General features: G+C 48.4%; 1 long non-coding RNA gene across 1 annotated transcript; it reads right to left on the minus strand.

Annotated features, from left to right (window-relative positions):
• Window positions 1–16881: 16881 nt before the first annotated feature.
• LOC147412722 (uncharacterized) lies at window positions 16882–41349 on the minus strand. Its single transcript, XR_015184161.1, has 3 exons — window positions 41236–41349; window positions 21483–21577; window positions 16882–17054 (listed from the first exon to the last, which is right to left on the minus strand). It is a non-coding gene; the product is annotated as an uncharacterized LOC147412722 (long non-coding RNA).
• Between the last annotated feature and the right edge of the window lie 30740 nt (window positions 41350–72089).

The following is a 72089-nucleotide window of genomic DNA, read 5'->3' on the forward strand; positions in this document are numbered from 1 at the left end:
CACCTTTAAGTTTCTCATGCTGACTTATCATTGTGTCAAGAACCTGAGGTGTGGCACCAGCACTGGGCTTCTCACCTGCAGACCCGCTGGTGGTGTCCTTGCTCGTCCAGCCCAGGAGTTGTAACTGAGCAGGTTTTCCTCATGACGTGGCTCACCTGTGATGTGTTGGGGCAGAAGGCAAAGCCCATTGCTGTTTGCAGGGGGGTGTTACCGGTGCAGCATCTGCCCTCGCAGCTGCAGAGCTAAGTGGGCAACAGCTTTCCCATATGAATGTGCAAGATTCCCAGTGCTTTCACATTTCTGCATCAGGAGAAAACCATCTGGGCCAAAAAGCTTTCTAGTGAGGCAAAGAGTGGAAAAAACACACTTCCTAGAATAGCCAGTATCCTGAGAGAGATGCAGTTTTTGTTTGTAGAGAGAAGCTTCATTCTGCTCCCAGGAGGAAGTTAGTTGAAACTGGTACCTGCTGGCCTTCTTTCTGCATAGTTCTTCCTCAGTTCTTTCTTTCCCCTGATGGAAAACCTGCCGTGATGGACAAGCCATCCTGCCGAGTTTCTGACCAGACCAACACTAACAGAGTATGTCATTCCCAAACAGTGAGATGCTTCCAAGCTTCATCAGTAGGAAAAGCTGTTGAGAAAGTCACGAATCATTTACCATTCTGCAACTCAAATTCTTGACTATTTTCTCACTACTGTTGCTTTAACTGTGAATTGCTTTAAAACAGCACTTAAAACTTGTAGTTTTTCATACCAGTAAGTTCTTGGTGCCATAAGAGAAATGTTGTGCTGAGACGGCCCTACAAACAGGTGGCAATGTTGGTACGTATGCGTTTTGTCTTCTCTTAGACGAAGCTACTGTGTCATTTGAAACCTTAGTGGAAGGATGTTTGGTTTTCTCAAGATCAGACATCTAAGTGCCAGCCCTCTGCTACAGCTGCAGCAGAAGTATTCAAGTTGCTTACGCACCAAAATAAACTTTCCCTTCCCGCTTAGCTGTCATTTTTTTCTCCCTTCCTCTTGATTTTTATATTTAAATTAACAGTTTAAGTGTTTGCTTACTTGGGGAAAGCCCCAGTGCTATCTTTGTCCTGTTACAATAAGCTACTTACTTGAAGGGCAGAGACCCCCGAGAACACATTCAGAAGGGGGAAAGAATTTGAGAGCCGTAAGCTGGATGTGCTTCAGCTGGCCAGAACTGAGGAGGGGGGAGGAGACCTGCAGGTAGCTGAAGGGAAGCACTTGAGAGCAGCTGGGAGACACCAGTGTGCTGTGGGGATAAGAAAGTGCTGCCCTGCAGTGTGTCAGGGCAAGTGTTTTCAGGAGCCCTTGAGAAGAGTTATTGCCCCTGAACAGCGCCCAGCTGGGCTGATGTGGTTTCCCTGCTGACCCTTCACGTACCAGCAAGACGAACTCCCCCTGGAAAAACTGGAGAGGAGAGCTGCAGGGATCGCTGGGACATGGGGGGTGGACCTGTGTGATGACACCAGGAGTTCTTGATTTGCTTAGGCTAGAAAAGCAAGTGGAAGAAGAGTGGGGTGAGTGCTGTAAATGCAGACGAGGGAAATAACGCTTTAGGGAGAACAGTTACTAAGCTAAAAGATAGGGGCACCAGAAAAAATGTGTACCGCCTGGCCCTGAGTGAATTTAAGCTGAAAACTACAAGAAGACTCATAATGGTTAGAAGATTTGGGTTCTGCAACGGCCTTCCAATGGGAATAAAGAAAGGAGAAAGCAACCAGCCAACCCCTTCTTGCTCAATACGGAGTTCAGTAAGTCTATGATGAGCCTGGAGGCCTCTTCCAATCTCTCCTTCCTCCGAAAGAACTGCCTCTTCAGGCATTGTCTTTCAAGATACGTGTTCCCTTTTCACTTTTTCATTGCTCGGATGTCCCTTGTTTGAAGGACTGAACTGTTTGCTGATCAAGTATTTTGATGGCAAAAAGTGCTCTGCTGACAGGATCACTTCACTTGTGGATCGTGCTTCGGGACTTGCTGAGCCTTCCCATTTTCTGTCTCTATTTCTTCCATCACTGCTTGTTACTAGATCCTACTCTTCTGACAGTGCCTTGTCTCTTTGTAGACACGTAATACCTTTTGTTCCTTTTTTTTTATTTAAAAGTAAAAGGTTTAAAAAACCAAACCAAACCAACAAAAACCTGTACACCTTCTACCTGTTCATCACAGCAGCGGTTTGAAGCCAGATGCTCTTTAGGCTGTGTTCTTAAGAGGATGAGCCGCTCTTCTGTCCTTGAGATAATGGATGAGCTTGGGTTCCTCACATGGCCTTCCTCTGCTGCTGTTCACCGCTGCTCTAAGAGGGTATGGAAGAACCTACTCGGTGTCTGTGAGCGTGAGGTGCTGTCTGAGGGAGCCCTTTTGGCAGCATCTCTGGTATTGAATTAAACAGCACCAGCGAGTGCTCCCGTGAACTGGACCTTGATCATCTGCAGTGCTAAATCATTTGGAGGTTTACAGTTACAGGTTTGGCCAATGTCATTTAAAAAGCTCAACAAATTCCCTGGCACCACTGACGAGTGGGAAGGGGCCTGGGGATTTCCCAGGGGGCATTTTCAACGCAGCTACTCTGCACCCAAATTTTGCACAACAAAATGCCACCAAATGGACAAGAGTAACACCTTCAGGAATGTCAGGCATCACGAGTTGCAGTACTGAAGGGGTACACAAGTTCCTTCTGAGCCCACATTGTCTGGGTGCCTTTTCTAAAGATGAGAAAAAATGTTCTGCCTTCATCCCAGGAAAAAGAATGTCAGGAAAAGGCAAATCCTCAAATCGTGAAGAAAAGTGGCCTTTTCCACGAAGTGGACCGAGTGGGAACAAAAACCAGGAAAAGCCATTCGGATTCAGTCGAGTTGCGGATTAACACTGTCCAAAGCTTTAGTTAGGTCAGTGTGGTAACTGAAGCGTGAGCTCTCTTCATTGCAGCCGAGGGAACTGCATCCAACACTCAAATAATCACAGTTAGTCAGAATTCCTGAAAATTACCGACCCCACTGGGCTGAGCCATGTTCTGGGTACCTGTTGCTTGTATACCAAAGTAGTTCCTTTGAGATCTTTCCTGGGTTACACTACCATGAACAGATTTAAATGACATTATTTACTCACTTAAAAAAAAAAAAAAAAAGGCACAATATTTACCCGCTCAAGAGGTGGTGAAGAGGGTTACTTATATTTTGAGAGCACTTTGCAAGCAGCATTTAACGTTCTGTGTAGATGTTCAGTCATCCTAAACAGAATTAGACTAGAAAGAATGATCTCTCTGCCCGCTTGGAGAGATTGCCTATGGAGGAAGAGTAAACAGCTTTCTAATACTGACAAATAATTGTGATAAACATATAATTTTTCCATTGTAGAGACAAGATGTTTAAACTGTTCACATTCACTGTGAAGAAATTCAATGTATTGGAAGAATAATTAATGATTACAAATGCATTAAAACTTAGCAAAGCTCCACAGAATTACTTTTCCGTTATCTAACTTCTCCGGGGTGTTAAGTGAATAAAAGCAGAGCCATGTTTTTGTTTGTTGGTTTTGGGGTGTTGTTCCTCGCCCTCCCCCCCAACTAGGGCTGTATGCTTTAGTGTGGTATATTTTGGAGTAAATGGTGCCAGAACAAATACAAAGCTAATTCCCACCCCAAAGCATCAGGTTTTAGAATATCCCCAGAAGATTGAATCATTTGACATTTTTCTTCTGCTTTGAATTGTTGTTGTTTTCTTTCTGGTGTAAGGACTTTTCTGTGAGGTTTATTTACTGGCTTTATTGTCCTTTTTTGTTTGTTTCCCTCACAGAACAGACACATTTCCTGTATGAATCTGTGCAGCGAACAGAGCTGAAGTCACCAGTCTGACATTGATTTTTTTCCCTAATTTTAATGTATGCAGCTGATGTAATCCATGTGTACTGACTGAGGAAGGCAGAGGCTGCAGTGTACGTTCTCATCACAAAGCTGGATTAACATATACTAGTTTGGTGCTTACAGTGTGTTTGCGCTGCTTCTTTCACAGACTCATCCCAGAAGGGTTTGGGCTGGAAGGGGCCTCCAAGGCCACCCAGTGCCACCCGCTGCCCTGGGCAGGGACACCTCCCACCAGCCCAGTCGCTCCCAGCCCCGTCCAGCCTGGCCTGGAGCCCTGCCAGGCAGGGGCAGCCCCAGCCGCTCCGGGCAGCCTGTGCCAGCGCCTCGCCGCCCTCCCGGGAAGAGTTTCCTCCTCGCATCTCACGGGAGGGAAGCGCCCCGCAGCCCCCGGCCCCGCCGCTGTCCCGCAGGGCAAACGCCCCCGCAGCGGCCCCGGCCCCGCGCCCGGCGCCCCGCTCCGGTCGGAGCCGTTTCTGCCCGCGCTGCCGGTGCCGCCGGGAGCGCGGCCGCGCGGTTCCATCGGCTCGGGGCCGGCTCCGTCGGGCCCCGAGGGGCCGCGGGAAGGGGCTGCCAGGCCGGGCGGCGGTGCCGCCGCGGGGGAACCCCCAGAGCGCCCGGCCCGGCCCCGGCCCGGCCGTGCCTTGGCCGAGCTGGGCTCTGCCCACGGGGCGGGGGGAGAGAGCCCGGGAAGGGGCAGTGTCCTCCTTCCCTCTCACGCCGCTTTCGCCGCTCCTGCTCCTTCCACCGGGCCCTCCTTGCCCTCCTCCGGGGGGGCCAGAGCCCCTTCCCGGAGGGGCCCGGGGGGCGAGCGGAGCGGAGCGGAGCGGGGAGGTCGGGGCGAGGGGGCAGGGAGCCGCGGGGCCGCCGGCTGCGGCGCGGGGGAGAGGGGAGAGGGGAGAGAGGAGAGGGGGCCGACTGCTCCCCTCTCCCGCGGGGAAACCAGTGCCGGGGACACGGGGCGAGGAGGGGAGGGGGGGAGCGCCGCTCTCCCGGGCTCCGCGGCGGCAGTGGCCCCCGCGAAAATCAAGTCCCGGAGCTGTCTCGGGATCGGGCGCGCAGCAGCCCACCCACCTCCCGCGGCGGAGGACCGAGGCGCGGCGGGAGCATCCCCGGCACAGGTCAGCCCCGGCGGCGGGTGTCCGTCCGCCCCGCAAACGCCCGGGGAGGGCAGGGTGGGCAGCAGCGGCAGCCCCGAGACCGCCCGCAGCCGTCCCGGGGCGGGCGAGCCCCGCCGGCGCTGCCCCGGGACGGGGAGGCGAGGACGGGCGGGTCCCCCCGCGGGAGCTCGGCCGCCGCCGGCCCCGCCGCTCCCCTCCCTCCCCCCGAGCGGCGCGGACAGCCCGGCCGCCCGCCCAGAGCTCGGCTCTCCCGGGGGGCTCCGGGCCGCCCCTGGCAGCGGGGCCAGAGGAGCAGCGGGGCCCCGGGCGGGCTCAGGGAGAGCATCGCTCCGCACCCGGCCCCCGGCCCGGCCCCGAGGAGCGGCGCCGAGCGCGGCTTCCCCCGCCTCGGCCGGAGGACTCGGGTCTCACCGCGCCTCGCAAGGGGCAGCGGGATCCGCCGCCGGAGCCCGCGCGCGGTGCCGGCCTTGCCCGGGACAGCGAGCCGGGAACGGCCGTGGGAGCCGGGTCCCGCCACCGGCAGCCAGAGGAGCCGCGGGGGAGAGCGGGAGGCCGGGCCGGGAGGGCGCGGGCTGCGCAGGGGGAGAGAGCGCAGCGGCTGCCGCCCGCCGGGGCTCCTGCCGGCCCGCCGGGAAAGGAGCCCCGGAGCCCGGGCAGCGCGCTGGGTGCGCCTGACGTCACCCCGCCGGGCTGTTCGCCCTTTTTTCCCCTCAATCTGGCCAAGCTCAGCAGCAGCTCGTACACAGGAGTTACCCTTTTCCTCCAGCTGTCGAACAGTCGAATACTGTTTTGTTGTTACCTTTGTCGTTGAACTACGAATTCCCGTGGATCAACGGCCAGAAGGTCAGAAGAATTGGTGATTCGGGACTTCAGTACCCCTGGGGAAAAAGGGAAAAGGCCGGTGGTTCAGCCCGGCTCTTCCCTGTCTGATTCGTTACTATTATTCTATCTGGTGATGTGGATGGACGGGGAGACTCACTCCGAGCCCAAACGAGCCGGTTTATAAACACCACCGCCTGAAGGGCTCCGTTTATACTTTGTCAAAACGACAAAACGGTGGAGACGCGCGGGGACAGCGCGATGGCGGGAGCGCAGGAAAGGTCCTGTAAGAGCATGACCGGCTTGTTAATCGATTAATGTTTATTGAGTGTAAATATTTGGTAAAGTTTTTAGGAAAACAGGCGATTCTAAATGATTAGACCAGTCAGCAGGGCTTTTGAATAACGCATCCCATTAAATACATCTAAATATCTCTGTAGCGATTGCTTTATTCGCAGGGCATCCCCCGCACCTTTCTCTCCCGTTCATTTGTTTTTCCGCCGCCGGCAGCCGGTTTCTTCTTGGCGCGTTCGCCTGAATATCAGGATCCCCAAATACGTGTTTCTCCCTATACTTATAAACCGAACGTTTACAGAAAATGCTCTTTCAGCCTTGAAATCGGAGCGGTAATCACTTGGAAATTTCGAGTCGGAAGCAAAACTATGAAACTAAGGGGAAACCGAACTGAGCGCGTATACATTTTGCTGGTTGGTGACTTCTGGTTTGTAGACAGCATTTAGTTTAGACAGATTTGATTAGAGACGTATTTTCCCCAATAAAAGCTTTTTCTTTCTGTTTCAAATTACAAACGCTTTTCTCCTCCCTCCCTCCCGACCCCCCGCCCCCGCGCCCCAGTGCATGATTTTCACGTTTCCTTATTTCCACCGGAAAAAAGGCGATTATTTCCCATCGCTTTCCCCCATCCATCCTCAATCTCGCTACAAAAAGAACTGATATTATTATCACTAATGACGCACCCGAAAGGCGCCTGCGGGGCGCGGGGGGCCGGGGAGCCCGCTCCGCTCCGTCCCCGGCCACGCTCCCGCTCGTGGGGGGGGCGAGGGACGGCCGAGCTCAGGGGACACGCCGAGGGGGCAGGGCCGAGGGCTCGCACCCCGAGGCCCGAACCCTTTTAACGACGGCGCGGCTCGGCAGTGACCGACTCCGGCCACCTCCCCCCAAACCGCGCTCGGCCCCTCACAGACACCCCGCTCTCTGCCCGCAAGCCGCCCGCGCCAGCGCGCCCCGCGGAGGCGTGCGGAGAGCGGAGCGCTCACGGCAGCCGCTCCCGCCGCCCCCTCCCGCGGACGCGGGGCTCGGGGGGTCCCGCTGCCGCCCCCGCCTCCCGCCCCTGCTCCCGGCCGCTCCCGGGGCCGGTCCGCCCGCGGCAGAGCGGGACGTACCGGACGCCGGGCGAGTCCCCGCCGGCTGCGGCTCCGCTGGGAGCGCGGAGGCGCGCGGGGCAGGGCGGGAGGGAGGAGACCGGCAGGGCGGGGGTTGGGCTGCGGGGGCTGGAGCGTTCCACAGCCACGACCCCCTGTCACTCCTCCGGCCGTTCGGCACCCGAGGCCCGTGCTCAGCCTCCGGCCCGGCAAGTCTCCCCCCGGGGGAGCGGGGACGGTCCCGCAGCTCCACCGCGGCGGGCGGCAGAAACCAGCGCCCCGCGCTCGGCACGGAGCCGCCGTCCTGCCCGGCACCGGAGCGCCCCGGGGCAGCACAGACAGCTACCGCGGCCCTCGCTCCGCACCCTGGAACGCAACAGCTCCGCTATTTCAGTCAGAACTGCTGACAGTGAGGGAGAGTTCAAATCCCTGACAGACAGAGGTGCCTCTCTCAAACGGTCCTTCGCCGGCACAGCCCGGCTCACGCACGGGCAGACCAGGCGCCAGCAGGGGCTCCCCGGGGGCCCGCTCTGTCCCGGGAACCGCGCTGCGCACCCCTCTCGCTCAGACGGACACGACCAGCGGCAGCACCGCGGGGGCCGGGGCGTCTCTGCGCGTTCGCCGCGGGGAAAGGAGGTTCGTCAGCGCCTGGGCTCTGCCCCAGCCGATGCTGAACCAGACCCGACGGGACCTCCTGGGCTGCAGCATCTCCCCCCGCAGCGAGGAGCAGGCGAGGCGCAGCGGCTCCCGGCCGGGCTCTCACGCAGAGGGTCGCGGCGAGCGGCTGCAGCCTCCCCCTGCCCCGCGGGGAGGAACTTGCCCAACTTTCGCAGTGTCGCAGCCCCGGGCTTCTTCCAAAGGCCCCCACCCTCCTTCTGCCCTCGCAGTCATAACCCCTTCGTTATCCTTGCCTGCACTTTGAACAGCAAACCCAACAGCCCGCGCCTCTTCCACACCTAAGCCCCGCTCCCGCTCGGCCGACGCCTCCTCCTGCCCCGCGGGCACCAGCCCGCACCCCGGGCAGCGGAGTCCGGCACCGCCCGCCCGCCGGGAGCCCCGCGACGCCGCCGGGGCCGGGGCCGCCGCTCCCCAGCAGCCCCCAGCGAGCAGCCGGTGGCTCCGCCGCTCTCCGCCGCCCAGCCCGGCCGCCAGCCCAGCCCCGGGCCGGCCCCGCTCTCCCCAGCGGCGGCCCCCGCCGCGGCAGCGCCGCCCCGCCCCCGCCGGCCCTCCTCCAGAGCCATCAGCACCGCTGGCACCGCACGTGACGTCAGCTGTAAATTCCAGACCCGACTGCCGAGCTGCAGGCATTCCAGTCACAGCCTTGTCAGGCTCATAAGCCTTCACGGGCTGTTGCACCGCCGTCCTCGGCTCCAAGATCCCTCCCAGCACTCCCGCCCGCACACCCTTTCTTCTTGAAGGCTGCCAGAAAGGGAACCAAGGAAAAAAATCACGTTCAAAAGCCCAACCTAAAGAGTGAGCAGTAAAAGCAAACCCCAGAACTGTTAAGATAATCGCTGTTCAGAGGACAAATTAATGTGCAAGGTGCCTCGGGCACCAATGATTTGGCTCTTCCCATAACTACCACGAGCAACTCCGAATGCAGGCAAAGCTCTCAAGGGCAGGGTAAACAGCTTGTTGTTCTTTGTTCTCCTCAGCCCCACTCACCCACTAGTTAGATACCCTTGTTAACTGAAACGGGACTTCAAGAGTTAACTGTTCATTCTCAAAATGGTAAATGCTAAAGGAACATTAAAAATTCTGCAAATATTCTTTACTTGAAGTTTGTGGTTTACGTTAAATAGGTGTATGCTGGTGACTGGCTAATTATTTGAAAGAGCTCCAGGCCATATTTATTACTTCCTTACCAAGCAGCCAGCAGACACCTCATATAAAATGAGAACAACAGAAAGAGGTCAGGGAGTTTCATCTCCCAAACCAGGACTCTTTTTCTGGGAAGGCATTCTGCTCTACAGGCAGAGGAAGAATGACGTGTTACACACAGATAATTACTGTTTGATCCCCAAACTGCACAAGTAAAACACAGTTGAACTATTGATGAAATGAGCCTTCAGGGTACATGAAAGCATAAAGTGTAAATACTTCCTGAACTGCCAGAAGTTCAGCCGTCTGACAAATATCAAAAAACATGGGGAAATGGGAGACTGAACCTCCCCCCCTTCTGTCTGCTCGTAATGCAGCAAAAGAGAAACTACAAGATCAAGTTGATCTTCAGCTGCTCGGCCAACAGGAAGGGAAAGTGCCTGTCACAGAGCCCTGACATCATCACCTTGACAAAAGCTCCTCCACTGGGTGACACTGGGGTATCATCTCTAATCTGGTACAGTCAGTCAGGAAGTGCTCTGAGAGATGCACGGCCAGATTGGAATGCATCCTGTCTGATAAAGAGGAAAATGAAATATGAAGACAATTCTTTCATTTACAGCCCGAGCAAGGAAACCCACCAACTCACATTAAATGCTGGTAACACTACCAAGGATACAGTCACAATTATAATCTCAGCCATAAACAAACATACTGTCATTCAAAATTTCTTAGCGACGTACAATTACAAATAACATGTTATAATGACCCATGAGATTTCCAATCAACAGAATCGCTGTTAAGCTCCATAAGAGAGGCCACACAGAGTAACCCATTGTATCTTTCCATTTTGCACAGTTAAGACCAGAATGAACTACAACTGTCAAAAGAGAACAACAATCATTTATTAACATACAGCCAAATAATACCAGTCCAGTGTTGAAAGCAGGGAGTACATTTATGTGACATTCTAACTATTTCTGAAAAAAAAACGGCCTCACCACAAGAATGGGACAGCTGTACACACATGGACATACAGAGTTGATTTTTTTTTTTTTTATCAGAACAGAGTCTAATTCTCTGTTTAATTAAAAATACATATTGATGTGCATAGGAATATGTGTGTGCACACACCACCCCCTTACCCCACCCCCCACCCCCCCCAGCATGGAATTCAAATTTGTGAGAAAAGATGAACCACTTACTTCCCTAAGCTTTCAACCTGTCCCAGGCAGGCTGAAAACCAGTAGCTGTGCGCTATCCCAGCGGAAGGCTCTAACGGCTGGAAGGCTCACACGAGAACAGCACTGCCGCAGGAGCGGGATTCTGGCTCCGGTACTGAGGGAGCACGTTGCAGGGCTTTCCCTTGAGCTCGCTGCTGGATGCTGGGTGTCCCAGGAACACAATTTGTTGGCTTTGCAATACGCAGCACCAGGGACTCCACACGATACTGCACAACAGGTTGGATACAGTCACTGTAATTTCAGAAATGCAGAGTAAACACGGCTGTATCCAACTGTGCGAGTACACACTCACATTTCCTGAATTTAAAGCACGGACAACCAGTTTTCCAAAATAAACAGCCACACTCTCACTTTTAAGGTACATTTTCTATCACATACAGTGGAACTTTCCCATGTGTTTCCTCATCATTTAGCCCTAATAACTGAAAATCAAGTACTTCTAATTTTTACCTATGGAAAAATAAACACCCAACAGGCTGCAACAACATGTGCGGATGGCAATGCTGCAGTCAGGGAACAAGCGTTTACTGAACTGTATTTTTGTTGGACTTGCAGAACACTGAAGAAAACACAGTATAACATGCAGCTGGTGAGCATTTTCCCGGTCATCATTCCAGGAATGAGGCACTGCATTATGATTTCAACATCTGGGAAAACAGAGAAATGACACGGGAGCTGTGTCAGCTGGTAATTGTGCCTCCAAGCTTTTAACCGTGAGGAGTAACTAGAACGTGCTTTGCAGCAAGAGAACTAAGGGAAGAATCCAAGTTAGCCCAGTCCAAAAGTCTGCTGCTTTGCTCTGGGTATCGTGCTTTCTGCCTGAGGATGCCACAAGTAGTACAGGAAGCATAAAACCCCCAAAAGTTTAAGAACTGTCACCTTGTTCGAGACATCACAAAATGTTGCATGTAGAAATAGCAACATGAGAAAAAAACAGCCCTATTTATTTATTACTCAATGCTTTAGTAAGGCTTTAAAAGCACTGATAGCCAGGTATTCACTGTGTCCATTCACAAGAAAAAACAAAGTAGCTGAAAATTACACACATGGGTGGCAAAGGACTGAAAATCCCAAAATATCAAAGAACAGCCCCAGGTAATCCTGATTCTGTTCTTTGTAAGCAACTCAATCACGGCTCCAAAGGCCTCTGCCTGACGAACTACACATTCAAGTATTGTACTGAATGGCTTCGGTCTAATTTCTTTAACTCTGACGTTATCAATGAACTCAGAGAACCAGCAGCTTTAACCAGACCCTGCTACCTCACAAACAGGTTGGGGTTTGAAAGTGTAGCTCTGCAGCAGCATGAGCTGCTGCTGCTGCCTTGCACTAAGCTGTGTCCAGTGCTGAGCTCAGGTGTGTGATGAGGTGCTCAGGGACTGGATCTGGCAAGAGCGAGGGGTTTGGGTTGGTTTTGTTTTCTTTTTTCTAGTGTTCAGCAAGTTCTTCAGTCATCTGACTAATAATCCCTAGGTCTATGACCATCTCCCTCTTAGATTTGTTTAGTCTACTATGGAACAGTCATGATAGCTTAATAAAAGAAAAATCCACCTTTAAAAAAGGTCTTGTAAAACTTCATATGAGATACAAAAATATGGAAAACAAAATATCTGAAATCTGTTCTTAGTGCTATTCCGTTTCACATCTTTTCCAGCTAAGGAGAAAAGGAGTATCTACATAAATGGCAGCGATGATTCTTCTGAGAGAAAAAAAATTGTTTGAGGTGACTGGGAATTGCTGCAACTGCTATTGTTGTGATCTGGAAAGTTTCAGTGGGAACAAAACCTGAGTGCACAGAAGGAAAGAGCAAAGAGCAGTCAGGACAGGACATGCAGCCTGTTTCTGTGCTCACCCCCACGCACGGCCATCTGAGAAAATGACAGGCAGGACAGGCTCTGCGGGCTGCAGCCGTGACCGCTCAAGCACCCCTACGTCGGCAGCACGCCAGCCCCCCCTCCCTGGCCCTAGCTCTGCGTTTCTCCTCCCTCGCTCTAACAGCGGCACTTTTCGGGGAACGTGGTGAACCGGGTCAGGGAGCTGAACTGGCAAATACCAACTGAACACCACCGGGGTTCTGCGGCCAGGGCCGCCCCCCGCCCAAAACACAGGGCCAGCACCAGCAAGACCAACAAGAACCTGCACTGGGGCACGAGGTGACCCAGGCAACTGCAGTCCAAGGGGAAAGATGGCAACGCTCTTGAGTTGGGTTGGAGTGTTAAGGACCGGCAGCTTCAGACACTCCCGTTTCGGGCTGGCTCAGGACAACGCTGGTCGGCTCAGGACAGCAATTTCCAAGTTGTCTTTTTGTCCACAGAAGTTGGCAAAATAATCAGTCCTGGTCAGCTCAGCTACAGTCTGTTAAGACAGAAAGCAGAAGGAGGGCAGGAAAGAAGACAACAGCAGCGCAGACCACATGAGTGAGAGTAGTTGTCTCTCGTTTCAGGTGCTGTTCAGGGCTCATGAGAAGCCATGAAAACAGTCTGGTTGGTCCAGTCCCTCGGAATCTGGGCAAGGAAAGCCCTTGGTATTGCTGGAAACTGCTGGGGTCTCAAAGGAAGAGCAGTGTAAGTATCCCTCTGTTCTGCTCCCTCTCCCTCTGATGCTGGTATCGAAATAACAGAACCACACATGACTTGCATGACACATGTCCTTAATAAAGCCAGAGCCCTTCTTGTCTTACCATCAGACCTCACCCAGAGGTCTGCTTCACAGCACGTGTCACTCAGAACACACTTGATGCAGCTTTGCCTGCCCTGGAAGAAAATCATCTCCTCTTTCTAAGGCGTTCTCAACTTACTGGTTATTGTTTTAAAAAGCATTCATTCTCAGACTCAGTCAGTAGAAGAGACTCACTGGCGTGATTACCTCTGGGGCACTCATTGTTAAAAATAAACAGCTATTTTTAACCTCTGAGACTAACCATTCAGTCCATTAGTACCGCTTTTGAATGCCCTTCCTTTACATTTCATGTCATGCGAAACAGTTTTCTGTGACCTTATGAAAATACACACACTAACTGAAAAGGTACTGGAGAATGATTGTATAAAGACTGTTTTGCTTTTGTGAAGTGTAAGGAAATCCAGATCTTACCTGGGAGCCCCTTGTTCATACGTGTAAGAACTGAATGCCAAAAAGTCTCGCCATCTCACGCGTTCCCTCAATCCAATCCAGTTTGTCTGACAACTGGAGATCCCCACGGACCCAGCCAACAGAATGATCGACCGCTTTCCATGTGTGAAAGGCAACGCCTCGTTATAAACCATCAGGACAGTGTTGCTCTTTCTACTAGTAACAACGTGGTTTTATGACAGCTTGTTACAAACCAGCAAACAAAATTCCCCCCAGGACATTCTCACATGGCTCTTTCAAAAACGTGACACACACAAATAAACACTTATGTATTCTAAAGAGAGACACAGACGGTGCTACAACAAACTGCTGTTAAGGCCTATCTCAATGACACACTTTGTACTGTTTTCCCCACTCCCCCAAAGGACTACTGAAACAGAAACTCCAGTTGCTCTTCCCCTGTTTACAGGGTTTTTTAACTGAGTGGACTTTGGTGGAACAAACCCCTTCAATATTAACAATCCAAACAACTGTTAATATAACACCTTCTGTATTAACAACACCTATCTCAGCTGCACTTAAATTTATAATTTCAGCACTAAACCAAGTTTCCACCAAGTTGCAAAGTATTTAACTTGAACAGAAATCATCTGTATGTCATGAATGACGCTCAGATCAGCACTCAGCTTTATGAGCTGTTCACACCACACAACTCCAAATCACTCCAGCGAAGAGTGAAGCCCAGTGTGATACATGTCATATAAAGGCTGTTTTTAAGCAGCTGTAGTTACTGCCTTAACATCTCGCACACGGTTTTGTTCTCCTTTGGAGCCTAGCTTTGTTGGCATGCACCGTGAAGTAAAACAGAAACCTGGCAGTTCATTAAAAGTCTTTCTGAGGAATAGTACATACAAAATAAAAACCTTCCAGAACTTCAACATGGCCCATCTATTCAGATATGGTGGAACTGTGACTGAGCATTTGCTTTGGTTTTGTGTACTTGAAACAGAAACATACAGAGAGATGAAATATTGAGGGTACAACTACACAACAGAGCACAGCACAACAGCAGAGTAAATAAGCTCATGTTGCTGCATACAGACTGTTCCAGTACCTGAGCTAAACTGATTATTTCTCCCTATGCTCACTTTAGCTCACACCTATTCCCATGTTAAGAATCTGGCCTTAAAAGGAACAAACAAACTGGATCAAGAGCTCCACCCGTAGACATCTGCCTTATTATCAAACCAACCAGACAGCACTCGGAGAGTAAATAAAGGAAAACGGTGATGAAGAACATGAAAGCCCATGTTTTCAAAAGGGTAATTCATTAGATGCACCTAGAAAAACACAGAGGCTGCGTTAACCTGCGTCATGTCTTTCATCGTCAGAGAAATCCCTACTTTTTAAAAACTGTGACAACCCAATTTATTAACTTTGTATTAGGATTCTTTGCTAAAAAAGGTAAACGTACATACGTAGAAGTCCCGAACTATTTACAAGTCAGGAAAGAATATCCCTCATCAGTTGAAAAGAATACGCTGAATTAAGTAAATCACAAAGGTCAGGTCTGAATTTGGTCAGAACAGGACTTCTAAGGACTGAACCATCTGAGTATTAAATGTAAGGTCTTAAACAGCAAAGCAATGAGTAAGTCTGAGAGCTTAAAGGAAGTTCAAGTAGTTAATTTCGTAAAAGCACCACACTTGACAAGTTGTGAAAACGGGTAAGTTGTTCTCAAAACCCAGAAAGGAGTGAAAAGGAACATCATCACGTAACATGACTGAAAGGTAAGGGCTTCAGTATTTTACATCCCAGTGACACGCAAAACCCAGTCTGACCCAGTGGTAGAATGCTCTGTTTGAAAAGGTGTACAAACAGAGAACAGACAGTTACACAAGTTACATGAAATGTTCAACAAAATCTACTACAATTAAAAAAACCCCAGCCAGTCAAATACATTAACCTTTTGAAACTTTACCTCATTTCTCATCGTCCTCCAAACATTTAAGATAATTCGCCCAACAATATTGATTTCACTCATTGTATCTGACCCAAATTCATCCAGCTCAGCCGCAAATCGGTTCTCTTCATCTAAAGACGTTAAAAGAGAACAGATTTAGGCAAGTTACAGGACAGTCAAGACCGGATCAAGCTATCCCTCTTCCAATTTGAGCTCTCTAGAAAAATAAGAATTCATAAAGACTGTCACCGATTGCACAGGATTGTGTATTTACCAGTCTTCCACACGATCTCCAAATAACACTCCCCCCAGGTTTTCCTGCTCTTGCACACCCAAGATAACGCTTCCTTCATTTTCATTGGAATGGTGTCCATGGCAATATATTTTCCATAGCAAATATATTGGTTAAGCAATGCCCAATGTTACTTGAAAGCTACCTGCATGCACATGAGTGCACAACGTAAAAAAAAAAGTTATTTCTGCCCTGAAGGATTTCTAACTCAAGGCTTTACTTGTAAAGTGAGTTCTGGATAGCCCAGACGGAAAGCAAGCTCACACTTAGGGCATGACATTTTTGAGAGGAGCTCCTCAGTGTCAACATTTCCTTGTCTTCCTCCTGCAGCTCAGGCAGAAAAGAATACTGACCTTACAAGAACACGAGTTCTTAGAAACATTTTGAGCGTTACACATTCCACTTCTGGGTGTGCATCTACCTCCTGTCACAAGAACACCGGTCCTATGAATACCAGGGCTGTGGAGATCACACCTACGTCCTGCACGACCACTCCAATCTTATGTCCCAAGATGTTAAGGGCTACAACCCTGGTTCCCTTCACTAGAACTGAACCCACGTTGTGTGGGACTTCACAACTGCAGGGAAGGAAGCCCAGCTGTGAAACACACAGGGACATCGCCGTTAAGAACCGTGCAGCTCCCAGAGAAGTGACCTTTCTTCTTTGAGGAACTCTTCATCTGCACCCCAATTCCAGCATCTTGAACAACGGCTTCTGTCACAAAGGCGGGTACTATGGAGAGCTTTGCTGATGGAACTAAACGCATCAACTGCAGTGCAGACACAGCTGTCCTGCAAGGCACGAGCTGCGACTCAGCCTTTGAGAACCAAAGCAGAGACACATCAGTTACCTGTCCCAAACGGAAGAGATTGCTCAGCCGTACTTCTACAGCAGAGCAGGAAACCTTGGTGGTCACTGGAGGGCTAAGAAACTTTTGACTGCAACACTTACCATTTCTCTTACTAAAGAAAAGGTAAGTCTTGAAGTGTGAGGGGTGTCACGGTTTGAGGCTGGGCCGGCCACTAACGAATGACAGATGCTCTCTACTAACCCCTCTCCCCTTCCAAAAGGGAAAAGGAGAGAGAACAAGGGAGAGAGACTTTACAGTTTGGAAAAGAAAACTAAAACAGCTTTAATGGAACAATAACAATAAAAGAAAAGATAATAATAAGAATAAGGAAAAATGAAATATATACAATATGTACAAATATATACAAAACCAACACCGAACCCAACTCCCCCCACCCTGATGATAATACGTCACCACCACACCGCAGGGCTGGCACTGGGGCAGTCCCAGGCTGGACTCGGCAGCAGACAGGGACGGGATACAGGAGCTGGACTCAGGCACTGGATTCAGGGATGCACGGATCAGTCCTCCTCAGATGTCGGCCATCGAAGAAGAGAGGAAGAGACGAAGAGCACGAGACCCTCGTGATCTCTCAGCTTTATCCTGAATATGACACCTATGGGATGGAATACTCTGTTGGTCAGGTTTGGGTCACCTGTCCAGTTCGCTCCTCCCTGTAGGTGCGACCCTTTTCACTCCTGGCACCCCAACACGCAGTACAAGATTTAGCAGTGACCTTGGTCGCCATAAGAACAAGTATAAGCAAGGGCCTCTCTGCATCCCATTCCTTGGTACGAACTATAAACACCAGGCCTTATCACTGCTGGGAGCAGTCACTGTCTGGAAAAACAGGCTGCTGTTTCAGAAAATGCTGTTAGATAGAGGAGACTTAACTGAAAAGTTAAAAGCACTAAAACAGAATTAGTTCTGATTTAGCCCAAACCAGGACAGAGGGGTCACAACTTTTTCCGAACAGCCTTCAATACCTCTGAAGACTGTACCAGAGGCACTACTGTTGCAATCAGTGCATCATCTCCATTTGAGCCATCAGGGGAAGGTAATAACAAGGTTCATGCAGTCAGTTATTATTCCTGAAGAACAAATTGGAGACCTTTGTGCTGGAGGAAATTTGTGACCTTTGATGCCAATTCGTATTTAAACTGCCATGTGTTCCTGTTTTCATATATTAAACATTTAAAAATTCACCAAAGTCCAGTTGACAACAACTTTCAACTGAAGATCCAAATCCGTTCTTAGGGTTTTCTGTCCTTGGGAGATGTCTACAAGTCAGACCTTTTCTGAACAGGTCACAGGTATCAAAAGCACGAAAAAATTCTGAAGGCATCAAAAGAGTGCACAGATGTTCAAACCTCAAGGAAGGAGTGTGTGAACACAGCTCTTCTGAAACACCGTGTTCTCCTGGCCAGGCACGCAGGATGCCAACAGAAGAGATGCTGTTGCTCTGCTGGGGAAGCCCAAAGATGCAACTACCCCCGTATCGGGTTCCATCGAGTACCCAAAAGCCGATGCTTCAACAACAGGGTAAGCAGCCATTGATAATGTCTCTAGAACTCTCCCAGCTTCTAAGCACTTGCAGCTTCCTGGGCCAGGCATGATTCTGACAAATTTAATAGTTCCCAATGGATTTTTCTTCAAAGACTTTAACTCCTCTTAAAGCAGCACACACTTTAAGCATTTGTACCGACTTGTGGCAAGGAACTCCGCAGTTCAACAACCCGTGGGTGAAAAATCAGCTCCTATTCGGTAGCTGCCATTTGCTGCCTTCATTTGATGAGTTCTGGCGCTTGCATTGGAACAGCCAATGCATATTTCCCTTTATATCCCTCAAGATTTCCCAGGCTTTTACCTTCCTTACCTAGTTTTGTCTGCTCTGGAATCCTAACTTACCAGACACATTTGGATTACCCGTGTCACCTTTACCAGTTCTCCTATATCCATTTTGATGAGGGAAAGGTTATGAAGAGGCTACAACTGCAGTTATTTGAGGTGCGAGCACACTACAGATTTTTACATTTACATTTATTGGCTTATATTTTCCTTGCTCTGTAATTCCTAACATTTAATTTTCTTTCTCAGCCATTACAGAGTAACAGGACCAAGTTTTTAGCAGGCTCACAGGAAAGCACTTCTTATTTCATGGCTGCTTAGTTTCTGTACGGATCTTTGGCAAGAGCCCTGACAAAAGCAGCTTTTTCAGTTGTTTTGATTTTTAAAATCCTATCTCCCTCATCACCATCATCTTCATGACTGAAAAAAGCTACAAAAAAATTTTTGTGACAGTTTTTAATTTTACAAAGTCATCTTGAATCTTCTCGGGTGCAACACATTTATCTAGCTGTTCACTAACTACGTTCTTCAGAGTGAGAGCTTCTGTTGATTGGCTAAGTACAGACACTAGGCTTAGCACTCTCCTAGATCGCTTTCCCCACGTTTTCAAGAAAAAACCCAAACAGAGCTTTTTCTGAATGCTGGAGGAACGCATCGGCACTTGGGCCAGTAAAATTTGCCCACAGTACAAGCGTGGCTATTGAAAGTAAGGATTTTATTGCAAAGCTGCTGACCAGGACGAGGGCTGCTCAGCAGCATCTTCATGTCCTCGTATCCCAGACAGAGAAACCACGAGTAATGTTTATAGCAGGCAGCCTGAACGACATCTACATATGGCTGAACCCAAGGAGAAGCAAGAGAAGGTTTGGTAGCAGAAGCACCTCCAACACACAAAACCTAACACACATGACTTCCGAAAATCAGTCTCGGTTCATGGATACAGGACACACACAGCAGCGGCACACACAAGGAATTTAAGAATGCAGAAAACACGCAAAACCAGAATCCCATTGGTATTTCAAAATTTTCTCTGTGTGTGTGTGATTGTACCTACAACAACACAACAGCAACAACAACAGAGAAGAGGTCCTTCTGTAGAAATACTCGGCATTGATTGTCTCACTTTATTCCAGGGTAACACCATTAGAGTGGTGCTGCAAAGCCAGTGAGCTCTCCTAAGAGCTCCAAGAGACAGAAAGCACAATCCTCCCCACAGATTTTACCTAAATCCACAGTACTTGGGGTTGTAATGGGTAACTACTGATAGTTTGTTGATCAAAGGCAGTTGAGCGAGAAGAACAAGCTCTTTGTATGTAGAGGAAGACATTGTGAAACGTTAAACCTCACTGTTATGTTCCTATGTTATCGCAAGAGTACAGCTAACTGCAAGTTTGAACAAGCCTGGAGGGGTCACGTAGACAGAAGAAGCTGGAGGTTTCAATAAGCCTGGAGAATCAGCCGCCACAAAGATGAAAGGGGCCCCTCAGCTCGCCTGAATTTGTGAGCCGTAGGTGAAGCTGCGACTTCCCTCGGCCGCCCAGCGCTGCTTTGCTTTCCTACCTTAATCAATCGGAAATGAATAAGTTATTCCTGTATTGATTGACTCTTAGTTTGACTATAACAGGGTCAGCTATTTGTATACAGCGCAGATCAGCACAAGTCAGTAAGCTCTGAGGTGACACAAGGAGCCTAACAGGGAACTGGTACTCAAATCTTTCTGCTTCACAAGTAGGGTCAGCACTCCACGCTGCTGAGACTGAGCTAGAAGCAGTACTTGCCACCCAGACATCACCCCGCACCGATACAGAACTGAATCAGGTTGATGCCGTCGGTTGATATTTAACGTACTTTTTTTTTAGGTTATGGGGGAAGATCTGATCAATTTACCTGCCCTCCAGGATGTTACAGGCCTGGAAGTCAACCTGGTCGTCCAGCAGCTCACATGACCAAAGCAGTCATTCTAGAAAGATCCATGGCTGGCTGTAGGAGGAGGCTACCACTTTAACAGGCAGTTCAAAACCACTTCAGACCCCCTCTCCAAAACTCTTCTTTGCTTAAATATTTGTTTGAGCTGTTGTTTGTTCTTTCCACGGTTTTCTTCAGTAGACTACAACTTCTCATCACTTCTTCACAAGCTCCTAACACAACCTAACAAAAATATATCTTATTATCCTCCAGAGGAGCAAAGTGCATCTTTGGGCTCTCTTCTGAGCCTTCTCTATTTTTTCAAAATAATTTAAAATACATTGGAGCAGGAGTCGGACACAGTGCTGATCCCATCTGTTTCACAAACACTACCTTCAACCTCCTCAGCATTCGCCTGTTATTAATGTAACCAGAAATGACATCAGCTCTTTCAGCATCACTCTGATATTCATTGAGCTGCTTGTCTGCAACGTCCCCAAATTCTCTTCACAGTCACTGTTTTCCACCCCAGGGACACTGCTTACATTCTTTGTTCTCACAAACAACATCCCCCTTTGTTCGAATACCCAAACTCTGTCAAGTGATTTACATACCTATGGATGACCGCTGCACTGTTTGACTTTCTGCAGCTCTCTGCCTTGCTATAATGGTGAATTCTATCAACATTATACGTTACCGATACAAACTAATTTCACCGTCAATTATAAAGAAATATTATAACCCGTAGTTTCTCATGTGAAATATTTATGTTCTTTAAAGGGATGAAAAACCAAAAGTCATTAAACTTTTCTAAAAATCAAACTCCAGCTCTTACTCAGCAGCCACATAACTCAAAACAAGTGAAAGCACATAAGTGAAAGACATGCTCCGAGTTATCAGAAAACTTCTACTTTGAATTCTGTACATTGCCCTCAGGATTTAAAAAATAAAAAAAAAAATAATAAAAAAAAATCACCAAGCAGCTCTTCTGTGTCCCCTACTCTCAATAAATTACTTTCATTAATTTTATTACAGCTAGAACGAATACTGTTGTTCACCAAGCCAGAAAGAGCCAGTATGCTTATACTTCATGGCACATGGCTAAAGAACAATAAAGCTGCTATAAAACAAACAGTAGAAGAATACAAACATAGAAATGCATCAATAACAATACCAAAAACACATGTGCAAAAGCATGCAAGAATTAATTTGTATCACAGAGCTCAAAACCCCTCAAATTGGACACAAGACACATTGTATATTAAACCCGATAACATCTGTAACTACGTACATTTTATCCAGATGTATGTTGGTTACAGCCCGTGGGGGTGTGCGTTCAAACAAGGAGCACTCCAGTTGAAACGTCTGCATTCTAAAAAGTTTCACCTGCAGGAATAAAAGAGCACTGTCAAACTCAGATTTTTATTTTTATTTTTATTTTTTTTTAATTTTCGCTTGTGTTGAAGTATTCCTAGTTTAGAATTCTTTGGTGCTCACTGCAATCACCAGACCTGACAAACGTAACCCTGCTGCAGGGATACTCTGCATGCTAAGTGAGCTGTGAAATGCCCGTAATAAAATGTAACTCAACCTGAACTATGCAACTAAGCGGTGCCTGTTTCCCTTTCTTCTATGGCTGAAGATTATTTCATCACTTACTGACTTAATAGTATGTCTCTCCTCAGACTCAGACAGTTCTTAGCAGGCTGTAATGCCTGAGGGCAGCAGCTGCAGTCCATCAGCAGGAGCAACCCGAGTGCAGCTCTGTCAGCTGTACTGAATTTATCCTTGAATTTCACGCAGGTAAAATCCCGGTCCTTTATCCCAACACTTAACTGTCACCATTTCCCTCTTGGAAAACAGATACCAAAAAACCCTCAGCAACTGAACACCACAAAACGAGTAAAACTTTTTGATAGGGTCATATTAGGAGACAGCCATAAACCTAAACTGTTTCCACTTCAGCAACTTGCAAACAAACCCTTTCCTTTTAAAGTAAACCTCTTAATGATCCAATTTGAACGTGTAACAACTTACACTGAGGTTTATGTTTGCTGTAAGCCATTAACATCATTCCAATTAAATGCTTTTAAATGTTAAGGAAACCATGTCTAACACAAACCTTCGTAAAGAAAATCAAACCATGGAAATGGAAAAGCAAGCAGCCTAGAATTACAGAGTTTTTCTAAATCCAGCTTGTGACAGAGACCATCTCTCCCAAGCAGGTGCAGAACAAGTAACTTCACTTAGGTTTTCTCAAACAGATCAATGATATTCATTCAACACTGAGGAAGAGCTGAAAACTTGGGTTTAGTTTTGATTCCATTAATTTCTACTACATGGAAATGACTCAGGTATTCCTTCTTGTCATTGAAGACAACAGAATGAGTTAAAAAATTTCAACAAAACAAGGAACAAAATCTGAAATACAAACTAGTTGGATAAACCTCTTTTAATGCAGGTTTATTAAATGCAGTTCTTCTGTCACAGAACAGATTGACAGAACAGTTGAGGTTGGAAGGAGCTTCTGGAGACCATCTAGTCCAACCTCCCTGCTCAAAGCCTATGACCTCGTCTAGTCTTTCAGTTGGCTTTGGATTTTTTTATTTGACTCCAGTTTCTACACAAAGGTATTCTGACAAGTGTTCAAGCCATCCAATCACAGTTAACCTTAAGCCCAACAACAAAGAAGCAAAAGAAAAGGTAAGTGAAGGTAGTTTTTCTTCAAGGCAATAAATACTATTAAACATCACCAATTAACATGTCTACGCCCTGCAACTGAAGCATCCTGAATTGACAATAATTATAGCAGTAAGTCTAAAGTTTTACAATACTTACTTCAGAAAAAGCAATTCCAAACCTAAGACTTTGCAGCTGTTTAGTTTAATATCCACCTACACCTGTTCTTTTACTCATTTTATTGACTCTATCAGCCTGTCTGGGCTCTACATTTTTCAGAATGCAAGATGTATATAGATATGGTCCTACCTTCTATCTCAATGAACAGTGACACAGTAAAGTACTTGGACATTTCCGATCATCACTCCAAGCTGGGCTAAAAACTGGCTGGATGGCCAAGCACAGAGAGTGGTGGTGAAGGGAGTTCAATCCAGCTGGCGGCCGGTCACAAGGGGTGTCCCCCAGGGCTCAGCATTGGGACCGCTCTGGTGTCACATCTTGATGGATGAGCTGGATGAGGGGATCGAGTGCTCCCGCAGGGAGCTTGCAGATGACACCACGTTGGGTGGGAGTGTCGATCTGCTGGAGGGCAGGGAAGCTCTACAGAGGGATCTGGACAGGCTGGATCGCTGGGCCAAGGCCAGTTCCACGAGTTGCAACAAGGTCAAGTGCCAGGTCCTGCACTTCGGCCACAACAACCCCCAGCAGCGCTACAGGCTGGGGAGGAGTGGCTGGGAAGCTGCCCGGCAGAGAGGGACCTGGGGGTGCTGGTCGACAGGCGGCTGAACGTGAGCCGGCAGTGTGCCCAGGTGGGCAAGGCGGCCAACAGCATCCTGGCCTGTGTCAGCCATGGTGTGGCCAGCAGGAGAGGGAGGTGATCGTGCTCCTCTACTGGGCACTGGTGAGGCCGCCCCTCGAATGCTGGGTGCGGTTTTGGGCCCCTCAGGACAAGACAGACACGGAGGTGCTGGAGCGTGTCCAGAGAAGGGCAGCGAAGCTGGTGAGGGCTCTGGAGAGCAGGTCTGATGGGGAGCAGCTGAGGGAGCTGGGGTGGTTTAGTCTGGAGAAGAGGAGGCTGAGGGGAGACCTTACTGCTCTCTGCAACTGCCTGAAAGGAGGCTGGAGTGAGGTGGGGTCGGTCTCTTGTCCCAAGTGACAAGCCATAGGACAAGAGGAAATGTCCTCAAGTTGTGCCAGGGGAGGTTTAGATTGGACATGAGGAAAATTTTCTTTACTGAAAGAGTGTTCAGACATTGGAACAGGCTGCCCAGGGAGGTGGTGGAGTCACCATCCCTGGAGGTGTTCAAAGACGTACCCACGTGGTGCTCAGGGTCCTGGTTTAGTGGCGGGCTTGGTAGTGTTAGGATAACGGTTGGACCTGATGATCTTAAAGGTCTTTTCCAACCAAAATGATTCTTCTATGTTGCGCCAGGGAGGTTTAGATTGGACATCAGGATAAATTTCTTTACTGAAAGGGTTATCCAGCATTGGGACAGGCTGCCGAGGGAAGTGGTGGAGTCACCAGCCTTGGAGGTGTTCAAAAAACGTGTTGATGTAGTGCTTCTAGACATGGTTTAGTGCGCATGGTGGTGTTAGGTCAACGGTTGGACTTGATGATCTTAGAGGTCTACTCCAGCCTAATGATTCCATCATTCTATGATCACTACTGGCACAGTTTTAAGAATGGGTCAGTTCATACCTCAGAGCTATTGTTTTAAGCTCTCTGACAGCTCAAGCAGACAGTGTGTTACTGGATTGACTTGGTTTTGGTGTTGAATGTTTCCTGGCAACTACAACTACAGAACTGGTTCTCATTTGAAAACAAAATCAAAAACACAGGTCTACCTCTGTTCCCAAGATACTTTCTTTCATGTCCTCTAGGATTGCTGCTATTATTCTAAGAAGTTTGGCTTTACACAAAATCCTGCTTAAATTGAAGATGGCAAGGAACAGCATGTATTACACAAATCTGCACACAAAGTTCCACCAACAGAACTTCATTGATTCAGGTTGTGAAAATTTATGGCTACTGATCACCATGTTCAGAAAAAGGAATCAAATAGCTACACAAGTTCACTACAAATATTTCAAATCTTACTGTATTAAGCCTTTGAGTGGAATGGATCATCAAAAGCAACAGGACTGCTTAAAGAATGGAAGAGAACTTGCATTTCCAATGCACTGAGAAAAAAAATAATAACCACCATCATCATCATTTAGTCGGATCAAAGTAAGTCCTCGCTTTTTATCTGTTATCTGTTTAAAGGCTCCATATTTAATAACAGAGCTTTAATAAAGAACAGAGGACTTCCCACATTTAAGATACCCACAGGACTTCCTTAAGCTCCTCAGTACAACCTGACACCTGAAATAACAACATCCAAACAAAACACAGACATCTCACTGCGTTACTCAAAGGTCCATGGGGACTAAGGGTTTCTGTACAAAAGCCGGGGTAGTACAGATCTGGAAAAAAACAAAAACCATAAAGCACACTGGAGACTTTTTGGACTAAATAGTTGCCAAAGGAAGGTGCAATGGAGAGGGGATAAAACTAAACAAAATACAATCCGTTTAACTCCCAGGACACTCTACACTTTGTAAGTGAACAGGACAAAGTCTCCTTATCACAGTAACAGGTAAAACTTGGGGATAACACTATAGATTAGCCATGAGAGGTAGTTTTATGCATTTTATGCATATGAATATAACTTTTGATGAAGCTATTACAAAGTAAACATTTGAAGCCAGTTTGTTCCCTACTAGTTGGTTTTCTGTAGTGGTTTTATTGCTTTTTACCCAAGGGCTTACAGAAATAAGCATTAATTAGGTCTTTTTTTTCCGCTGATGGCAGAATACACACATGGTAATCTGCCCAAACCATTGTTTTCCCATGCTACAGCTACTGGCATAGTAGAAGCTAGCCCTAAAAGAAAAAAAGAGAGGACTAGAAGCTACTGAATATATTTTCCTGTTCATTGTCAGAGAAGTGATTGTCTCGATCTCTTTCAAAACAGACTTTGCTTTATGCCTGTGTGTTTAGATACCCTTGCAGCTGGTTACCCTATGGAGAACTCCAAAGATTAACAGCCAAATCTGAAGACCCAGGTGAACCTTGTAAAACACCATTCAGTGATTCTGCACCTTCCACACTGGTTTTGTTCAGCCATGTGCCTCTAGTGGTATATTCTACTTTTTGTAGTGAGATGCTCTAAGAGCTTTTACCGGCACATTATGTCAGCTTACGTGCCCCGTCATGACAAGCTTGAGTAAGGAATGCACTTGAACGCCAAGCTATGACTTTTCCTAAAGTCACTGGACGTGACCAGATCCGAAAGCACGCAGGGTGTTAACGACAACGGTGTGATACACTTTGCAACAGCCCTACTGCTCATTGCTTAGTGAAGACACACCTCAAAAGAGCACTTAAGTCTTCCTCAGAAACTATCACTGACATTTCCAAGAACTGAAAAGACAGGCTGTCTTTCTGAAGCCGTGCAACAACTTCATGCTAATCATCCAGTGTCAGGAGACAGATCAAGAAGTTGCACAAGTTCAGAAGTACACTGACAAATCATACCTCCAAGTTTTTTGTCCCCGAGGTCGGTTGGAGAGTTATCGCTGCAGTGAACTCACAGTCCACAAAGATCACTAACTAGTAAAATGTTTTGGGGCTGTTGAACTATAAAGTTGCAACTGTCTCTCACTCAAAATAAAAAGGTTGTCAGGACGCACTCAGTTTTGTAAAGCAGTCAGAGTACTACTTAACTAGAGGCTCTAGTTTGAGACTGGAAAACTCTCTGTGAACACCAGTATCACAGAACACAACTATTCCCGTTCTCGTGTTTCAGATTTGGAAGTGTTTGCATTTTATTTCCAGTACTAATGGCATCACTTTTGTTCTAGCCAATTTTATTATTTTGCTGTCCTGGCTCCCGGTCCTTTTGAGAGAAAGGTTTCATTCAGTCCTTTGAACAATAACGATGAGGTTACTAACAATGAGTTTAAGAAAGAATTGACACACACAAACTTGTTCAGGCATCCAGAACAAAAGAACCTGGAAGTGTTGAGAGCAAAGTTCAGGACGATGAAGAAAAGGATCTATTTTTCATTTGTAATTAGACCAAGAAGGGAAAATGCTATAAAGTAGATTCAAATCATTTAGATCAGATTACGAGTGCAGCACTGTGCCAAATTATAAATTAGGACTTTACTTCATGTGACATTTTTATCGATATTAGAAGCATTTTCCAAAGCCTCAGTAGAAATTGATGGAAAAACCAAACTCTGAACTCTCACACCCTAACCATCAGACTGCTCTTCAGTCAACACTTACTCTTCCAGTGGTCATTCCAACACTTGGGACAACTGAAATAAACAGACTGTAACCAGGAATAAAAATCTGTGCTTTAAAAGTATTTTGCATAGTTAAGGCCAACACTTGACTGATTATTGCAAGTCCTGGCCAATTAACTTGAGTATATCAAAAGTAAAATAAACACAAAGTGCATTGAGAGCAAAGCACAAACCAAGAGGAACTTCTCACACAGGTGACCGCCACAGCATAGTATTAATAGCGATGGCTGGGGCTGGGACAACCACCTGAAAACCTCCTATTGACGGAAAGTAAGACTAAGGCTTGTGCAACTCTACAGAGAAGCTGGCCATTCAAATCCCTGGGGCTCTAGCCCTTTAAGAGACAAAGAATTCCTTTATTTCTAGGAAAAGCAGAAAAGAATTGCCATGGAAACCACCAGAAGACCTTGAGGTCTAAAACCACAGGTCAGGCTATTTATTTTGTCGTGGCTTTGGTCAGAAACTCATTCATCAGTGTCACCGGGGTGTTTCTGCACTGTCCTGTTCTAAAATGAATGCTCCAGCAAACTTCATATTCATTTCAGAATATTTTTCAGAAAAAAAAACCCAAACGAAAACAAAAACCAACCTTTAAGAGAAAACCCCACTATATTTCTAGCTCTTTGATGACAAAGGCAGACTTCCAAATAAGAATCATTTCAACCCTGTGCCTGTAGAAAAATTGTTCCTCTGCCTCCTCTGTTGCTATTCAGAGATTTCTAAGCAGCTACGAGTCCCGACCAGACAAACGTAACAAATTCAAACACTCCTGGCAGAGGCCTGTTTATTATTTTCCAATATGACTGTCTGCCAAGTTTCCCTGTCCAGGGTTTGGCTTGGCTTTGTTTGGCTTTTTTTTTTTTAAAAAAAAAAAGAAAGGAACTGTGTGAGCTAAGCTGTGTCAGGGACTCTCCTTCCAACAGTTCTTGCAGAAAGTGGAAGTGCACCAGCACGTATGCAGACTTGTATCTGAATACGGTTCAAAACCATTACAAGACACAGCACAGTCAAAACTTTAGTCTTCAAAAACCAAAATGCTATGCTGTGAGTCTTGGAAATCATTTACCAGTACAGAATACTCAAAGTTGTTCTTAACACATGATGAAAAAAGCATAAACTTTAATGAAATCAAGCTGAAATTGATGAACACAGACATCTTTGGCTCCCCTCAAAATACAACCTTTTAATAACACCTTTGGTTTGATGACTTTTCAATGCAATCCTACAGCGCCTGTTTCCAGTCTATTGCCCATCAGTTTAGCTGTACAAATCTGCACACAGCGTTACAGCACAAAGGCACAGATCTGGTGAGGGTTTCTTAGAAGCACTGCTGCACACTGTTATCTTAAATGATGGTCTTGTGATTAAGGCACCTAAAGGCAAGAAAAGGAGGACGAACCCCCCTTCAAATCCCTCACGACCCTGTACAGGTCATCCAATCCCTCGCTCTATATTCCACATCTAAAATACCAAATTAAGAATTGCTCAAATATTTTAAATTTTTTAAAATCATTTGCTAACTGCATACGTGGCACTCGGACACAAATGCAGTCAGGCAGTCTGTATGGGCGATAAACACTGAAAACAATTTCTTTGCAGGAGTAGAATGAAAAGCAAGAAAAAAATCAAGAGCCTTTGCAAAGGTTCTGCACACAATTCTCAGCTTTCAATCTGAACACAGTCTGGAAAGGCCAACGTGAAGGAATCATCCTCTGGCGAGAGTTTAATCCAATTTCAAATAACTCCAGTAAAAGCACCCAACAACAGAGATATTGCTTAAAAGGGCAGTGGTTTGACACGGCAAGCCTTTTGATGACTCTTGCTATTAGGAGGTTTTCAGGTCTTGAGGTACAAAACTCTGTTCAGGACATGAACTGGGGAGTTGTGGGGGAGACAAAACCCTGAAGTTATGACTGCATGAACAACAGCAATCACTTAAAAGTTACCATCCTGAAGAACTAAAAACTTAAGCCCATACACGACTCACAAATGAGACCGTGGGTTCTGCTGCTTCTCTCCTACAAATAAGTAACTCTCCTTGACAATTATGCATTAGAAAAATGCAGGGCTCCAATTATTGTTTCTAACTAAAAACATTTGTAGCGTATTTCTAGGAAAAAAGGATTAAGGGTGGAACTCCTGGAGGCAGCCAGACATACACTGATTTTATAGGAATTGTGATCATTCTATACTTTTGAAAAACCACGTTCTCGGTGTTATGGAGCCACACCAGGCAGATCATCTCCTGACAAACTTCCTTGCACCCAACGGAAGGATTGCCCCTTGAAATTTTAATCATGTCTCAACTATTAAGAAACTGTCTTAAAACAAAAAGATAGATCTAATACATCATTTCCTACAACAACGGCAAGCTAACAAAAATATTTAAATGTGACATTTTGGACACATTCATCCTGTTATTGTGGCTGCTACTGGTCAATAGCCAGGGATCAAGGTCTCTGTTAACACAGACAACTCCAGAACATAATCCTCACATGAATACACTACCTCTAGTGCTAGCAGTACCCTGGTTTGAGGAGCTGAAACAGCAGAATTCTTCTGCAGAGCTTCAGTGCGTGCAGTATTTCAGGACACACAACTGGTAGAAAATCCCCTGCCCTTCTTTAGTTACTCATCGCAGCATCCACAGGCAGATCACAAAATACTCTGAAACAGTAAACTACTTTCAGCTCCAGAACAGCTCAAACCTCCATTAGGGCTAACAAAGAACTCAGTCATTTGAGGACAACAGACTGAGTCGACCTCCAGAAGAAAAAACCCGAACCAAAACACCCCCCAGCCCTCCTCAGCTCAGCAAATAAATCGCATCAGGCTTTCCCCTCTGCTTCCCCCTGCCCCACAATTCTAAGTGACTTTCTAGTCTAAAGGCACTCACAAATAGCCACACCGTGCCTTTGTCCAAACAAGCCCAATGAAATCAGACGGCTTCAGAAAGCAACATTTACGCCGTGTGACGGCTGCTGCATCAAACCCTCGCACTAGGAAACTCCTGTTCACTATTGCACACCACGAAACATCTAGGATTATTAACGAAACATAAAAGAAAAATAATGCAAGCTACTGGATTTGAAAACTCAGCCATCCACCTTCGAGGCAGGTGCAGATTCAACTGCATGACCAAGCTTCCAGTTTCAACTGATGGCTGCTGCAAAGCAGCTGTAAAAACGGCCAAAGTTTTGCCCTACTCAGTTTGAAGCATTACTTGTGCTTCTCCTGACCCTTCTACACCAAATTATCTATCTTCAGATAATCAAAGCATTACGCTGCAATCTTAGTCGCCAAGGTTTCTCCTAAACCAACTTCTTACTAAAGGGTCTTTGGCCAACGCCACTCTGATCTACTGTTACTTTTCCATCACCATTTTATCTCCACAACTTTATTGTCAAATGTATAAGCTTCGGCCTCTCGCCGTCAATGTTCTGCTATCAAAATACCAAGTCCCTGGTCATGAGGGTACTACAAGTAAAAAAATGGAACCGCTCAACCTTTAAAAACTACAGAATTCAAACATCCAGTGAAATTAAATGGTTTACTACGAGACAGATGACTATTGACAGAAACCAGATTATTAATAAAATTAAAATATCGCATTGCTAGTGGTTTCCACAAGAGAATGACATTCTGAAAAAGCCGAAGACTATCTTGGAAAGAATCAGATGTTGCTAAGGTTTTCTTTCAACAACTCAAGCTCCCACAAAACAAGTAAGGTATTTATGGAAGCAACTGAAGAACATGACAAACAAACAGGCTACAGAAAGCCCCCTGAGCCTAAAGAAGAGATGATCAGTTGAAGAAGTGACCTGTTTCTCACTGTGTTTGTGTTTTGTTCTGTTTTTTAAATCTGCCACATAGGCACCTAGATTAGGCAGCTCCACCAAGCTTTCTCCGCCAGCAAAAGTATTTTCTTGTGCACGCATCACCCTGCAGTCAGGCTTGAAGTCTGGCTGGTTTTAGTTTATTTCTGCTGATAGACGGGCAAGATGAACACTAGATATTTGGAATCCATTTTATTTACATTTTCACGTCCCCTAACCTAAAAATAACCGCCCAAATTTTCACGAAAGCAGGCAACACAAAACGTGCTCACAAACTGCACAGTGCTCACGAGAACACTGTAGTTCTCCACTATGTTCAACACCTCTTGGACACTTCTCAGCCAGGGGGACTTTGTTCTCCTTCTCTCCCACTGCACAGAGCAATCAACCTCACCTAACACTTCACCTACTTCCAGCCACAAGTCTGGAGATAAGAAATTCCAGGGGATGAGTCAGCCCCGTGAACCAAAGCAAGCGAAACCAAAAGGGAGCACCTTGGATCACTGGTCCCTGTTGTTGCAACTCCCACGTCAGCATTTTCTGCAGCCCTGGCTCTCAGCACTCTCTTCCTCCAGCCACCCCCACCCTCCCCCCCACCTCACCTCACATGCTCTGCATCTCCCTTTCCGCTCCCAGCCTTCCTTTCAACACATCCTCCCCTCCTCCTGTTTGTCCACTCGGGCAATCCCTCCTACAAAATCCCACTTCAAAATGACGACTAACAATATTGCCATGCCATCTGTTTTCGTAACATATCACTCTTCCTACACCTTTTAACTCCTCCTTTTATAGAGAACAGAATTCTTTTGGAGTGAGGACTATCCACCATTACACTGTCTAAAACAACTCATTTCTGTTCTTAAGTCTTTCATCTTTAATATAGCCGTGGTTAAAAACGACTATGTATTTCCTTGATTAGGTTTCCAACTGCTGGCATAAGAACACAAGCTCACCAAAACCTGACATGCTGGCACAACCTCTAAATGCTTAGCAGAGCTTTAGTCTGTTCTTCCCACCTATCCTATGGTGGGCGGTTTTGTTGGTGGGTTTTGGGGGTGTTTCAGGCATCAGACTCAAACCAGAAATCTAGACTGTAAAGGTACTAAATCCATCTCTGCATGGGCATTGCAGGTTCACAAACATACATGTGAATGCACAAATTCCTTAAGAACCATCCACTAAAAAAGAACATAATAAAGAATGACCTGAATTACCATGGCAAGTTAAATTACTTTATGCACAACATATGCCACTCTTCTGAAGTAAAGAAAACATGGGACAATTTAAAACTGTATTTCTGGTACAGAACACCTTCTTAGTCAAATGACGACTTATATTCAGTTATTTTAGATCATTCCTGTGTTTTCTGTTCAGGTAATACATACCATCAAAAATCAGAAAATACAGACCCAGGATTTATCACTTTTACTTTAGTCATACCCAAGATATCTGCATAGACGTTTTCTAAAAGCTACAAAACAAGCCTTGCTGTAATCAGAAATGAAATGCATCACGTACACGTTCACCCCAGAGGACGGCATGTTAAAAAAAGGAAGAGGTAACAACAAAACACACACTGGAGAGCTCTAAACCAGATTTGGCTGTTATGCAGCGGAGAGAGAAATGAAACTGAAGTGAGGAGAAGCAGCCTTGTGGTAATGCAACACAGAGGCCAGTCACTAGTGGTGCTCCAGAGGTCAACACTGAGGCCAATATTGCTGAACACCTTCATTAATGGCCTGGACAGCGAACAGGTGTACCCTCAGCAGGTCTGCAGATGATAACATTTGGAGGAGTGCCTTACACACCAGAGGGTTGTGCTGACATTCAGCAGGACCTCGGCAGGCCGGAGAAACGGGCAGAGAGGAATCTCCTGAAGCCCTACAAGGGGAAATGCAAAGTCCTCACGCGGGGAGGAATAACCCCGTCCCTCACTGCGGGCTGGAGGCAGACTGTCTGGAAAGCAGCTCTGCAGAACAGGACCCGGGGTCCTGGGTGAAGCAGCCAGCAACGCGCCTCGGCCACAAAGGCGGCCAACAGTGTCCCGGGCTGCATTAGGAAGAGCACCAGCAGGTCGAGGGACGTGACCCTTTCCCTCTGCTCAGCACTGGTGAGACACATCTGGAGTGCTGGGCCCAGGTCTAGGCTCCCCAGTACAAGGCAAACACGGACATACTGGAGCCCGATGAAGGGCTTGGAGCATCGGGCATACAAGGGAAGGCTGTGTGAGCCAGGATTTTGTAGCCTCAAGAAGGACTGGGGGCGGCGGGAAAGAATCTTATCGATGCGTATAAAAACCTGATGGGAAGCAGTAAAAAAGAGTGGGTCTGACTCACCCAAGTGGTGCCCAGTGAACGGACAAGAGGCAACAGGCACAACTGGAAACACAAGAAACTTAAAAAGGAAGTTTTGGGTGGGTTTGGTTTCTTTCTTCCCCCCCGCTCCTTGCTGTTTGTTTTGTTTTTCTATGAGGGTGGTCAAACACTGGAACTTACCCAGACAGGTTGTGGTGTTTCCATCCCTGGAGCTGGTCTAGGTGACCCTGATGGGAGCAGGGCGCCTGGACCAACTAAATGATCTCTAGAGGTCCCTTCCAACCTGAACATTAATCTGAGGGTAAAAAACCCACTTCTGTGGTAGGAAACAGAGGAACAGATAATACTCGCAGCAGAACTGGGTTAGTTTTCCTGCTGCTGTTTACACCTAACAGTAAAGATGATTAAGCCTCAGTACTACAAAGCTAATTCAAACAGCTCAAAAATCCAAATATTTGATACCAAGTATTTATAAAACCAGCTTCATTTTACCTCAATGTAAGAAACTGCCTGTAATCTCTCTCAGTTTCCCACAGACAGCACACCAGGTTTCACTGCTTACAAATGTGAATGCCACAAAACCGTTTGCTTAACGGTCGATGGATAAAACCACACAAGAACATGAAGGAAGATTCACCTGTGATGAAAGTCTTTTGTAACATTTTAGCTAGGTTAAACATACAGCTTTTTAAAAGGAAATACAAAAGCTGCTGTATCGAGAACTCCAGAAAACAACCTCCTCCACTGGATGACAAATATAATAGGGGTGGCAGCAATAAAAACGTGTTCATTACTGATCTGAAGGCAGGACCCGCAGAAGTGAGGCCCGAATCAGTTTCCAGTTCCCACTGCTTAACCAGAACTGTGCTACACAGAAACCCACCTCGGCAGTTTCAAACACAAAAGGAAAGACTCATTGTACATCTCATCATACACAACTCAGAAAACTTGTATTGCAAACCTCCCCTGAGGAGCAATGCCAAGCATTATGGATTAGCTGCAACATCCCACAGCCCTTTCAACATTCCCACTGGGTACTGCGTACTGATATTGCACCTGAAACAGGACATACAGCCTTGCTGTAGCACACACTGGTTTAGGCAGCAAACAGCACAGAGGCACAACTGGGATGGAAATAAGCAGGGTCTGCTCCTACTTTCTCTGCAAGTTTCAGGAAAAGAACCTGTCACTGAGGAACAAACCCAAGCTGACATGGGCTCTGGAGTTAATCTCTTTCTTTTCTTCTGCTTTTCAAATCTAAATCAGTTTTCACTAACAGCGCCAAAACCTGCCAGTAACTTTTACAGCTGCAGGGTCATCAACTTCAAGACAGCTACTTGGCAACCTTTCCACACCATTTGGATGCGACTGTGTTCACCCAGACACACAAACAGGCTGTACAGAGAGAGACAACATAAGACAGACAACTGTTTTCAGGCCAGCATGTTATTTTGAGGAGGTTCACTTTACACCCTGAAAAAGAAGATGTTTCAACAAGCAGCCAAAGAGCACCCTTAAGAAGTATGTGACAGAACTGGAAGTTGTAGCTGAGAGAGATAAGCTGTTAGCCTGCTTCCAGGGGCACTGATCATAAACATCAGTCCCAAGTTATATGTTAGACCCAGTATAGACGCAGCTACTTTGTGAAACGCTTTGAAGTCTGCAGCTGATGGAGTTCTAAGCATGCAGTGTCAGTTATACATGTGTTTTTTTGGTTGAATTACAAAAGCACAACTATATTCAGTGACTTGATCAAGAGGTGACCCACAGTGGCAAACCGAAGAACGGTTATGAAAGCAATATCTGCATTCTAGAACATCGATTTTCTCACAGTATTTTAAGGTTTATTCAAGAAACAGAACTAAAGCAAGCTGTATATACGGTACCACAGATGGGTACTAAATTTGCTACTGAACGAGTTTCATGCCAGCAGAGCTGAATCTCGCAGTCTATTCAGGCAGCCTCTCATTGCTCAAACAACTCAGCAGGCAATCTATACAAAGTATGGAACAAACGCCTCAAAAAAGGAGAAGGTTCTCCAAAAAACACCCCCACGACACACCAGACAACACATCCTTTTAAGAACCAGGGAAGGTAGAGGCTAATGACCTCCCATCTCATCACTGACAAAATTCCAACACTGAAAACAATCTCAGAATAACTACACGGTCTCCAATTCCTCAGTCCTACTCCAGCCCTATTCACAGCTCACAGAAGCTATAAACCTCTGGAGAAAAAAGAGAAACAAAAGGACAGGAGACTATTTTCCAAAGAGCTCTTCAGAAGCACGAGAAGCCTGCCCGTGCGAGGCGCAGAAATGGTGTGCTGGAAGCGGAGCTACACTGTACGATGCCGACAATCTGCGAGGCCACGCTGCAGCCCGCAGAATAACCCCCTGTCCGGAGCTGGACGCTGGGGTAGTTTGGGAGAGGGTGTGAGAAAGGAAGGCAGAGGCATAAGCCGCACCACAATGCCTGTATCCGCTTTGCAGCCTCAGCCCCTCCCTATGAAACCGCAGAAGGGACTGGAAGGCTGTGGACAAGAAGTGCCCACTTCTGAAAAACGGAACACGGGAAGTGACGGCAACTGGAACGATGCTGGGCCGTGAGCACTGGGACAGTGAACCAAGGAGGCTACGGGGCAGGAGCACTGCGGGAAATGAAAAGTTAATCCCGCGCTGAGTGTAGAAAGCAGCGAGTTCCTGCCATGAGCTCGTTCCTTCTCAAGTGAGCAGCAGTGGAGGAGAGACAGACACTTGGATGGCATCAGATACACAGCCCAGCCAGGGGAGGGAAGGGAAGAACAGAGGAAAGAAGAGAAGCAGGCCCCCTCACTGAGCCAGACCAGAGCTACTGCTGCTAGAAGGGAGCCGGATTAGAGCTGGAGCACTTGCCTCTGCTTTTTTCCCCTCTCAGAAAACCAAGGAGAAGCCACCAAACTTAGACACCTACCTGAAATGCATTCAGATTTTGCTGACTGCAAACCCCTACTCTGAATCACACCTAGCCTCAGAAAAACTCGCCATCAAAAGCACGCAAGAGTGACTTCAGAACATCCTCCTCTTTGGCTGAGTGTTTGTGCTGCCCTGAAGTAAGATTCATTCTTGGATCAGTGATTTCATAATGTAAAACACAAAACCCTTCAAAAAGAGACAAATACATAAGGTGGCAGTGGAGGACAGCAGTTATAATATTCCTCAAATTACACGTTGCTTTGTCTTAGGTAAATTCCTAATCTGCCTTCTCCAAAGGCCCTCCTGTCAACTGAACACACATTTCTCAGGCTAACACCCTTCAAATGCAATTTTAAAACGTGTACCTATTTCTGTAAAATTTGTCACGTAGCAGCCTCAAATCAGAATTCTGATTTTTAAAAACACTTCACCTATCTGTTTTACAACACTCATCACACCCCAACAGGTATCTTGTATGCTGTTTACTCTCAGTGTCCTCAGCTGCTTTGCACTCAGGCTTGTTAAGCAAAGCAATAATTTAGCAACGTCGGCTCGTTTGTTAATGTCTCCCCTAACATGACATCTAGTCTCCCCCTGATTTCTTTACGGCTGGATTTACAACTTGGTTCTGTCTTCCTGCAGCTGAATAAGCACCTGACAGAAACGCCCAACTGAACAGTCACATACTCATTTTGAAGCAGTCACGGAAATCTTGAGGAAAGACTCAAGAGCTTGAAATGGCCAAGAGCTGGTAGGAAATAAATCAAAACTTTGATACCTCCATACACCACAAGTTAGCAACAAGAACAATTCAAGAATCACCAACTAAACAAAAGGCCGTATGTAAACAGAAAACCCCATTTTCATTATGATTTTTCTCTAATAAACAGGCCTTGCAATTTCTCAAAGGGTTTTTTTTGTGTGTTGAAAGGAAATACTGCCTTAGAAGGTAACGAAATTTTGTTTCATAGTTCAGCATTGCCTAGTGAATTACAAGCTATTGTTTCTATATATAAGCAGCAACATTGTGAGACTCCTTTAGAGATACAAAGACTACCGCATCAAATAATACCGACAACCTTACACCTCAAAGCATGAATTTAACTCTGCTTTCATTGTATTACCACCACGGCAGCGTTACAGCATTTCTGAAATTACACTTTTGTCCAAGTCACTGTGTCAACAGACAAGCCAGTCTGCTCCAAGCACCGAAGGGCTAAAATGGAATAAAACGGCTCAATCAGCTAAGATGCACTCAAACATGAATTCTAGTGGTGCTTCACTTCACTTTGCTACTGTAGTCAAAATTTTACTCTCTGTATTTTACAGAACAACAGAAAATCGTAGGCGGATTTTTGGGTTCAAACAAAAGTTTGATGCCTTGCCTTTCAAGCTCTTACTACGTAAAGATGCAGGACATCAAGAGATGACGCCCATAGTCTTGCCAAATGCAACAAGATTTCTCCTTCAGAAGACCCACAGAAGCTGTCAAACCTTAGTGCCAGCACAGTCCATTCGAGGAGCTGATCCTTCCACCATTTTCAATTAAAAGTCAGGGTTTCACTTCCCCCAACCACCACAGCACAAACCACTTTAACTTCCTAGATTGTACCAGCAAACCTTTACAAACCGATGGCTGAGCACAGGAGCACACAAAAGCCCTCAGAGAGAAGAACACTGGCAGGCCTTGTTCATACACCTCGCTGAGCACAACCCCTCCAGAAGAAGAGGCAGAAAGACTAGGTAGGCAGCTTCAGAGCCAGCGCCCACAGCTGGCACTAGCCACGAGCTGCAGCGCTGCTGGACGTTCAGCTTCTGAACATCCGCATCAGCCGCTTCCACGTGCCCATCCGCCCCTTCACTGCGCAGGTGGAACGAGGAGCCTGGGCTGACCCTGACTCCCCAGCAGCTGCCCAGCCTGGACACCCAGCCTGACACAGACGGAGGCTGGTGCAGAGCTCCCCACGCCAGAGGAGCAGCAGCCTGTACAGGCAGGGTGGGTGGCTGGCAGGCAGGCAGCCCGGCAGCTGAGCGCCTTCCTGCAGGCAAGACACGCACGTCAGACCCCGTGAGAAAGGGGCGTTCTGATCCCTACCAACTCCAGGGAAGACAAGCATCGTGCTGCCTGCGAGCCAAACAGGAAGGACACTCCGCTCTCTTCTACAGCAGGTTAGAAGTTGTTTCTGCTATTTCTTTCTCCTCAAAGAAAATGTCAGCATGGACACAAGCGATTACACTTGATTTCGTTCTGTATTTCAACTCTCAAGCAAATAATTGGATAGGTGCCTCTCTGAAGTCACCTACAGGACTTCTGACAATGACTGCGTGGGTCCAACACCTCTGAAAAGAGACAGAATTACATTTATCTCCTTTTTTTTTTAAAAAAAAAAAAAAAACAAACCACAGATGTAATAAGAAGTTCTTGAAGCTTATTAGCAATCATCACTAAAGGTACAGAAAGCAAAAAAAGCCATTAAAAAGTTTCACATGGAAACAGATAGAAAATGGCCAAATCACACTTCCTTTGCAGACTATAGTGAAGTGTCTTCTCTAACCAAGACAAATTAGAAACGCCTGTATTATGCAAACTCATATCACAGTTTACAGCTTGAGAAGCCAGGGATTTCCTACTGTGTTTCTAACAGCTGGACAACTAAACTACTTCACTGTTTACTTCGTGATGCCGCATTCGTGATATGGCAGAGCCTAAACATTTTCTTAAAAGAAAATGAGCCTGAAGGAGTTAACCTTACACACAGAAAGCCTGATACCTGCCAGACAACCTCAGGCTCTACAGTTTTTAATAATGAATAGTTACTCATGCATTGCATAAATATTATTACATCATATCTCGTATGTATGCAAAATCAGAACTACAATAAAATAGGTTCCTCTGTTTCAATATTGTATCAATTAACCCACTCATCCACTTAATTTGGAGCTGTAGATGCATCAGGTCACAACAGCTTTAACATCTCACATGCCTCTGTGTCTAAACAGGAACAGACAGACCATTCTAAATACAAAAAAACCCAACCCACCAACAACAAAAGCCCCAACAAAAAAAACTTGCTCTACCATAATAACTGGGTGAGAGGAAAGATACCATTACTGTGCTTTTTTATTATGTTTTTGTCTTGCCTAACATCTAACGTACATATCAACACCTCACTTTCAAGATGTAAGGCAATAAAACACGCAGAAATACCTTCATCCCCAAGGTCGGCATTACACAACGTGAGTATAAAATGGATCACAACAAGGACGCTGAACATGGCTCACATCTCAAAGAACACGGCTTTTTTTCCAACTCGGTAATTAATGCATGAGTAAACTACAATAAGTATTACATTCATTTTCCTAAATATTAAACCCGTTAGAAATTTGTTCTGACGGTCAGAAACACACTTGAGACACGGGAAGACTGTAACCCTGAGCCCATGGAGAAGGGGCAACGAAGAAGCGGGATGTGACATGAGGAAGTCTCGGGGGCAACACGGGCCAGGGGTTAGGACGTTCCCTTCTGCAGCGCAGCACCAGTGCCCGCCGTTGTAAGCAGTTTGTACCACGCTAGCGTAGGACCACCATAAAACCCCCACTTTGCAAGTCCTGCACAAGTCTCCCTTGTGACTACGCCCAGAGGTCTCCCCTCGCACGCTCACCCTTTCGCCACCCGCCCCGCAGGAACACACCTCCTGCTGTGCCGCCTCCACCCCCGTGCCCACAGACTGACCCCCCAGGTGACAACCCAGGAATCATTTACAGCCACATGAAACATCTGAATTCGAATTACTTCACATCTCCAGCTTCTGACTAGCAGCACGAAATTCAGTGGCTTTAATTGTGAAACAACCTTTCCTAATTCTAAGCTGCTGAAATAGGCTGCTGAGTCAGCACCGTATAAAAACTTAAGTCTTACGCTAAAGGGGGAGATGAAAACACAGGAATTTGTGCCTCCCTGTGCTGCACAGTAATCCCACCCCGAAATTCCACTCCCCGTGGCTGAGCGTAGGCTGTATCTAACAGACCCCAGCCTGGCACGAGCAAACCTGTCCCCACGGCATTCCAGAAGTCTGGGCAGAGACCGACTGCTGCTCCTGGCCCCGGCAACTCGGACCCGGGGGTCTCCCTCTTCACCACCTGACGTTGCCCTTGGCAAGCGAGCCCTGGTTTGAACACCTCCCCAGCAACCCACCAGCACAACTGGTCTTGTACCAGACAGCTGCCCTTTTTCCTGACAGAAGCAAGGGGCTCGAGGAACTGGAAGACCAGCAGCCAATTATCTTTCCTAATCACAAAACAACCCCGCAGACCTTTACTTCAGCTGATGGCAAACTCCTTCCGTTCACAGCTCAGTCCTTGCACAGTCCTCACCATCCTCCAGGAAACTGGGTGGGCCTGGAAATAACTGGGTTCTCTGGACATACACACACTCTTCACCTTGAAGGTGTACTGATAGCTACACCCACAAGGTACCGCAGGGGTCACAGCATACAGGCCTGTTCTTCTGCCAGAATAAAACACACAGCGCACACCCAGAAACCTGTACCGTGAACTCTGATCTGAGAATCAGAGCTTTTAAAATCCCCAGTTGCTGACACTGCTGAACTGGTAAAGCACGGTAGAGGTCTAAAGCTTTTCCAAGAAACTTCTCTGCCTACGTTGTATTTACGTGCACAGGCTACAGGTATTTAGAGGTTCTTATTCGTGAGTGCCTAAATTTTAAACAAACCTTCTGAAGCACAGCAAGTTCTCCACTACTTCAGGGTTCTTTGTTTTCGAGGAGACTTTCACACTTGGAATCAGCCTGTCTCTAGCTAGATGAAGCTAGCCATTTCTATACCCCTTCATTGCCAAAAAAGCTTGTTTCATGTCCCCCCGAGATGAAGGTGTTTGTTAACTGACCTGCTCCCGTCTCTCCAATCCCACACGTGGGACCAGTCCGTAAGCATCGCCTCGGGGTTGCTCAGCCACAGCTCTCCAGGCTCAGCTTCTCCTCGTCCACCAAGCACCTCGTAAAAAAAGACGTAATTACAAAAGTTACTGCCTTTGCAAAGTTGTGGGATTCTAACTGGGCAGAAAAGTTCCCCAAGTCATCATACTACCCACTGTTACAGCACCCTCAAACACAGGGCTCAACTGGCGGTTCACAGGAAGGCCGAACACTCCTGCCTCGAGCACAGCCACACTCAGAAGCACCAGGAACACCTTTGGGGGCTGTAGCAGTTTGGGCTGTCTAATTGCAGTCCACGGGCCTCAGTCCGTTAGAGTTTGCATCCAGCAGCGTGCCTGGCTACGTCACCCCTGAGCCATGACTCTTGCCAGTCCTTCTCCCTCCACCTCTACCAGGAGAGTTGTTTCAAGGGACACAGGAAAAGTTGTGTTTAAAAAAATCCAAACAAAACCACAAAACAAAATAAAACAAGAGATAATTCTAAAGCCTCACTGATTTACGTGAGCGAGCTTAAAGCTTTGCAGAAACTTCAGGCAAAGCACCTAGAAACTGAAATGACTATTTTTATCTTCTTTGCTGGAGGCATCTACACAAAACTGCTTAGAAACTCCACCCAAAAGGGAACGATTCCTAGGTACTGCCTTTTGATTTGGGTTGAGGTTTGGGAAACTGTAGAACAGTAGGTACACCAGAGACATCAGAGAGGACTTCTCTGAAGGAAGGTGAGGCTAAGAACGCTTCTGAACACACTGCGAATGGTCAACAGAGCATCAAATTGGGACTGCAGACAGTAAAACAGTGTCGAGTCCTTCATACCAAGTAAAATACCATCTCCCCTCAAAACCCACACCGACAAGCAGCAAGGGTTACTGACACTGGCATTACTGAAGCTACAGAGAACTGTGCCTGCTGCAGCTCAACAGCTGAAATTTTTACCTCACCTACAAAGCCAAAAGCTAGAACATTATCTTCCCATGGAACATATTTATTTGCCACTTAAGAGGCCACCTGAATGCAAAACTATCGGCTCCGTTCTCGCAGCTTTCAACAGCGAGGGTTCTCCTAAGGAAAACCCACTGTGTGCTGTAAGAAAGCACAACCAGGGGCATTGATTGTCATTTTGCTTCAGTTAAACACAACCGCATCTCCGAGTCCAACGATTCAGCTCTGCCCTCCCTCGCTTCCCGGCGAGGTGACCTCGAGTACGGCGTCACGGCCAAGGTGACAAGTCCCGAAAGCTGCGGCTTCCCAGTTCAGCTCCCAGCCCCCACGGTCTGCAGTTACGGCAAGGGCCGTCAAGCACTTCCCTCCCTCCCTCCCTCCCTGCCTCCCCCCCCGGCAGCGCCGAGATGAAACCCTCTCACCTCCACCCCGCCGCGGCCGTCCCCGGCAGGCGGCTCTCCGAAGGCACGGGGCGGCCAGGGAAGGGGAGCGGGCCCGGCGGCAGGGACGCAGAGAGCGGGACCGGAGGCCCCGCGGGCGGACGCCGCGTTACCTCGCTCCCCTCCGGGGCCCCGCAGCGGCGCTCCCGCCGGGAGAGGCCTCCCGGCCGCGGGGCTGCAGCTCCCTCGGCCCGGGCCGGGGCTGGTGTCGCGGCAGCCGCAGCGCCGGCCCCGCCGCCGGACGGCGAGGCGGCCCCGGCAGCGCCTCTTCCCCCGGGCTCTCACCGCAAGTGCGAGCGGCGCAAGAGCGCAGGCGCCGGCGCGGCGCGGGGAGGGCGGCCCGGGGCGGGGGGGGTCGGGGGTCGGGGCCGGGGCGGCCCCTCCGCTGCCCGGGGGAGGGCGGGCGCGTCCGGGCCGCGTCTCCCGCCGTGCCGGCGCCTGCGGGACAACGGTCCCGGGGCTGCGAGCGTCCCGCCGGTTGCTTCCGCCTTCGGTCCCCGCTGCGGCGATGAACGCGCTCGCGGGGCGGCGGGCGGGAGGCACGCGCGGCTCCGAGACAAAGCCGCGATCGGGCACAGGGTCATCGGCCACGGCCGGGGCTTGGGGCCTGACCCCCCCCTCTGACGAGGCTGCAGAGCTGGCAGGTAGGAGGTGCCCTTGGGCCAGCGCCTTGTAGCTCCTTTTTAGCTGTTTTTCATCTCAAAACGGAGCGCGCGAGCTGGGGAGGCTCGTGTGGCGCCGTGGGGGATGTGGCTGGGGAGCTGACGTAGGCAGGATCTCCCTGCGGTTCCTTCCCTCGGGCAGAAATCAATCTGAAACTCGACTTTCCCGGGTGAGTTCGCCTTCCCGGTGGCAGCGTGGGATCCAGGAGCAGCGTCGTGAGTGATAAACCTCATGTTCGCCTCCGTGGTCAGAGCTGAGGCTTCTGCTTACCCGCTTCAAACACCCCCTCCACCCCCCGTTCTTTTTTACCTTCCAATCTAGAATTTATTTTCCTCTGTGAGAGAAGGGGAAAGTACTGTTTCTGGGAGGTACATAGTGGTAAGGGGATGGCACGACTTGCAACTGAGGAAACGGTTTCAACCATTGAGTCTTGACGGTGCTGTAAGCCTTTGTGTTCTGTCTTGATGGTCACTGCTTTTTAAACAAGATCGAGCTCGTTTTATACTTTAGATATAGGGAGGAAAGGATTGCGGAAGAGTTGGATTTGTGGGACAACAAGGGGAGGCAACTCATCCTACTTCTACTTACGGGAGAGGGAGTGGGGAGAGGGAGTGGTTTGCGGGGTTTTTTTTTGTACTTGGTATTGATGTCCTCAACTTGATTGTCATTTAAAAATGCAGCCAACAAATGAACCAAACCCAAAAACCACAACCAAAAACCAACCAACCAACCAAAAGAACCCCATAAAAAAAACCAAACTGGTTTGGATTTTGAGTTTCAGTGGGTTTTTTTTCACTATGGTAAAAATTCTTGTTTTAAGACAGCTTATAGTAGCTTCTCAGTACCTCCCTACTTCTGGCAAATTTGGAAAATTCAAGCCTTGTTCTACACCTATTATGTTCTTAAGTTTAGGCTGTAGAAGTTGTAGGCATTTGAGCATCTGAAACTTGGGCCATTTTTTGGTTTAAGTATATGTTTTAAGAAAGTTTTAGTCCTGTGTTTAGTGCCATTTGTGTTCAGAAAAATCACAGAATCACACGCTCTGCTGACTTGTGCGTCGGTGTATCTCTTTAAATGTGTGTTTTGAGGCTTAATTTGCCTCTGCATAGTTAAAATCTTGATGTTTACCCAAACTGAGTTTTTCGTGAGGCCACTTCGCCTCCAGAGCCTGGGAAGCATTTGCTGAAGCAGTGCTGTAACTGACTCAAAGAAAACTCACTGACAACTCAGTGTTATTAAGCAGGGATTCTGTATTACGGTGCCGGGCAGCACGGGGGATGGCTCCTTCCACCCGTGCTCCAATGGGTTAGCAAAACACATCAGTTCCTATACACAAAAATCATACGTTTGTGAAAATGAATTTGTGAAACATACCTTTGTGTAGAAACTGGAGTCAAATTAAAAAAATCCAAAGCCAACTGAAAGACTAGACGAGGTCATAGGCTTTGAGCAGGGAGGTTGGACTAGATGGTCTCCAGAAGCTCCTTCCAACCTCGACTGTTCTGTCAATCTGTTCTGTGACAGAAGAATTGCATTTAATAAACCTGCATTAAAATAGGTTTCCAACTAGTTTGTATTTCAGATTTTGTTCCTTGTTTTGTTGAAATTTTTTAACTCATTCTGTTGTCTTCAATGACAAGAAGGAATACCTGAGTCATTTCCACGTAGTAGAAATTAATGGAATCAAAACTAAAAACAAGTTTTCAGCTCTTCCTCAGTGTTGAAAGTTTTACAAGACCTTTTTTAAAGGTGTTTTTTTGCTTTTATTTTATTAAGCTATCTTGAATATTCCATAGTAGACTAAACAAATCTAAGAGGGAGATGGTCATAGACCTAGGGATTATTAGTCAGATGACTGAAGAACTTGCTGAACACTAGAAAAAAGAAAACAAAACCAACCCAAACCCCTCGCTCTTGCCAGATCCAGTCCCTGAGCACCTCATCACACACCTGAGCTCAGCACTGGACACAGCTTAGTGCAAGGCAGCAGCAGCAGCTCATGCTGCTGCAGAGCTACACTTTCAAACCCCAACCTGTTTGTGAGGTAGCAGGGTCTGGTTAAAGCTGTTGGTTCTCTGAGTTCATTGATAACGTCAGAGTTAAAGAAATTAGACCGAAGCCATTCAGTACAATACTTGAATATGTAGTGCGTCAGGCAGAGGCCTTTGGAGCCGTGATTGAGTTGCTTACAAAGAACAGAACCAGGATTACATGGGGCTGTTCTTTGATATTTTGGGATTTTCAGTCCTTTGCCATCCATGTGTGTAATTTTCAGCTACTTTGGTTTTTCTTGTGAATGGACACAGTGAATACCTGGCTATCAGTGCTTTTAAAGCCTTACTAAAGCATTGAATAATAAATAAATAGGGCTGGTTTTTCTCATGTTGCTACCTCCACATGCAACATTTTGTGATGTCTCGAACAAGGTGACAGTTCTTAAACTTTTGGGTTTTTATGCTTCCTATACTACTTGTGGCATCCTCAGGCAGAAAGCACGATACCCAGAGCAAAGCAGCAGACTTTTGGACTGGGCTAACTTGGATTCTTCCCTTAGTTCTCTTGCTGCAAAGCACGTTCTAGTTACTCCTCACGGTTAAAAGCTTGGAGGCACAATTACCAGCTGACACAGCTCCCGTGTCATTTCTCTGTTTTCCCAGATGTTGAAATCATAATGCAGTGCCTCATTCCTGCAATGATGACCGGGAAAATGGTCACCAGCTGCATGTTATACTGTGTTTTCTTCAGTGTTCTGCAAGTCCAACAAAAATACAGTTCAGTAAACGCTTGTTCCCTGACTGCAGCATGGCCATCCGCACATGTTGTTGCAGCCTGTTGGGTGTTTATTTTTCCATAGGTAAAAATTAGAAGTACTTGATTTTCAGTTATTAGGGCTAAATGATGAGGAAACACATGGAAAAGTTCCACTGTATGTGATAGAAAATGTACCTTAAAAGTGAGAGTGTGGCTGTTTATTTTGGAAAACTGGTTGTCTGTGCTTTAAGTTCAGGAAATGTGAGTGTGTACTCGCACAGTTGGATACAGCCGTGTTTACTCTGCATTTCTGAAATTACAGTGACTGTATCCAACCTGTTGTGCAGTATCGTGTGGAGTCCCTGGTGCTGCGTATTGCAAAGCCAACAAATTGTGTTCCTGGGACACCCAGCATCCAGCAGCGAGCTCAAGGGAAAGCCCTGCAACGTGCTCCCTCAGTACCGGAGCCAGAATCCCGCTCCTGCGGCAGTGCTGTTCTCGTGTGAGCCTTCCAGCCGTTAGAGCCCTCCGGTGGGATAGCGCACAGCTACTGGTTTTCAGCCTGCCTGGGACAGGTTGAAAGCTTAGGGAAGTAAGTGGTTCATCTTTTCTCACAAACTTGAATTCCCTGGAGACTTTAGCATCTTTTCAGAGGTACTGAGAACCCTTGGGTGTCATTGGAAACCATGGGCAGGTGTGAATAGCACCATTTTCTGCTACACAATAGAGATGATAAAAGTCTACCCTGTGGGTGTGTGTGTGCACACACATATACCTATGCACATCAATAGGTATTTTTAATTAAACACAGAATTAGACTCTGTTCTGTTAAAAAAAAAATCAACTCTGTATGTCCATGTGTGTACAGCTGTCCCATTCTTGTGGTGAGGCCGGTTTTCCCTGTTGCTTCAGAATAACTTAGAATGTCACATAAATGTACTCCCTGTTTTCCAAACTGGACTGGTATTATTCGGCTGTATGTTAATAAATGATTGTTGTTCTCTTTTAACAGTTGTAGTTCATTCTGGTCTTAACTATGCAAAATGGAAAGATACAATGAGTTACTCTGTGTGGCCTCTCTGATGGAGCTTAACAGCGATTCTGTTGATTGGAAATCTCATGGGTCATTATAACGTGTTATTTGTAATTGTACGTCGCTAAGAAATTTTGAATGACAGTATGTTTGTTTATGGCTGAGATTATAATTGTGACTGTATCCTTGCTGGTGTTACCAGCATTTAATGTGAGTTGGTGGGTTTCCTTGCTCGGGCTGTAAATGAATGAATTGTCTTCATATTTCATTTTCCTCTCTATCAGACAGGATGCATTCCAATCTGGCTGTGCATCTCTCAGAGCCCTTCCTGACTGACTGTACCAGATTAGAGATGATACCCCAGTGTCACCCAGTGGAGGAGCTTTTGTCAAGGTGACGCTATCAGGGGTCTGTGACAGGCACTTTCCCTTCCTGTTGGCCGAGCAGCTGAATACCAACTTGATCTTGTGGTTTCTCTTTTGCTGCATTACGAGCAGACAGAAGGGGGGGAGGTTCAGTCTCCCGTTTCCCCATGTTTTTTGGTATTTTTCAGACAGCTCAACTTCTGGCAGTTCAGGCAATATTTACGCTTTATGCTTTCATGTACACTGAAGGCTCATTTCATCAATAATTCAACTGTGTTTTACTTGTGCAGTTTGGGGATCAAACAGTAATTATCTGTGTGTAACACGTCATTCTTCCTCTGCTTGTAGAGCAGAATGTCTTCCCAGACAAAGAGTCCTGGTTCGGGAGATGAAACTCCCTGACCTGCTTTCTGTTGTTCTCGTTTTATATGAGGTGTCTGCTGGCTGCTTGGTAAGGAAGTAATAAATATGGCCTGGAGCTCTTTCAAATAATTAGCCAGTCACCAGCATACTTTATTGTTTGCCCATAAAGTAGTGTGCGATAGGGAAAGAGGGTGAAAGGAAAGGAGAAGGTAAAGTGAAAAGAGGACAGAAATGGATAGCTACCACCACGGGTCCAAGGCGTCCCTATGGTCCCAGGTCCAGGCAGCATCCTGCCGGTCCTAACGATCGTCATGACCCTTGGTGGGGGGAGCTTCCAAAGTTCGGGTGCTGAGGAGCCCTTTTTTATGCCCAGCAGCAGCCCTTGCTCCTCCTCTGTATCTCCGTCTCTTCTTGGCTGCATCGATGCTGATCGATCCTTCTTGATTACGGTTCTCAGGCTCGTCCCTGGCACCGGAGAACAGCACAGCACTCGTGAGACAAACAGAGCCCTCTTGCCTCTGGCAAGGCTCCCTCCTTTGGCTGTTATCTCCCCCCACAAGGTTTCTAGAAGGGAGAAGCAGATACCAGCATCTCTTATCCTTTTGCTGTTTTCTGCCAGATGAACAAGTTGCTCAGCTCTCGTCCTTGCTCTGTCCGGGGCACAATGACCTCACAGGCCTGGCATTCCCTTCCCAGGATCAGCAACTGCTGCTCAGGCAGCAGACAAAAATGTCAAATGTGTTTGACAATGTTTCTCTGGGCAGTCTGGGGTGCAGCCACGAGTGCTTGGCTTTGGAACGCGGAGCTGGTGGTACGTTTTGCCGCTGTTGAGGAAGGTGCAGGCCTAAAGATGCTTGGGAGTTAGCCTGGTTCTCAGCTACTGCTGGACTTTCCCCTTTCCGCGTGAGCTCAGTAACCAGTTTCCCGGTTTCCAGAGGGTCGTCTGGATGTGTGTTTGGTGGTGGTTCATGGTGTTCTGCTGCTGTCTCTGGCAATCTGTTGCATTGCTCATGGAGAGGCTCTTGTACTAGTGCTGTCAAGGTGTCGATTGCAAAATTTACAGACTCTCCTTCTCTGAGATGAGAGTCCAGAAATACTAATGGCTTCCCAATTGGAAATGCAGTTTGCTTTTTGTTTTGAGCAGTAGCGTGTTTGCATATGCTGGACGTCGAACATACAGATTGTGTCAGTGTTGGAAAATATTCTTTGGAGCAGCACGTGTGGTTTCTGTTTATACAGGTCTTCACCTGAATCTGCTGGGATTTGGTGATTGAAATCATTTGCACTACTATGTTATAGACTGTTTTGAATTGATTTTTTTTACTTCTCCCCCCACCCCCAGAAACGGCACTAAACCAATTGATGACTGACATATGAAGTAACTTCCAGTGCCTTGGTCTTCTGCGACCCTACTGCTGGGCAAAGGGAGAAGCTTGTGTTGTAAGAGGACCAGATGCCATGTGGTATCGAGGTAGAGTTGTAGGACTCAGCAGTGCCTATCTCCAGGTAAGTTTGATTATATGGGGGGAGGGGGCATGTGCGTATGAACAGGCGCACGTGTATGGTTTTAAAAAAAAAAAAAAAAAGGCAAATAATCCAGTCGTCTACCGTCAGTTTATGATCACACCTTTTTTTCATTCAGCTGACCTGACTTTCCAGATGCTCATTCTGCTTAAAAGTGTGGTAACTGTCCGGATGTTAACGTTTCTGTTAAAGATGAATTCTACGTACCTATCTCAGTTGTCACAATCTTTCCCCTAGTTTTCCTGGTGATGATAAATGTTCTTAAGTAAAAAGCTCCCCTTGATCCCCTGTAAGTAATCCCTTGCAGGTTTTTTCTTCTTTTGCTGTTGTTGTTACCATGTGTGGAACGCTTTGAAAATACTTGGGTTTAGCTTCCCCCCACCCAGAGAGTCGGGGCTGGCTGTGTGTTTTGAATGCTTTCTGCTGCACAGGTACAGAGCTCCTTTTTCGAATGAGCAGTTAATCCTACCTAAACTCTTGAGTCTGCTTGCCCTCTTTCAACGTAGATTTGCAAGTCTGACTCCAGCCTGGTTCACGCATTCTTTATGTCTTTCACTTCTAAACTGCTGTGGGTTATTGCACAACACGTGGGGTCTCTTGCAAGACAAGTTTGGAAAGTGAACTTCTGACCTGCCATAGCGGTTTTTTAATCCTTTCCTTCATTTCCACCTCATCACATCACCTGCTCTCAGCAGACCGTTATTTCTTCCCCCAGAGAAGTGAATGCTGTCAATGAACGCGTTCTCTGAGTAAACTTGACTGAATTATTTCAGGAAAGCTTTTCTTTTCCTATAGGTGCAGTACATAGACCATGGTTACATGGAGAGGGTTATTCCGTGTCTTCTGTATCCAGCCGCGCTGTATGCTGGTGTTCCTGCGTTTTGCATACCCTGTGAGCTCCACAAGACAGTACCGGTGAGCAACGGTGACTTGGGAGAGGTTTTAGCTGGTAGTTACTCAAACTGGTACGCTGTTGAGTCCCACCAAGGTTGAGGCTAGTTGCTGGCGTGTTTTCTTGCCTGCAAGGATGGGGAGAACAGCTGGAGGATGGTTTCAGCAAGGGAGGCTTTTACCAGGAGCTGCTGGATTACTTTATGAAGTGACCGTGCTTCAGAAGCAGCTGTCCTTGGAATTAAATCTTTGTGAGAGGGGACGCTGCGGTAGTTGGCAGGATGATACTCAGGAGTGGTAGTTTGTTTTGCAGTAGCAGCGAGAAGAAGGGGGGCCTGGATTTCTTAATGCAGAATAGCCAGAAAATTGTCAGTCTTCAAGTCCTGCAAAAACGTTTCTGTCATTCTGCAGGTAGCTGTGAGGGAAACCCTCTGTTACCGCTGCTCAGCTCATGGGAGTGAGTGGTTTAGGGGTTTTGTTAGTCGGTAATTGGTATGTAAACAACGTTCTCGGGTGTCATCACACCTTAGTCCCATTTGAATGGTGCATTTAGTAAAGGTGAATTACTGAAACGACTGGGTCACTTTTGAACTTGTTCTTAAAGAAAACCTTTTTATTGCTGAGCGCAGTTCAACGGATAGATTCAGACAGACAGGCTTATCGGCCTGCGGGTTGGGCCGCAGACAGATATTGCAGGGAAACACAGAAGTCTTTAAAGTGTCCTGTGTTTCCTGTTGTCTGTTATCTCCGAGTGTAATTCTGTGTCTTTGGGTTCGGCTTTGGGTGATTGTGCGCACAGACCTTGTTATGCCTGGGGTAAAGGTCAGCCTTGGCAAGCAGCATCTCTTTCTAAGCCACTTCAACATCTGAACTGGCTGGTGGGCTTTGTCACACGGAAAGTTTTAGTGTCCCAAAGAGCAGGTAACGTTTAAACTGTTGTAGACAACTCAAACCAGTGATGGGTGTTTTCAACCAAGTTTTTCAATGATAGTCGCCTATTTTCATGCCCCTGTGTTGAGGATGGTGTGGGGCTTAGTGTCAGCGTCTTAACGTGTGGCGATTTCTTGCTTTCACCCAACAGATCGTCAGCTTTTGGCAGCAAGGTGCAGTGGATTGCCTTCAAGAACTACTTACACATGAGGAGGTTGAAATCCATGTTCAGGTAGCTTAATGTATTCACGGGTGTGGAATGAGGCTTACTTTCTGTTATCTTGCTTTAATTTCCTTTTAACTTGCATCAGGAATAATAGGTGAAGGAGTACAGCAGTAAATGTGTTGCGTAGAAAGATCAAAATCCCAAACTAAAGTTTTCTCCCGTGACTTTACCTTTGTTATAATTTTCAGGCCCGAAACGCGTCCTTTAGAGGTCAAAAATGCTTTTTGGTGCTGTTTGTATTCTGTGTTGTCGTTCTGACAAGCAACCTACCTACCAACAGCATAAATTCTTGTCAATTCAATTTTAAGTTATTAAAATTGGGCGTAATCGAGTATGGACATGCTTAAATTAATGTATGACACTACAGGGAAACAGATAATCTGTATTGTCTGAAAACCTGCAGTTTCAGATAATTTAATTTCTAATGGTATATTGTGGAAGAGAAGGGTTTATCGCTGAGTGAGCGAACGTGGGATGGTGTTTCGGTGTTGGACCGAGTGGTCGGGGCTGCTGTTCCAGGGACGGGCACGTTCCCATTTGTGTCGTTACCTGACGTTAACGACCATCCTTGGGGGTTTCGTCCTGTTGGCGAATGAGTGGGGCGCACGTAGGACTGACAGGTTGGAACTTCCGGGTCGCTGTTTCTAAAACCTCAGTCACACTGTGCCTGTTCTAATCTTATTTTGTCCTGTGTAAGTAGGAATTACCAGATAACCCGTGGGGCAAATTGTCCGTCAGCCTGTGTTTTGGTGGAACGTCGCTTTCTTCCTTCATGGCACGTCAGAAGTTCTGTGTTGCTGAAGAGGGTCAGGACATAACAAAGCTGGTGAGCTTTTTTGTGTGTGTAGGTGTGTCTCTTGCTGCTGTCCCTCTGACATTAAAAAGACTGCTCAGTTGCTCGTCTCTGCTTCAGAGGATCGTTTTCCCCTTCAGAGGACGCTGCTGTCACTGCTGATGTAATCGTGGCGTGCATGGCAGTGATGCAGTTAGAAGAATCTCTCAGCGTGCGTTAGAACTGAGTAACGGTGAAACCCCAATGGTGAATCAGTCTCTTGTTGCGTTTTGGTAAAGTCAGCACGTGACACGCGACTTTCTGCAAACTGTCTTGAAATGGGATTGTACCCTTAGAACAAAAATGAAATTTGGAAAACAGCCACCAAGCTGCGTAAGGCGGTTGTAAGCAAGGAGCGTTCGGAAAGCCCGGAATGCTCTCCGCAAGGCATGTAGCATTAAGCAGACCCGATCCAGAAATAAGCGGTTCAGAAGAATGTGTAAGAAAATGAGTGTTGGAGGTGTTCATTTGTGGACCAGAAAAGGGCAAGGCGTCCAGAGCTCGAGCTGGTTCCGGGAGCCGAGCCTCGGGAACAGCAGAAGGGGGAAGCCTGCAGCTCTGAGAATGTTCAGCCGCGATCAGCTCTGGGTTTAGCTGCAGAGAGGCTCAGCAGCCCTCCATCCTCACAAGCCAGCTGCTACGCTGCGTTGGCTGAAGGATACCGTTACTATGTAAAGTACAGCCATTACCCATGTTATTATTTTATAGTAACTTTACTTCCTTGCTTCACATGCGTGTTTTCGGGTAGGTAACCTGGTAAGGACTGTGGTCTGTTCTGGGAGTGTTGTCGTGCTGTTAACAGTGGTAATGAGCTGCTTATGCAGAGCCCGCTACACCGGTGTCTTGCTTCAGAGTGTGTTCCTGTCTGCGAGATGCGCTTCTGCTGAGCTGACAGGCGAGTTCAGGAGCTGGTCTTTGTTACCGTAGCACCATCCCAGCTTAGTCATTAGCCAGGAGATTCCCTGGCAGGCAGTAGGGTGTTGGAGAGCACCCCAGAACCCCAGGCGTGGTGAGCTCACGGCAGTGAGTCTCGTCTCGTTCTGGGTGAACGTGTGCACGTGAACGTGTCTTCGTGTGCATACGCGTAGGTACAGGTGCTGCCTTGTGCTCCTAGATTCAGGCCTGGGGGACTGTGACCTTGCTTCATTTGACAGACGAGTTTTTAATCTCTTTGTTCTGAGCTGAGGTTTAACTAACCGTCATTTCTAGAATTACTTTTTCTACAGCAGTTGACGACAAACCCTTTCCAAGCGTCTGAGCCAAAATAAGTCCCCAGTTCCTCCTACGGCCTGTTTTTGTATTTAACCGCGCTGCCTGTCAGCCCCTCCGTAGGGAGGTACTTGAGGTCTGCAGGTTTTAAGCTCATGATCTGAGCGAGCCCTTGGCCAGCCTGGTCCCTTGTAATCTGCCCCTGGAAATGGCAATGCTGGCTTTTGGAACAGTCCGTCAGCTCGGGTCGGAGGAGAGCTGCGCTTCAAACTGCTGTTGACACCCTGGGCACGTTCATTCAGTGAGCCCCTGCCTTCTGAATGACAGCCAAGGCCGTGCTGAACAGACTTGACGCACAGCCGTTTGTGATGGGACTGACTTGTAGTCGTCTGAGCGCTTCCAGCCTCACCAGGAGCTGTTCAGCCACCAGCCGTTCTAGGAGGGACCAGCGTCTCCTCAGGCAGAGGGAGAACCCTTTAGGCAGAAGCAGCAGCGTGCGAAGGGCTGGTTCCTTCTCCTCTGATTCCACATGGGCTTCCATGGTAGGAGAGCAGATGCTGCAGTTGGTGTTGCAGCACTGCCGGCAGCGTTGCAGACCCCAGCCCTGGGACTGCGAGGTGGTTGGGCCCTGCGGCTTGCAGGAAGGCTTATTCCTCCTGTCCCTGTTCCCCACTTTTACACAGGCAGTTAATTCCCTCTGGAACCGGTGATCTGTACGACTGAAAGACCTGCCCGATCCCCTGAGCTGTTGTTTCCTTGTTAGAAATTTATCAGGCCAGGCCTGGATGAAGGACGGGGCTGTCACGTGACTGTGGCCGTATGCTGAAGGCCAGCTGTGTGGGTCGTGGGTCCCGCCATCTGTGACACCAAGAAGACCTGTTCTGTGGCTGATGTTCGCAACAAGTCCAGTGGAAAGGCGTTCTGCAAACACCTGGGTAGAAAGCCCTTTCTGCTTCCCTTTTGTCAACAGGAGAGGGAAGTCTACGGTACCCTGTCCGTGTCGGGGAAGTACAGAATCTGAGACTTGCCAGACTGTCACTTCGATCTTCCTCACCCTAAAGACGTCTTTAATGCCTCAGCCTACTGGCTGGGCTCATGTAGGCTGCTCAAGGCCAAAGCTTTGCGTGTGGTGAAGGAGGTACGAGGTGACACGCTGCCCTGCAGCCTGCCCTTTGCTTTCTTTGGATTGAATTCCTCGTGCTGAAAAGCGCTCCTGTGTTGCCTTATTAAGTGTGCAGTGTTAGGTGATGTGTGAATTATCTATTAAACATTCAGGGGTTTGGCTGTGGCTTCAAAGATGCATTAAGGAATGTGAGGCCTTTTCAGGTGTTTCAAGAACAGGCACAAAGGCGGAAAGGCAGAGGGACAGCCGTTTGAAATGGGTAGCTCCTTGAGCGGTCTTGGCAGGACACCTTTTTAGGGTCAGTGTTTGCAACTGGGCTGTCCACGCCCCGGTGTGGCAGATCTGGCAGTAAGCACCCTGCTGGCAGCGAGGAAGGGCTGGTAACACAACAGCAGAGCTGCGAGGGCAGTTTTTCTTTCAAAGACGCGCACGAGAGGTGACCAAGGTGCCCGGCTGGGCGATGTGCAGTGCTCTGTTGGGAACAAGCAGGAATTTCAGAGGAATCTTCAGAGCCAGGTGCAGTCAGGTGGCCCGTCACAATATTCCTAGTGGTTTGGCAGAAATCTGGCACTTTGTGTGTGTCTGTGATCTAGTTAGATGTCCTTTCTTTACCGGTATTTATCAAGATGGGTTTGTTGGGGTTTTTAAGCTGTTTTATTTTGCAGTTATCGGTATCTGATTGCTTCCACTTTTTGTTTTGGGCAGAATGAAAACTGTTCAAGTAGATGTGTAAAAAATAAAATTATTTCAGAGAAATTGTGCCTTTTGTTACGTATGACATTAAAGTACGAGAGAGGACAGGAGCTGTACCCCGGAGCTATGGTCCAGCTGAGCTATGTGCTATCCATCCTTACTTTAAAGGCATAATGGAATGTGCCAAGGTTGATTTTGTCCTGAGCCAAGTGAGCGCACGGCACGTAGAGCTGAACCTGTACAATATGAGGGTCTAGAAGACGACAGACCGGAGCGTGCTGTGCTGCCCAGACAATGGGTATCTGTACCCTGCAAAGTCTGTGATCTGTTTTGAACGTGGGATGATGCTGGCGGCTAAGGAGTCAAATTATCCTTTGCCTTTCTCGTAAGGGATAGCTTGCTCTGGCAAACTGCAGTAGCCTTGGGCACGGCATTCGGGTTAATCCGTGCCAATAAATTGCTGTTATCTTCGTTTTTCTTTCTAAATATTTTCTCTCTTTAAAGGGAATGCCATATTCAGTGCACTTTTGAATTAACAGCAGCCAAGTTAGCAAGTCAGTGTGTTAGGACCATTTCAAAGATAGATGCTTTCTATTTTAAAAGTGTTAATTAACTAGTTCTCTTCTGTTATCTTTTAGCTTAAGTTTTTGTTGGAAATGTTGATTAATATCTTTTTCATCAAGGACATGCTGGTTACATTCTCAGATAACTCCTTTGTGCCAGGAATCATCCCAAAGCTAGTTTCCATTTTGTTACTAAACATGATGCCTGACCAAAACCTCTCTTGGTCTAGGAGCTACTCGAAGAAGACGTTCCTGGTTTGCCTTCGTACCTGTTGCCACCGCTACCTGGTCCAGGAGATCCCTTTCCTGTCAGAGTCACCCACGTGGTGTCCCCTGAGGAGGTACGTTTTGTGAACATCTTGGATCTGTTGCAGTCAGGAAATGTTGCAGTCCCGCCCTGCTGGTGAAAAGGGCGGGACAGCTAAGAGTTTTAGGTGATAGAAAACAGTGGGTAAGGTGGCAAAAGGCTGCTGAGTTGTTGATGCAGATGGTTGTGCACTGCAGCTGTCTGCATGAACTCTTGCTTGAAATACCCTCTTCAGTGAGGGCGGAGAAATACTGACCGTTTCCCTGAAAAGGTAACTTTAAGAATTACAGTACTGCAGTCTGGTGCTTACCTTGTATCATCAGAAAATAGGTCATTGGATTTTCACTTGGTGGAACAATGGTGATTTATCTCTTCCTTGTCCTTCAAAGGTTAAATTACTGGAACATTGTAGAGTGAGGTGAACATTTTCTGCATGTTACAGTTGTATTTTACGTCTAAGTGATTGCTTTAAATTCAGCACCATGGCCTAACAGAAATTCACCCCACCAATTCGCGTGACTATAAGTATTTTGGGGGGGGGATGGCATAGGGTGTGCCTATCCGTTAGTACCCTGTACATTATCCGGGATTGATTTTCCAGGTAGGCAGCGATGAAGTTGTAACCAGAAGTCGAAGGGCAATCAAGAGAGACTTCAGGGTCTTGGGAGGAGTGGTGAAGGGATCAGGAACACAAGTAGTGTTCTCCTTTCCTTCCAGTTGCAGGGAGTGACGAGGGAAGAGACAGGAACAGCCATCAGATGAATACCTGGCTCCGAGCCCTGTGTCACTGGCAGAATTTTGGGGGTTTTGATCACAGGACCCCAGGCAAGTTGTTGTTGTTTTCTTACCGGAGAGGAATATAAAATGTTTTTGAAAACAAACCAACCCAACAAAACCCTGGGGTGGTGTTTGAGCTGTGGTTGCTCCTGAGCATTAGTCTGGGAAGCACATAGCCACGTGATGTCACATCGAAAAGGGATTGTTCGTGTAACGTTACAGGCCTTTGCTTGCAAAATTAAAATAAAGAAGAAAAAAAAAGATAATGGAAAAAATAATTGATTTTACTTTAAGATCTTAGAGTCAGGTCTCAAAATAAGTCTGTTGGGGTTTGGTTTGGTTTGGCTCTTTGTATACTGCCAAAAGAAAAAAGAAAAAAAAAAAAAAGATGAAAAATTTTACTTCACAAATTCCTCACGAAGTCTTGTTTAATGCGGTTGCTGTTTCTGATGGTCGTTGTCTGGGCTTTGATTCTTCTGCATAGGCATAGGGGGAAAATCACACATCTGAGGGTTTTTAATTCTTGTAATGCCCAATTTAGAGGTTTCTATGAACTTGTCCTCTGGCCTTAACAGTAGTGGGGAGCTGTCAAGCCTGAAGGGCCCTGCTTTTGTAGCTGTAAGAATGGTAACACCTGCCTTGTCCAAATACTGCTGCTGTAACAGAAATAACCCATCCGTTCTTGTGAAATCGGTTTTGTCTTGATTCTCAAGGGAAAGAGGCTCCAAGTTAGACATCCTAATCGTATGTCTTGCATGTGTGGTTTTGTGATCTGGTTTTACAGTGCTATTAAATTAATAATTTGCTTTCAGTGCTGAGACTTGTTTTCGGAGTTTATGTTTTCTTCCGGGAAAAACAGAATAATCTTTCTTTTGCATGGTTAGACTTCTGTGGTACAGAAAGCTGTTTAATGATCTTTTCTCACTGAAGTGTGCACCTGTCAGCAAGGAAGTTGATTAAAAATAAATACACCTTGTGCATGGTCTAAGTAGAGCCTGTCCCTCAGCACTGCCCCAGCAAAGACCCTTCGGACGAGAGGGGTGTCGTGGGCACTGGCAGTTCCCGCTGGCCCTCGGCCCTCACTCCAGCTGCACTTCCATGGCCGGGGAAACACCAGGTTTGGGCACACGGCCCCGCTGCTGGGGCAGGTGCTGCTGGCGGCAGCGGGGTGACCCGCCTCGTCCCGAGGAGCCAGCAGGGATCGGGGCTTGCGCTGGCAGGAGCGGGCCAGCCTGCAAGGAACGGCGCGCCGGTGGAGACGCCTGGGGTTGGTGCAGCTGGGCGGTCCCGGGGGTTTTTAGGGCACAACCCAGTGCGGCTTCGGTTCAGGGAAGTGTTTCAGCGAGCCTGACCTTTAAATGATGCAAGTGCCCACACTGAGCTGAGCGTGGTTGCTCACACGCTCCCCATGAACTGGGAGTCCAGCATCATCCTGGTCAGCGCTCCTGACTGCCGAGCTGCACCGACTCCTCCCCGTTGTATCAACGTCCAAAATGATTTTACTCTCCTGTGGCAAATCACTGCGCCTGGAGCAGCCCCCCCCACGGCGGTATGACCGGAGCTTTGGTCGGAAGGGAAGAGCGATCGAGTGGGGGGTTTCACCGATCCCCCGCTGTGGCTCGTGGCCCTGCCCTGAAAAGCCCCGGCAGCGTCCAGGGGTTGCCAAAGTGTGGCGGAGATCAGGTCATCCCAGCGCGGCCAACCCCCCACCAACCGGCCTCGGCTGCAAAAGCCTGATCGCAGGGCTCAGTAGCCCGTTTGGCACTTGCCCCCCGCTCGTGAGGGAGGAGAAACCGCGCCCGGGGGGGCGACCACCAGCCCCCCCGCCCCCCCCCGGTCCCGCCGGTGCCCTCCGGCGGCGCCTGGCACGCGCGGAGGTGGCCGCGGCCCGTCGCGCGACCCAGACCCTCTGCCGCGACCACCGCCCCCGCCGCCGGCACCGCCCCTTCTGCGGCCCCCGCCCCGCCTCTCTGCTCGCCTCCGCGGCCCGAACCTGCCCCCGCCCAACGCGGCCGGGCCGGGGGTGTTCGGGGGGCGGGCGGGGGCGTTACGGCGAGTGGCAGCCACCGGCCCGGCCCTCCGCGGCGAGGGTTCACCCCCACCCGAGCCCCAAAACCAGCCGGGGCTGGGGGGAGCACTCCAAGGCGCGACTGGGAGAAGTGGGGCTGCTGGAGTTGTTGGGGGAGGGGGCGGGGAGGTGAGGGGGAGGTGGATCCGTGACTTGGTTTCCCCTGCTGAGCCGGGCTGGGGTTTTGGGGGGGGAGCACCAGTGGGTCCGTGCCTCAGTTTCTCCAGTTGGGAGCTGGTTTGGGGCACCTTGGAGAGGTGGAGGATGAGTCCGTGCCTCAGTTTCCCCTGCTGACAGCAAAGTAGGATCCCATTTGCAGGGATGAGGGACTGACTTTTCCTCCCACCCCGTGCCTCAGTTTCCCCTTGACCGTGGGGCAGACCCCACCCCAAGGCCTAGTTCTGAGGAGGTCCAGCCAGCAGCCTCCGGTCTTCCCAGTTTAACACTAAACAGGCTTTCAGGGAAGGTGTGGTACCGCATCCCTTGGGGTGCTGGCCGTGACACCGCCGCGTGCCTCAGTTTCCCCTGCAAGGCTCCTGGGAGCCCCGGCCTTGGTCCCCACTGAGCTCTAGGGCTTCTCACCCTTTTATTTCCCTTAAAATCTCCCTTTTTTTTTTTTTTTTTTTCTTTGTTTGGGCTTGTTTTGGTTTGGTTGGTTGTTTTTTAAGCTATTTAACCCGAGGGGGCAGTGGCCCTGCCTGCTGAGGCACGGGTGCATCCCCCGGGCTGGGGTGGCAGGGGGTGGGACACAGGTCTGTCCGCGTCCCCGTGCCTCAGTTTCCCCTGCCAACAATAAACGCTGCGTCCTGCGAGGCCGTGGCCTCCGCGTCATCTTTTGTGTCTCACCCTGCCTGGGTGGTCCCCCAGCACCAAGGCACCCATGGATGTGGGGGTGCAGGATGAGAGATACACCCTGGTTTGGGGTGCAAGTTGTGGAGTTAACCATATTTAGGGGTGCAGGGTGGGGGATTTAACTGGACTTGGGGGTGCAGGTGGGAATATAACCAGATTTTGGGGGTGCAGGGATGGGAGAAACAAAGATGCCACAGCATCCACCCCGGCAGCCTGGCTCAGCGGCACCTGTGGGGGGGGGGGTGTGTGTGCTGAGTGCCCTCTAGTGCCCCTTGAAACAGCCCCGAACTCCCCATTTCTTCTCTGTCCTTTCTGCTCTGTCCGGGTTTTCCTGCCTCTCTTCCCCTTTGGACCGGGGTCACACGGGGGAGGGGAAGAAGGGACTCGCAACTGCCCATCCTCTTGTTCGTCACCCCCCAACATCCAGGCAGATGTTTCTTTTCCTTTTTCTCCTTTTCCTCCGCACATGGCATTAACATCTCTCCTTTTAATCTACATTTTTTCTCAGCATTGGGGTTTCGGGAGCTGGGGGTGGATCAGGCCCCTGCAGCTCGCTCCTGCACTGCCGCAATCGAACGTGCCCGGCATGGCTCAGGGCCCGCTGCCAGCCGCAGCCAAGCAGGGCATCACCGAAGGGACTGGCGACCTGGAGAACAGACAGACCATAAGCTGCACCCATTCACCCCGTAACGCTCCAGTCTGGCCAGTCCGTAAGCCTGATGGATGGTGGTGTTAAATTAACGGTTATAGCAAACTGACCGGTAATAGCCCGTCCCTGACAGCTCCATCCCGAGGGTACCCTCAGTGGTAACAGCAATACAGGCGGCCGCCTGTTGGTGGGTGGCCGCTTTGGGTGGTAAGGACCTGGTTTTTATGATTTCCGTAAGAGAAGAGGTGGTTGTACTGGTCCTTTGCAGCCATCGCATGGAAAGGGATCTCTGTTGGTAGCAGTGGAGGTGGTGTGTGGACTGACCGTGGCTACAGCTGTTAGAACTGCCTCTGGAGACCAGGCAGGGCAAGCACAGAGAAAGTGGTTTAGTATTTTACCCACTCCTGAGTGCATCCGAAGTGACAATGGGCCACACTTTATGGCCACAGCGGTGCAGCACTGGGCTCGAGGGGAGGGCATCAGGTGGGTGTTCATCCACGGTCTCATACTCAGGCTGACCATGCAGTCGAATGAACCCGTGGTTTGATTGAAAGATGTGCCGATGTCTGACACCGTAACTGGGATGTACAGCCACCACAGGCGGTCTTTATTGACAAGAACCGCTGGGGGCGTCATGGAAACCCCAAAATTTGAGCGTTTTGTCCTATGGGACCATTAATGGGCATCGCCCCTGTACCAGATGATAAAAGGGACACTGTGGACATACGTGGGCCAACCTGTAATGGTGAGGCTGCCCTCCCTCGGCATTGTGCCCATGACCCTGGCGAAACCCAGAGGCATATTTGCCTGGGAAGCCCTGGATGGGAGTGGGAAATCCACCGTATTGGTGCCGGTGGATAATCCCTGACTTCTAACCCTGAAGCCCAGTTTCCAAGCTGAGGTCAGCCGTGTTGTCTTACAGGGACAGCGGATCGCCCTGGTGTCCCTGCTGGCCATGGTGACAACCAGGACCTGGATGACCATGTGGTGGCAAAAATGCCAGTGGGTTTCACCTGAGCGATGAACTTATTCCTTCCTACCTGCTCATGACACTGTGGAGTGGGGACTGGAATGGCACTACCCTGCGTTTCAACATTCCCAGGGCAACAGCCGAGTGTGGTGCTCAGTGGAACACAATGCTGTGTGACCAAAGGAGAAGGAGTGTGTGGAATAGGGCTGCATCCACATCCGAGATGTATCGATGCCACCTCGGGATCAGAGCAACGAAATGAAGAAAGTGGTAAAAGGCTGGGAGGCAGTTGTTGCTGTACCGGGGACTAATGGGTCGGGGAAAGTTTTGGAATGTTTGGATTTTACTAGGTGACTGCAGTTATGATTATTGTAATTTGTATTGTAATAAGCCAGAGTAGGCGTGCAGTACTGAAACCTGTTAATGGTAGAGTGCACCCCCTTGAAACCTGTTCTGTCCGTGTTGGACAGAAGGATAATTGAGGAATGATGATCCACAGCGAGCACGAAAGCTCCCCGAGGTCACGCTCGCCTTTAACGCTGGAGGCAAGAGGTGGCTGCACGACCGCTCCCAGGAAACCAGTTGAGTAACGGCTGTGGTCATGGGTGGGTTGTGGCAGATGCACCCGCCCTGGCAAAGAGCCAACATTGACAGGGACTTGCCAAAGACAACGATCGGAGTTCAGCCGGTAAGATCTCATCATGGCGTTTACCTCACGGTTTTGGCACTTGGCCCCAGCTCATGAGAGCTGACCCCAGCCCGAGCCGAGGGGGCGCAGCCGGAGCCCAACCAAGAGGTGCTGGGAGCCACTCCGGGCCTCCGGGGAGCAGCGGGGCTGCGGCTAGGGACTCTCCCGGGGGCTGGGACGTGCCCGAGGACGCTGCCCGGGGCTGAGGGCCCTCACCCCCCGGGGGCCTTAGGTGAGTGGAGACCCCGCAGATTCTGTCCGTGAGCAAGCCCTCGCCCGTCGGTGAGTGGTTGCAGGGTCGGGGCACCGGGCGTGGGCCAGTTCCCCCTCTGTGAGTGGGGTCATCGTGCCGAAAGGATCGATGGTGAAACTTGGGCATTCTTGGGCCAAACCGCGGAGTGTGATATTCCCAGCTGACCCCGAGCTGTACTGCACTCTGGTGGAGTGCTGGCTGCGTGGGGTGGGAATAAATCCCCATTCTGAGCGGCTGCTCCGTCCAGTTTGTAGGTACCTCCAGGACATGGGGATGCTGGGTCCCCCTTGTGCTCCCCAAACTCCTGACCCCCCCCCCCCCAAGCAAGCGCTCGGCTGGGGCTGTCGCTGCCTCAGGCACAAGCACCTTGTAAAGAGCTGAATTAGTTCTGTGATTCCTTGCTGTAGGCAGCATTCAGGCTTTGTGAACCTTCATCCATTGCCTCACACCTTGGCATGGGTGACTCAAGGCAGTCGAGCACCGCGCTACAACACAGTGTTAATCGATCGGAGCCTTTTCTAATCTTTTTCCCATTTCCACTTTCAAGCAGCAGTTTATTAGTTCAGTGCTCTGTAGTTTAGAGGGGGGTTTCAAATCCTCAGCTGTCAGTGAAAAATCCATCAAACAGCTGAGGTAGATTACCTTATTTTAGTCATCTAAGAAAAAAGAATCTTCAAGGTAAAAGGTTGTGCTGTTGGAATCCCTGCCGTGGTGAAATACAGCAGAGGGCTGGCTTTAAGAGTGCGGCTGTCGGTTTACTTGGTGCTTGACTTCCTCTGCAGTTCGCCTCAGGCCATTCTTCTTCCCTCCTCATCTGATTTTCTCTCCCCCTCGGAGTTCAGAGGCAGCAGCATTAGCAGCCCCCAAAGTCTGCTCTGCCAACCGCTCTTCTATGTTCATGAGCCAGGACAGGAGAGACGGGAGGACAGGTTCATGCTCCGAGCTTCTCAGCAACGGGGGAGGAAGCACAGCACAGCTCAGCTCAGACCCTTCTTCCACCTCACGGGCACTTTGAAGCTGACCTGTCTTCTGAACTCCTGCAGTACCTACAAGCTCAGTGCTGCTGCCAGTGTCTGCTCCAGCTCTCCAGTGCAGTGGGTGCTGGGAAATGCCACCCTCTCGCCCGGCAGAAGGCACTGGCTTCCTTCCCCTTGTCCCCCTGCTCCTCCTCAGGGCAAGCGAGCTCTGCCCTCACTGGGCCCGTGCATTGTTACCCCAGGGGCACCCCAGCTTGCAGCAGTGAGACCTGCGCTCACTCACAGCTGGGAGGGGCTTGGGGGGGCAGTTCCTGGCAGTCCTGAACGTCAGCTCGTAGCCAGTGCCGGGCTAAGTCCCTTTCATGATCATCAATAAGCAAGTCCTGTTTGGGTTTGGTTTTTTTTAAATGATAATAAGGAAAGTGACACATGACGTGCGGAAAAGACTCTACAACCTGCAAGGTTACACAGTAGGTGTGTTTATTGCGCGCAGATGCACGGGGGATCGCTCCACCACACACGGGCATACCCACCGTGGCCGCTTGTCCAGGATTTATACAGTTAAAACATCACCTATTTCGAAATGCCTGTACATATTCATGACCTGTCCCCAAAAAGGCCATTCCTTCCTGTCACTCCATTTCCATAATCTCCGCCTCGGGCTCCTCCTCGGGGCGCTTGCACAGTTCCTCCTGGTGGTTCTGGGCAGGGGTCTTCAGGGATGAAGGCCATAGGTCTTCCTCGCTGTGTACTCCTCCCCTCTCCCCTGGAATCTCTAATTTGGCTGAGCTTGCAGTCCCAGACCGGTTTCAGCCTGGTCTGTCCTTGTGTGCACAGCTGGCTGTCTCCTCTTTGTTCTTGTTTAGAGATGGATGTTAGCGAGCCCTCCTTAGCCCTTAGCTCCTCCTGCCTTTGACGCCTTTGAGCCATGAATTATGTCCTTGTTTCTGTCCTTTCTGTTTCCCTTATCAGCTTCTTTCTCAAGCATTCCGGCCTCCTCCTCAGGTGGCTTGCAGGCGTTAGTGATTAATTGTTTACTTACATGCGTGTTAGTTCTAGAGAAAGCAAGTTTCAATAGTTTTAGCATTTTCTATATAGCTCCCTATTAATATATGTTCAGGTATAAAGTATATTTTCTATCTGGCCCCCTATCAGACAGAGGCTGCTAGGAATAAAAACAGCCAGCACCATGCCTTTCCAAAAACCCAAGCAACCCCTCCTCCACAAGGATAAACACAGTCAACTTGAACTCCCATCCAGAAATCCAGGAAACTCAGCCATCAGATCTGAAAATACCAGATTTCACCACATCCAGTTCACAGGCACTGAGTCCAAGTATTTAGACCTCCAGAAACACACCCGTGCAGAAGCTACAAGAATCAAAATAAACTCAAGAAATTTTATAAATCAATTAATGAATCAACAATATTAGGTAAGCATCTTCTCCCACGTGTAGACAGGCAGTAGCCTCGTCCCTCATCCTCCTGGCTATGAGTGACGAGTGGACAGCACATTCAAACATTAGCCCCCATACCCCCCTCTGCATGTCCCCTGTATCCCCTCAGTGGGTCACGCAGCTTGTTTTGCAGAGTTGGCACAAACTGAACTTGGAGCAGGTCCTGTTCTCACTCCAGGTGTGATGGTCCTGAGAGTGCCCTGCAGGAGAGCACAGCTGATGGTGCTGCAGAAATCCCCAGATTTAGGATGTTAGAAGTGTGTGTTTTGAGCCTCGTAACCATAGAAACCTCACCAGGTGGTTACAGTTTAAAAACCAGAGAAACTTGAAACCTGCCGTGCACCAGTGATACTGCTTGGAAATCCCCTTACTTTTCCCATCTTGATTTGAATATCAAGAATCCGAATTAGTGGATATTAGTAGGAGAGACTAATGATTATTTTGGGAAAATAAGTCTCAAATGGAATAAATGATCAAATGTAAAATAAAATTTGTATTGCCAATGCTGCTAGCATAAAGTCCCTGACCTAAGGTGTTTATTAACCAATGATCTGTTAGTGGTTAGAAACAAGGATAACGTGTTGCAGTCCAAGGTGTCTGCTAGACAGGATTTATGATGGTTCCCGCTGCCCAGGGGTGGAGGGTGGGAGCTCCAATCTTTGAATCGTGACCAAAGGAGGTACAAGCCAAGAGCCTACGAGCCAAGGACATGTTCCTTGACCAAACACGGTCAATTTGAGGAGTGGTTGAGACCTCCGACTCACGGACCACCTACCCAAATTATACCCCCTACTCACAAGGGAACAACAGAAGACTACGACAGAGGCTGCATGCTAATTTGCATCAGAAGCGAGAGAAGAAGAACCAATCATTGAGAGGATGAAATTGAATATGCATTGTATAGACTGAATCTGTATGAATTTAATGTATAAATATTTGTTGACTGCAACGTGCAGGCGGACATCTTGGGGAAGGATCCCATGTCCCCGGTGCGCATCGTTAATAAAGGACGTCTCTACTGATCTCACTGTGTGTAGAGGAGTTTTTCTTACCCACTGCCGATTGGCAACACGTGTGCCAGAAGATTGTTTTTCACAGTTTCTTTTAGGAATTGAAAAAAAAATCTCGGAAAGGTTACAGTCACAAATGAGCTCTGCAGCTGAACATGTTTTTCACCCCATAAAGATGGCTGCCTGCGCAACTTGGTTTCATGAGGAAAAGGGGATGTGACAGCCCCAGCAGCCAGGGGCTGCCTTTACAGTTGGGAAGCGTCGCCATTTGCCTCGCCGTGCTTTGGGCACGGACCCCGGTGTTCTGGGCCTGAAAAGGAGCAACATCTCCACCACCCCAGGGTAACCCCCGCTCCCTCCTTTTCCAAAGCCTCTGCTGTTTCCATGGCGCTCCGTTGGCACCGTGTCTTGGTTTGAAAAGACAGGTGTCTGTGGAGGAAGGCAGGAGCCTCCCTTGAAATGGAGAGTGTAACCCCCTTCCCTCCAAACTATTATAATTTTGAAATTAACGGGCCTTCAGGCAAAGATATGGGGAATAGGAATAACAGTTCTTTACTAATATATATATGTATATAACACAAGGCAGGGAAAAAAACAAACAACCCACTAGTTTACACTGACAAGAGTCAGGAATACAACCTGACACCCTGTTAGGGTGGCAGTAGCAGTCCGATAAGATGCTGGCTGCAGTCCTCCTGAAGTGATGGGTGTAGTGCTGTGGAAGCAGCAATCAGGTAAAAGAGTCTGGTCTTCCTCCGAAGGTCCAGTGGTCGGCAGGTAGCTCTCGTCCTCTGGAACTCCAGTGGGGGGGGAAAGCTCCTCTGGGAATCCAGTGGAAGAAAGGCGGCTAGCGTGTTCAAAATCTCCGTTTTTATTTGGCATGGACTGCTTGGCTCCTTCCCCCCCCCTCCCCGGGCGGAGCATCTCACAATGGGATGGGGAGTCGTGAGGCAGTTCCTTGATGGGCCATTAACAGGAGATAGCCCAGGAGCGAGTTACCGATGGGTCAGGCGATAAGGCATTGTTGTGCCCATTGACAGGAGATAGTCCAGAGGGGGGGAGGCAGGGAACACCGCCCCACCTGGTCTCAACAGCTCCTGAAGATGGTAATAGAATATATTTTTTTTTCTTTTGGCACATTTTACACTGTAACCCAGGACATAATCCACCCCTTATTCTATTACCATCTACACCATACCCAACCCAATGCCCCCTTACAGATACATATATACATATATACACAATGAAACCTTACACAGAGTTCTCACTTAAAATTAGGTCTCCTTGTGGTACACAACGGGTTTCCCCATTTTTCTGCATTACCCACCAAGTGTAACCAGGTCCTTGAGCAAAAACAACCCCACGGAGGGGTGTGCCTTTGCCTGATGTGGGATTAATCCAAACAGTCTTTCCTAACATACCTCTCGTGTGTACCACAGGGACTTTATCTCCGTCCACTGTGTGCAAGGGTCCAGACTGGGCGGGACCAGCTCGATTGATGGACCCTCGGGTATTGACCATCCAGGTGGCCTTTGCTAAGTTCAGTTCCCAATTTTTGAAAGTCCCCCCTCCAAGTGCTTTTAGGGTAGTCTTAAGTAGCCCGTTGCACCGTTCAACTTTCCCGGCAGCTGGTGCATGATAAGGGATATGATATATCCATTCGATTCCATGTTCTCTGGCCCAAGTGCTTATGAGGCTGTTCTTGAAATGTGTCCCGTTGTCTGACTCGATTCTCTCAGGGGTGCCATGTCTCCAAAGAACTTGCTTTTCCAGGCCCAAGATGGTGTTCCGGGCAGTAGCATGAGGCACAGGGTAGGTCTCCAGCCACCCAGTGGTTGCTTCCACCATGGTCAGCACGTATCGCTTGCCTTGACGGGTTTGGGGAAGAGTGATGTAGTCAATTTGCCAGGCTTCCCCATACCTGTACTTCGACCATCGTCCACCGTACCACAGAGGCTTCACCCGCTTGGCCTGCTTGATTGCAGCGCAGGTCTCACAGTCTTGGATAACCTGGGAGATACTGTTCATGGTTAGATCCACCCCTCGGTCCCGTGCCCATTTATAAGTGGCCTCTCTGCCTTGATGGCCTGAGGCATCATGGGCCCATCGAGCTAAGAACAACTCTCCTTTATGTTGCCAATCTAAGTCTATCTGGGACACCTCTATTTTTGCAGCCTGATCTACCTGTTCATTGTTACGATGTTCTTCGTTAGCCCGACTCCTGGGGACATGAGCATCTACATGACGGACCCTCACAGGTAGCTTCTTTACCCGAGTGGCAATATCTTTCCACTCATCAGCAGCCCAAATTGGTTTTCCCCTACGCTGCCAGTTGGCCTTTTTCCACCTTTCCAGCCAGCCCCACAGAGCATTGGCTACCATCCATGAATCAGTATAAAGGTAGAGCTTTGGCCACTTCTCTCTTTCAGCAATGTCCAGGGCCAGTTGAACGGCTTTGAGTTCAGCAAGTTGACTTGATCCACCTTCTCCTTCAGTAGCTTGTGCGACCTGTCGTGTGGGGCTCCATACGGCTGCTTTCCACTTCCGGTTCATCCCTACGATGCGACAGGAACCGTCAGTGAAAAGAGCATATCGTGTTTCCTCTGCTGGTAGTTGGTTGTACGGTGGAGCTTCTTCAGCCCGCATCACTTGTTCCTGCTCCTCTTCGTCAGTGAGGCCAAAGTCTTCACCTTCCGGCCAGTTCGTAATTATCTCCAAAATCCCAGGGCGATTTGGGTTTCCAATACGGGCGCGCTGTGTGATGAGGGCAATCCATTTGCTCCATGTGGCGTCAGTGGCGTGGTGGGTGGAGGGAACCTTTCCTTTAAACATCCACCCCAGCACCGGTAGTCGGGGTGCCAGGAGGAGTTGTGCTTCGGTGCCAATCACTTCCGAGGCAGCTTGGACTCCTTCATAGGCTGCTAGGATTTCCTTCTCTGTGGGAGTGTAGTTGGCCTCAGACCCTCTATAACTTCGACTCCAGAATCCCAGTGGTCGGCCACGAGTCTCTCCAGGCACCTTCTGCCAAAGGCTCCAGGACAAACCATTGTTCCCGGCCGCAGAGTAGAGCACGTTCCTCACCTCTGGTCCCGTCCTGACTGGGCCAAGGGCTAGCGCATGAGCGATCTCCCGCTTGATTTGGGCAAAAGCTTGTTGCTGTTCAGGGCCCCAGTGGAAATTGTTCTTCTTGCGGGTAACCAGGTACAGAGGGCTCACGATCTGGCTGTACTCAGGAATGTGCATTCTCCAAAAACCTATGGCGCCTAGGAAAGCCTGTGTTTCCTTCTTGCTGGTTGGTGGAGACATCGCAGTGATCTTATTGATGACCTCGGTGGGGATCTGACGCCGTCCGTCTTGCCACTTTACCCCCAGGAACTGGATCTCTCGGGCAGGTCCCTTGACTTTGCTCTTCTTGATGGCAAAACCAGCTTCCAGGAGAATCTGGATGATCTTCTCTCCTTTCCCAAATACTTCCTTTGCTGTGTTCCCCCACACAATGATGTCATCGATGTACTGCAGATGTTCCGGAGCTTCACCCTTTTCCAGTGCAGCCTGGATCAGTCCATGGCAGATGGTGGGACTGTGCTTCCACCCCTGGGGCAGTCGGTTCCAGGTGTACTGTACGCCCCTCCAGGTGAAGGCAAACTGAGGCCTACATTCTGCTGCCAGAGGAATGGAGAAAAAAGCATTGGCAATGTCAATAGTGGCATACCACTTTGCTGCCTTGGACTCCAGCTCGTACTGGAGTTCCAGCATGTCCGGCACGGCAGCGCTCAACGGTGGAGTCACTTCATTCAAGCCACGATAGTCCACAGTCAATCTCCATTCTCCGTCAGACTTGCGCACAGGCCAAATGGGGCTGTTGAAGGGTGAGTGGGTCTTGCTGACCACCCCTTGACTCTCCAGCTCGCGGATCATTTTGTGGATGGGGATCACGGCATCTCGATTCGTCCGATACTGCCGGCGGTGCACTGTCGAGGTGGCAATTGGCACTTGTTGCTCTTCCACCTTCAAGAGTCCTACTGCAGATGGGTTTTCTGATAGTCCGGGCAAGGTGTTCAATTGCCTAATGCTCTCTGCCTCCACAGCAGCTATCCCAAATGCCCACCTGAGACCTTTTGGGTCCTTGTAATAGCCGTTCCGGAGGAAGTCTATGCCCAGAATACACGGGGCCTCTGGGCCAGTCACAATCGGATGTTTCTGCCACTCCTTCCCAGTAAGGCTCACCTCGGCTTCCAACAGAGTCAATTGCTGCGATCCCCCCGTTACCCCGGCAATGGAAACAGGTTCTGCCCCCACATGTCCCGATGGCATTAGGGTACACTGCGCACCAGTATCAACTAACGCTTTGTATTTTTGTGGCTCTGACGTGCCAGGCCATCGGATCCACACCGTCCAAAATATCCGGTTTTCCCGTGCCTCTCCCTGGCTAGAGGCAGGGCCCCTCTAGCACTGGTTACCATTCCCTTCCTGGACATACATACTAGAGGTTCCTTCAAGGGGATCTGTCAGATCATCCTCCCTTCTGTAATATCTGGCAGCTCGGTCCTGGGAGGTTGAGGCTACCTTCACTTTAGTGTTACTCCCCCGGTTAGTGTTTCCCTCCTTGAGTTGACGCACCCGTGCTGCCAGGACAGAAGTGGGTTTCCCATCCCACCTTCCCATGTCTTCCCCATGGTCGCGCAGGAAGTACCATAGCTCAGCTCGTGGGGTGTACCCTCTCCCTCTAGCTGGGGGACGTTGGGCTCCGACTTTGGGGCCTGTGACTTGTACCGGTGCCAAATGGGAACTGCTCCTCCTCACCTCCTGCTTTATTTCCCTCATCTCCTCTTGTAGGCTCTTAATCACAGCAGAAACGTTAGCCTGCATTGGGCCATTGATCATGCTTTCAAAATTTCTAAGCTTGCTCGTGACAGAACCCACTGTCTCTCGGTCGTTATCTGCATTAATCATTGCAATGAAGGTGGAGTATTCGGATGGCCCTAGATGTGCCAGATTCCACAACATTTGCCCTGTGCACCTGACTTTGTCAGGGTCATTACCATGCTGTCCATCCCTCCCAAAGAGTACCTCCAATACTGCCACTTCTCTCAGCTGCTGGATCCCTTCCTCAAGGGTCTTCCAGCGCATTCTATGATGGTGCTCCTGCATTCTCTCTCTGTGGACAAACCTCTCTCTCACACTCATTAAAAGCCGCTCCCAGAGGGAAAGGGTCCCTGGCTCCCTTACAAATACCAGATTGACACCTGAGTCCTGAGTCAAGGGTCCCAAATTCCTTGCCTCACTGCCATCCAGTTGCACACCCGTACCCATAAGATCCCAGACCCGAAGTAACCAGGTTGTAAAAGCCTCACGCCCCCGCCGTACGATGTCTTTGTGCAGATTACGGAGACTGTCGTACGTCAGGGACTCTGTGATTATCTCAACCACGGGCTCGCCTGCAGGTTCTGAGGGCCCTCCTTTCTTAACTGAGTGGTCTGATTTCATCTTAGATTTCCTCGTTTCCACAGGGGCGACTGCTGCTGGCTCTGACTGCCCTTGCGTTTCAGCTGGAACCTGGACGGTTGTAACGTCTGTGGGTTCTACTGCTGCACCATTAGACTCTCCCTCTTCAAGGCAGGAGGAGGGATTCCCAGCAGCTGAGAGAATGCACTCCTTCAGCATCTGGCCCATCTCACGTATCTCCTTCACCCAATCCGAGTGGTTCATTTCTGATGTGAGCTGTGAGGCAGGGTCAGATTCTGGAGCAGCATTCCTAGTCAGGGTAGTTATCCAAGCCAATCTCCCCTGATCTCTGAATACTGAATAAAACAGGATTATCAGCAACACCAGCCACTGTATGATATCATTAGCACTTAGGAAAGCTCTGAATCCTTCGAAAACTGGTGGAGTAGACCCAAAGAGCTGGGTTAGGGGTTGGGAGAAAGTTTCTCCCGGTGTCATTTCCTCACAGTAGGTACCATTATTAAAGTAACCCCAAAAGCATACATTTAGTGTTTGATAGCTCCGAATCCATGTGCCCGCCTTCCAGAGGAAGTTAATAAGCCATGAATTCCTCACCTTATTAATCCATAAAACAAACTGGATAACAGTCACGGTAACCTTAGTTATAGGACCCATGTTTAGATAAGGGCCTGCAAATGGGAGAAATACAGCCACCACCACATGCCACACGAACCGGGATAAGCTAGCCCACATGATGCCACTTAACAAGGAATCTATATCCAATGCACAAAAACCGTTATTCCTT

Source organism: Leptosomus discolor, unplaced genomic scaffold, assembly GCF_034619465.1.
Source record: "Leptosomus discolor isolate bLepDis1 unplaced genomic scaffold, bLepDis1.hap2 HAP2_SCAFFOLD_54, whole genome shotgun sequence".
NCBI lineage: Eukaryota > Metazoa > Chordata > Aves > Leptosomiformes > Leptosomidae > Leptosomus > Leptosomus discolor.